Source organism: Mytilus galloprovincialis, chromosome 14 (genome assembly GCF_965363235.1).
Source record: "Mytilus galloprovincialis chromosome 14, xbMytGall1.hap1.1, whole genome shotgun sequence".
Taxonomy (NCBI): Eukaryota; Metazoa; Mollusca; class Bivalvia; order Mytilida; family Mytilidae; genus Mytilus; species Mytilus galloprovincialis.
The window spans coordinates 61,659,352-61,731,440 of NC_134851.1; the positions used below are offsets into that span (position 1 = coordinate 61,659,352).

The 72,089-nt window shown below is 32.8% G+C and overlaps 2 long non-coding RNA genes across 4 annotated transcripts in view; both read right to left on the reverse strand.

Annotated features, from left to right (window-relative positions):
- LOC143058535 (uncharacterized) overlaps positions 1-2,196 on the reverse strand; it is a 4,795-nt gene extending 2,599 nt beyond the window's left edge. Inside the window, exon 1 of the long non-coding RNA XR_012973105.1 lies at positions 2,067-2,196. This is a non-coding gene — a long non-coding RNA (uncharacterized LOC143058535). The remainder of the gene's footprint in view (positions 1-2,066) is intronic.
- Positions 2,197-21,190: 18,994 nt separating this feature from the next.
- LOC143059796 (uncharacterized) lies at positions 21,191-49,862 on the reverse strand. Of its 3 annotated transcripts, none has more exons than XR_012973609.1 (6): positions 49,723-49,862; positions 44,059-44,184; positions 42,965-43,042; positions 27,197-28,508; positions 23,391-23,483; positions 21,191-21,611 (listed from the first exon to the last, which is right to left on the reverse strand). It is a non-coding gene; the product is annotated as an uncharacterized LOC143059796 (long non-coding RNA). The 3 variants fall into 3 exon arrangements; XR_012973610.1 differs by having other exon boundaries at positions 49,653-49,855; XR_012973611.1 differs by lacking the exon at positions 49,723-49,862 and adding an exon at positions 47,479-48,099.
- Between the last annotated feature and the right edge of the window lie 22,227 nt (positions 49,863-72,089).

Sequence of the window (72,089 nt, forward strand, 5' to 3'; positions counted from 1 at the left end):
AATTTAGTGGCAGGAACCCAACAATGGCAGCCATGTTTGTCGATGGATCAAAACTTCGAATACAATTTATAAGCAAGATACCAGATAATTAAGGAAATTTTTTTTGTTAAAGTTTGAAATCTTTGGCCCAGTAGTTTCAGAGAAGGTTTTTTGAAATAGTTAACAACAGATGATGATGGACGCCAAGTCATTAGTGATAACATAAGCTCAAATGGTTATAGCTAACAAGAATGTGTCCCCAGTACATGAATAGCCCATCCACACTATCATTTTCTATGTTCAGTGGACCTTGAAAATGGGGGAAAATTTCTAGTTTGGCATAAAAATTACAAAGATTATAAAATAGAAAACATGAGTCCTAAGTTTCAAGTTGATTGGACTTCAACTTCATCAAAAACTACCTCTACCAAAAACTTTAACCAATCCTTTAACCTGAAGCGGGACAGACAGACGGAAGGACAAACGGACGGAAGAACGAACCAATGGATGGACAGATGAACAAATGGACAGACAAAAGAACGAATGAATGGACGCACAGAACAGAAAACATAATGCACCAAAATGGGGCATAATAAATGGGACATTAAAATGGGTTTTAATCGATCCTACAAACTATCCATGTTTATGTAATAAGGAGTACTGTCTTTTGGTATGTATAACGAACACATTTACATTTATACCCTGTGTGTTATACATGACTACAAATATTTTCTTAGTTTTTTTTCAGGTCCAAAATTGGACCAAGAAATTTCCAATTGAAGTGAAAAGTAAGGATTTTTTTTTGCTCAAACCTTGATTGTTTTTTATGTGTTATAATATTAATATTCTTGATTTGTCATGTTTTATTCAAATAAAATACATTTTATATCTTTGTTGTTACGTTTTTCGTGTAAATTTGTCAATATGTTTTGCAATCCGGAAATTTGCCAATTGTCTTAATATTGAAGACACAATAAAGCTTTTGTTATTGGTTAAATTAGCCAAAAGTTGTGTTCCTTGTTGTCATAACTTATTGTTTTGTATGTGTTCATCATAAAGAGTTGAAGAAAAGTGTATGAAAATTGAATAAACAACACTCATTTTGAAAAGATAAACCATATAATATATCAGGTGATCACAAGTCATGTTGGTCAGTCATGTGACATAATATTGTAAAGTGATGATTTATTCTATGAGAAGTATATTTTTATAAATACGTTTTTACTTTGTAACTTTTCAACTTTTAAACAACTGTTTAAAACCTTTCAAGAAATTATGATTGAAAACATGATTATCACATAATTGTAACCTGAACAAATTTAATTAGGAACAAGGTCAATTTGTCACTGATTTGTTTTGACATTCATTAGACCTGGGGTTGAAGTCATAAAACTTTGCTCAGTGCTCGGAGCACAAAAATCTTGCTCAAAACATAAAATCCAGCATTTTGATTGGTTTTTATTTGTTTAAGTACAAAAAACTGACTCAAATATTTATTACTTCAAGGCCTGTTGATTGAGGTGGGATAATCCAGATTAACAGCTAGAATCATCAAACAAAAAATAAAAGTATTGAGATTTTAACAATTCATTACAGCACTAATGACATTAATTGATTTGTAATTATTTTATTGTTTGAATCAGAACATTAATTGGATATTTATAATCTTGTCCTTTATACTCAAACAATTCATCCTTTTAACTGTGATTTTCAAAAAATTATCAAAGTTCAAAGCCCATAATTATAGCAAAAATGAGCCAAGCGGAACAAAACTGAAACTTAACAATTCCTAGTTGTGGAATTAGGGAATGACAGAATGATGGAATGACGGAATGACAGAATTACTGAATGACCGAATTACGGACATGGGTAAAACTATATGGCACCGACATCTTTGTTGCGGGCCATATTCGTTGCAGGGCCATAACAATACAAATTTTTCAATAAAGATAAAAAAGATGGAAAAAATTCAATTCTTATTTCCCAAAATTTTATGCTTGTCTAATAAAAAAAGAAAACCTAAGCATAAATCCAGTTTTCATTAATACTATTTGATTTTTGATCTAAAATATATAAGTAAATTTTACCCTTCAACATCTTGACTGCTATGGCAGTTGTTGGAGCTTTATTTAAACCAACAGTTTCTGCTTTAAAAACTTTACCAAATGCTCCTTCCCCAAGAGGTTCACCAAGTGATAACCTATAACAATAAATAAATTATTTCATCTCATATTCATTTAGAAATTGAGATACTGATTGATGTAACCATATATATATATAACTAAATAAAATTCTAATAGTTGTACACATTTTCTTAGATATAAGAAGATATGGTATGAGTGCCAATGAGACAACTCTCCATCCAAATGACAATTTATAAAAGTAAACCATTATATGTCAATGTACGGCCTTAACACAGAGCCTTGGCTCACACTGAACAACAAGCTATAAAGGGCCCCAAAATTACTAGAGTAAAACCATTCAAACGGGAAAACCAACGTTCTAATCTATATAAAACCAGAGGCTCTAAAGAGCCTGTGTCGCTCACTTTTGTCTATGTGAATATTCAAGGACATGACAAAATTGTGTTTTGGTGATAACTAAGATTTATGAAAAATGGTTAAATATTGACTATAAAGGGCAATAACTCCTAAAGGGGTCAACTGACCATTTCGGTTATGTTGACTTATTTGTAAAACTTACTTTGCTGAACATTATTGCTGTTTAGTTTATCTCTATCTATTATAATCATGATAATATTCAAGATAATAACCAAAAACAGCAAAATTCAGGGGTAGCAACCCAACAAAAGGTTGTCCGATTCATCTAAAATTTTTAGGGCAGATAGATCTTGACCTGATAAACAATTTCACTCTATGTCAGATTTGTTCTAAATGCTTTGGTTTTTGAGTTATAAGCCAAAAGCTGCATTTTACCCCTATGTTCTATATTTAGCCCTGGCGGCCATCTTGGTTGGTTGGCCGGGTCACTGGACACAATTTTTAAACTAGATACCCTAATAATGTTTTGGCCATGTTTGGTTAAATTTGGCTCAGTAGTTTCAGAGGAGAAGATTTTTATAAAAGTTAACGACGATGGATGACGGACGCCAAGTGATGAGAAAAGCTCACTTGGACCTTCGGGCCAGGTGAGCTAAAAACAAGAAACGAGAAACACATATAAATTATATAAACAAACTACAACTACTGTACATCAGATTCCTGACTTAGGACAGGTGCAAACATTTGCAGTGATGGATTAAATGTTTTAATGGGTTAAACCATTTATTACTAATGATTTACAATTTTCAGTGTTTTTGAACAATTTTGTACCGAGACACATGTTTTTTTTTATCTAGGTTATGTGAGAATGTTATATTTGCTCTTTTAAAAAATTACCAGAAAATCAAGTTTCTCACATTGTATTGCATGATCAGGCCTCTACAATAACATTTTTTTCAACTTGTCCAGGAGGACTTTGCATTATAAGTTGATTCAAGGAACAAAAGAAATTTAAAACAATAGAACAGAAGTTAGTTTTATATCTTTTTAAATATTTTTCAAAAATTATTAGTCAAGAAAAACTGAAACTAGTCATGTCACAGAACTTAGGATCTACTTTTTAACAATGCCAAGTCAAATCAGACTTGCATATGAGGCACCGTCTGATAGGCATGTCAATGTAAATTCATTGGATTTGTATCTTGTTTTTATTATAAAGTCGAATTTTTTGTCAGCTTTTTCCAGTTTTATCCATTTCATACAGTAAGTACAGAGTGAGTCATGGATGATATTACGACACTCATTCCAATTTATAATTGACTGGGGAAGATAATTAGGTCCTTTACTGAGGAATTATTTTAACTCTCCGTCTTGAAATATGTTAAGATCTCCTGTTATAACATGGGAAATTGGTCCATAAATGTATTTGGAATTACTGCAATTACATGAAGTAGGTGTATTTTCACTGATATTAAAATCTTTACACAATTGGCTATAATTTAACACAAATTTCCATGTAGATTTCTTGTAAATATAACAAATAAGAGGGAGCTCAGTTTTATCAAAATATCCAGGAATTTGTTCTTTAACAGAATGGTTGTTAAAAATACCAGCAATATTTACAAAATCAAAACCTTTATTGACATACTTTATTTTAATAAAATGTTTTTTTATGATCTTCAGGACGATCAATTTTAGGAAACAGTTTAGAATAACAATATGCCATTATAATTTGAACAATTTCGTACTTAGGACTGCTATATGAAATTGTGTTGCAATCCTCTAAAATTTTATTTAACTTATTAATCGGTAATGAACAGAGCTTTGTTAACAGATAATGTCTGCTGTTGTTTTTTGAAATAGAAATTAGGTCCGAAATATTGGTGTGATTGGTCCGAAATTTTCTTTGATTGTGATTTTTTCTACGACCATGAGAATGTTTTTTTTTCGAACAGTTTTAGAAACAATATCCAAAATGTTAACAGTATCGGTTCTTGATATTTTTTAATCTAATTTAATTCAATTATTTTCCGTGATTGTACAAACTTTGAATGAGATTCACCAGGCTGCTTATTTACTTCTTCCAAAGGTTGAACTGCTAAATATTTGATAAGATGACTGTGCTTCTTAAGGTGTTGATAAATGATACTTTTGAATTTATTGGGTTATTTTCTTGAGTGCGTTTAGATAAATATCGACCAGTTTAACCTACGTACTGAATACCGCATCCTGGTTTGTTTCATGTGAGTAAATAAATAAGACTGTTTGTTTTTCAAGTTATATCAGTTTCAAATTTTAAAGAAAATGAGCGACCATTAAGTGTGGACCTTACCGTATTGTTGGTGGAAAGACAGGGACATGTTACTCATTTTTTGGCATGACACTTATCGATAGAAGGGTAACCACGATTTTTATTTTTAAAAATGTTAGCGATGGTAGTATTTTTAGATAGGCGATTTTGAAGATTGAGACGTGTAATTACCCTTTGAACGAGTTAAGTATTTAATATTTTTCCATTTCTAAGCTTCCTATTTGTTTTTTGTTTGTGAATTATATTAGAAAGGAGCAAAGACTGGTGTCCAGAATATGAACCAGCATACAATGAATTAAGTTATGAAAAAATGATAAATCTGTTCAGCTAAAGATGTCAAACGCTATCTGTATTAATTACCCAAAAAAGATAGGGTATATCAGGGTAGCGACTGACGTCTGACTAAATATTCTCGCTCGGACACACACTCCATAATCTAGTATATTATAAGAGCATATAAACCTGTTAAATTAAATTAATATTGATATAGCTTTTACTTGTCTGACCTTTTTATCCTCCAGTACAAGACAATCAGACAAGTGTTATTGTTGAGCCCTAATGATTCCAGTATATATATGAGAAAATGTTAAACCTTGGAAAAAAAGAGTTTTTGGAAAAACTTCTTGTTATATTTCATACTACAGTGGTTACAATATCTATTGAATTCATCTGAAAATTGATACAACCAATCAAATATCAGGTCATTATACAGCTTTTAACCAAAGAAACAATCTGGATGTCAGAAACAGTGAGCAATGCTATTTGTGGGTCGACAGATATAAGTTAAAATGTTGTCATGAGTCAATATATGTATAATATATGTATGATAACTTTCATGGAATGGTCAATGTTATGCTTTAACTTACTGTTGCCGTCTAAATTCCCAATGTTTGTCCAGAGGGAGATCATACTCTGACATCATGGTCAAATCAGATGACAAGCGTCTTCTTGGACCAGGTTCAATTCTGATTGAGGGTAAAACAAATGGTTGTGTACCATCATAAGATTTGTATGGATGGTAATTCTCATTCTGGAATTGATGCAAAACATTCTGATATGAAATTAAAATGTATACCTGTTTCAAATTTGTGTGCAAATCCATGTCATTTTTTTAATTATCATGATTTTGTAATAGAAATAAACATCATAAAAGTTTGAAGAGCACACAGACTATCGCTAATAATAAATGAAGCAAGTCCAGATGCAAAGCTGTTATAAATATTCAAATCTAAAATTGACAAAAACTTCCTTAAAACTAAATTAGATTCTGTCTAGATTGAATATCTCTATTTTCATAATCTAAACATTACTGATGAACATTTAATGAATCTCAATAATCTTCCTTTCTTAAGACTTACTTTGTAACTTTTACACCATATAAAGACAACTTCCTCATAAAACTTCATTTCCTAATTATAACCGAATAAGTCAAACATATTCTTTTTAGTGCACTTGTATTTGAACTTATCAGTAATAAAATATGTTTGAATATTGAAACTAGCCTGTGTCATGACAATTACTCTCTTGACATTTCTATATTTGCTGGACTGAACCCTCTTGTAACGTCTATAACATATAAATATCAGGAGTAACAGGAAGAGAACAACTACTGATGCGACACCACCAATAATGTAGATTACTATTTGCTCTTTATCGTTTGTTCCTCCTGACCTAATGTCTACTGCTTCTGCTTGTTCATCTGCAATTAAAGTATTTGTAATTAAAAAGTTTTCAAAAGATGAAATAATATGTTTGAAAGGAAATGGTAAATATGTGTCAGCTCAATAGCTGGCTTATCTACAATATTTATATCCAATTCAATCCTTTTTTCCTCCTCATCAAACTTTTAATTGTTAAAAGTCTTTATTTTAGGAATGATTGTAATATTTTTTTCTGTCTATGAAGGAATAATATCATTAAAAAAAATGTGGTGCACACTGAATAACCCACTACATAACAGAGGCGTAGCATCCTAATTTATATTGGTACGGCAGAAAATCATGATGGGTCGCGAAGCGACGCATCCCGCCTCGTAGAGGCGGTTATGCGGCAAGGGGTTCGGGGGCCGCTCAAGGCCCCCGAGAAAATTTTAATAAATAGTGCAAAATCCTGCATTCTGACGACCTCCAGACACTTAAATTTGATTCTCTAAAACCCTAGTTTTATGGGTAACAATTTAAAGTATGACTCTTTTTTTTTTTTTGAAACTTGAATCCTGCATTCCGACAATCTCCTGACACTTAAATTTCGTTCCTAAAAAACTAGTTTTATGCGCAATTATTTTACTCTTTTGTGTTTAATTCAATTTCAAACTATAGAAAACAGAATTTGAAACATGAATCGTGTCGAAAAGGCAGCAATTAAACTTTATCCAAAACGTTGAAGGCCGTTGAACATCTTAACTAAAATAAATACACGCACTTTAACTTTGTGTTGGACACCTTGCCAGGCCTTGTCATGCTCCTACAATACTTGATTTTTTTTGACAGAAAAAAAAATGAGCACCATTCCGTATATGCATACCGGTTTTAGGAAATTATTAAACTAATTTTTTACTATCAAATCTTCGCTAAACGTATTCAGGAAGTAAAGAGAACTATGATCAGACCAAGTAAGGGTAAGACAAACTACGAATCTATAACACGGCGAAAAAATCTATTTTCATTGTGAAACTAGAAAATATGCAATTTGAAGCGGCATTGATAGTTACTGGCGGTACTAAGTTATCGTCCATAAACAAATTATACAACGAAACAGGATGGGAGTTACTATCAGAAAGACGTAAAAAACATGAAATGTTTCACAATAAGACCCCTGATTATTTAAGCGATATTATCCCTTAACAACTGTGTAATATTCATAACTATGACACAAGACGAACGAATGACACACAACATATAAAGTGTAGAACAGCATTTCTTATGTCAGTCATTCGATCCTGAAATGCTTTTCCGGACGATATTAGATTTGGTCCATCTAAGTTTACACTTCAGACTCGGACTTCTCTTGAACTGAATTTTAATGTGCATATTGTCATGCGTTTACTTTTCTACATTGGCTAGAGGTATAGGGGGAGGGTTGATATCTCACAAACATGTTTAACCCCGCAGCATTTTTGCGCCTGTCCCAAGTCAGGAGCCTCTGGCCTTTGTTAGTCTTGTATTATTTTTAATTTTTGTTTCTTGTGTACAATTTGGAAATTAGTATGGCGTTCATTATCACTGACCTAAATTTGTTTAGGGGCCAGCTGAAGGACGACTCCGGGTACGGGAATTTCTCGCTACATTGAAGACCTATTGGTGACCTTCTGCTGTTGCTTTTTTCTATGTTTGGGTTGTTGTCTCTTTGACACATTCCCCATTTCCATTCTCAATTTTAATAAGAGGAAAATCTACTTGTGTTTAAACAAGTTCAACAATTTTTAGTAGATTCAAAGCCATTTGGAATATATAGTATAAATTTTCATGGTTAGGACCGTAATTGGGTGAGACAGTCTTGACAAAGTCCTGGACACACACCACCCCGGTACATATCATACAGGAAAGATCAGAAGAAAAAAAAAATTATATGCAGTTATTTGCCTTTTTTTTACAGGGAGACCGATTAATATATTAAGGGAAATACTGATTCGAATCCCTTAGTATTAATGTATTTCTGTAATTATATGCATACGACATATATATATGTACATGTTTTTTTTTTATATAATATGTTTTGAGTAAAGGTATTTCAGGGGGAAAGGTATTAGTATTAAACGTATTTGTAAACCGTCGAAGATCCGACTTAGGGCTTCAGTGACTAAAACAAAAAAAATCACTGCGACTAGGACTGGTCTATCATTATGTACTTTATTTCTTAGAATCATGCAAAGGTTGGCACGTCTATACTATGTGACTGCTAGATTTATATCCACGGTGGCGGGATGTATAAGTACCGAGCCACGCCAAATAGATATTACCAACACATGACTATTAATAAAACAGTAAAAGTGTGTTACTGTATCATGTTGTTGAAGTTGGATTATATTCCGATCGTCTTGGTGCCTACAAGCAGAATGTGCATTTTAACAATGTGCAGATCGTTTATTTGTCTCTGTAGCGGATAGATCGGCACGCAATAAAATTGGGACAACTCGTTTATATTTTAGTCATTATTACTTAAACTTTAAGGTGCATGCATACAGAGTAACTGACAATATTTTTATTGCAAAAAAATGAAATAGCAAAAATACTGAACCCCGCCCAGGAACATTCAAAACGAAAATACCGTTATCAAATGGTAAAGTCAAGAGCTCAAACACATCAAACAAATGAATAACAACTTTCATATTCCTGACTTGGTACAGGTATTTTCTAAAGGAGAAAATTCTGGACTAAAACTGGTTTTATAGGTTGCTAAACTTGAATCTTGTATGCCAATCGCACAAAATTCCATGCTTGCTGCACAACGTTTGTTTCTCCATTTGAGAGTTCTAACTTTGATTCTTCCATGCCATTTGTGTTTAAACCAGAACAATTGTAGAAGGCAGTAACATGCTATTGATAGTACTATGACTGTTCATGACCATATGCATGATCAATTAAAATCTTTTGTAAGTAAACAATTCCGTACTTTGATTAATACAGGGCAATTACTCGTTATCGTATATACTACTTATACGAGTTTTCGAACTTTGCTTATGAATGTATACCGTATGTTGGTATGACTTCTACATGGACTTTTCTATCATTATTTTTTTTCTGTAATATCTTTTTTTTTTCCGTTGAAACCCCGTTTTTTTTATATTTTATATATAAATTTTAGGTACGGCATGCCGTACCAACGAACATTATTGGTACGGCGAGTGCCGTACCTGCCGTACCGGCTGCTACGCCCCTGCATAAGTTACTCTAAAGTGTGTATCAAATTCAACATTTTTAACGATGAACGCCATGATTATTTTTGGTGTTAAAACTGCTTATTCTCCTTTTTTGTAAGTGTTCTATACTTTAAGCACCTGCATAGCCATTTTTACTTGATAGAAATATAAGATAAGGGGGTTTCAAATATTTATTTATTACATATATAAAGTTAAGATAAAGTGATCAGCCATCATATATAGTTGGTAAAAAGTATCTCTGCTTAAGCTACATAATGTCAACTTTGGTAACACTATTGAGCAGTGGCTTTCTGGTAGGTAGCTGTCTCAATATGTTTAATAAAGTCATTAGGGTCACCATAGTCAGCTTGGCAAGAAGTGTAGTAAGCATGATCTTGACCCAATGGCACTGGACTTGTACAATTTAAAATCAGATCTCCAGGCAGAGAAAATATGGCTAGATAATTGGTTGTTTTTAATTTGTTGCTAGGGTATTTGGTAATAACAGAGACATACATGTATAATACATTATATGTCTATGGGATAACATAGTTTGCATTTCATCAAATTATAAAAATTTAGAATTTTCAAAGACAAACATACTTATACTTAGGTATTCCATTGGTTTAGATAGAAAACAAGCCATAAATATCGTATTTGATTTCATTAAGACATTTGTCTTTGAGGTTCAGTACTATAACTGTTCAATGTTTTCAACAGCATCAAATTAAAGTCTTTTTTTTTACATCTTAATCCATTGTCAGTATTTCACTTTTAATCATCCAGACGTGTGTCTTAAACTAGCTAGTTGATGACCAGGTAATTGCCAATAATTTGTTATTGCTGTATATATAGTCTAATAATAAACACCTTCATTGATTACTCGAAGCTATTTACCTTACGACACAAAAACAAGAAAAAGAAATGGTGACCTTCTGTTTTTACAGACTTTTCCGATATCAATTTCGAGTTTCTCAAGAGTTTTACCCTGTCAGTTTTAATTCTGTAAACAAAAATGTTTACTGAAACTTTTTCGATGTTGACATTTTCAAAAGTTGTAGATTTCAAATTTTAATGGGAGGGATGGAAGAGGGTCTGAAAAACAAGAGATTTCGACTCCCATCGGAAGAATCACATGTATGACATACAAAATTTAATTATTACACAATACAAACTAGACTAAGTGAAATCCCTGGCCACACTTCACTCTGAAACTGTTTTATAGCAAAGTCAATGTTGGATTTCTTTGACAGACACAAATGATGCCCCTGCAGATGCAAAGTCTTATTTAAAAATACCTGTCTAACACTTTACCTTAAATATGACAAAGGTAAATTATATTATCACCCAAAAGAGCAAATATAAATAAGAATCAAAATCCTGACCCCATGCACAAAAAATGGAAAAACCACCAACTAAGTGAACACTTCCTAGCATAAAACTGTAGGACAATTATCTGTATGCGAGCTCCCCTTATGCAAGTATCTACTACAAAAAATGATTAAGAGCAAATATTAAACAAAATCAAAACCCTGACCACATGCACACCTTCAATACATGTACAAAGACTACAAACAGACATCAGAGTGAAAACTTCCTAGAATTCAAACTGTAGGAGGAGTTAAGTGGAATAACTGTAAACCCATAATGGGAATGACATACAGAGAGACACTGACAGGGGTAAAATAATATGACGTTTCAGTTGTGGCGGCATTAAAAGAATTAATTTTTTAAGAAAAAACTGTACATTTCCAATTTTCATGATGCCAAACCTCCTATTTTTATGACAGTCTATAAAAAATTTATTGATAATGATGTAATCGAAAATTGATAATTAAATTCTCCAAACGATTAAATCATTTTTATGTGAATATTTTGCTCTAAGACGTATTATTTCTTGTTGAAAAACAAACATTTCTCATTCTTATCTAAGCCTTTACCTAAAACTGTTAGCTATAGCCAGGCAGTCTGGTAATATCTACCAAGTGGAATAGAAATCAAGCAACCATACCATCCAGCATTATCTTTTGTTACATTCTTTATTGTCAGTATTTCTGGGTGACTTAAATTCACCATGGATTGCTAAAATATCAAATAAAACAGCATTAGAGGATGAGTATATAAAACATTGAAAAGCAAAATTTTCAAAAAAGTGAACTAAGACAATAAATTATAAAAAAAGTGAAAAAAGAAGAAAATATTTCAATAAACTAGACAATTAGAATCACATTATTTTCTTAAGTCACTTGAGATTTGTCATGCAGTCAGTTTTTTAAATATACACATGTATATATACTATTGTATAACACTTTTTAACAGCAAGATAAACTTATCAACAGACAATAAGAAATTAAATTTAAAGAAACATTCACATCAAGATCATTCAGACACACCATATCTGTAAACATTTCATGACTCAGTGAGACATTTTTCAAGCGACATACATTTTGGTGTGAAAATCCCAATGCAACCTTCTACTTGAGGTATTAATAAGTTGAAGTTATGAAATAACTGTTTCACAAATGATATCGGATATGTTCCTTATGTTGTTACTACAATCCCCTTCCCTTTCATGAATGTGACCTACCAAATTAGACTATTTACCGGACTTGTTATTACATAAGCAACATGACGGGTGCCACATGTGGAGCAGAATCTGCTTACCATTCCGGAGCACCTGAGATGACCCCCAATTTTTGATGGGATTCGTGTTGCTTATTCTTTATTTTCCTATGTTGTGTCATGTGTTCTATTGTTTGTCTTTTTTATTTTTAGCCAGGTGCATGTTGTCAATTTATTTTAGTTGATTTATAAGTTTGACTGTTCCTCTGGTATCTTTCGTCACTCTTTTTTTGAAGTCTAGATTGACTATATAGATAAAGATAGAAAAATACTGGTCTTGGCCCGTAATCCCTAAACAGTTTGGACCATCACCACCAAAAAAAAATCTGAATCTTCCTTTTGTGGTTTTAATATAACTAAAAAGTGTGTGAAGATTTATGGAATAATCATAAATAGTTTCTGAGATACGGCACAACATGTATTTTTAATAAACATGATCACTCTAAAATAAGATAAAGAATCATCACAAAAAAGTAAACAGATCTTCAGATTAATATAACTTACCACTGAACCATGAAAATGAGGTCAAGTTCAGATGACACCTGCCAGTTGGACATGTACACCTTACAGTCCTTCCATACACCGAATATACTAGCCATATTGCTTGTAGTATCTGAGATATGGACTTGACCACCAAAACTTAACCTTGTTCACTGATCCATGAAATGAGGTCGAGGTCAAGTGAAAACTGTCTGACAGACATGAGGACCTTTCAAGGTACGCACATATCAAATATAGTTATCCTATTACTTATAATAAGAGAGAATTCAACATTACAAAAAATCTGAACTTTTTTTTCAAGTGGTCACTGAACCATGAAAATGAGGTCAAGGACATTGGACATGTGACTGACAGAAACTTCGTAACATGAGGCATCTATATACAAAGTATGAAGCATCCAGGTCTTCCACCTTCTAAAATATAAAGCTTTTAAGAAGTTAGCTAACACCGCCGCCGCCGCCGGATCACTATCCCTATGTCGAGCTTTCTGCAACAAAAGTTGCAGGCTCGACAATTAGCATCCACAGATTTTATCAAAACATTATATGATTAGGCGTTGTTAATTAAAGTCTATTTTTGCTAATGAGAGTAATATTAACATGTCGGGATAAATTGAGTTATTTTGTGTTTTAGTATAAATATCGTTGCAAAATTTTGGAAGAGCAGTCACCCTTCGGAAACCCAAACTTGCACTGATAAAGTCTATTATACTGGACCTGTAGGACTGACGATCAGTCTTCCAGTTGACTTTGTAGTGTTTGGACAAAAATGTATTTTTTGACTCCCCTTTTATTTTTGAGAATATTTTAAGATAGCAGTCAGTGTTCTGGAAGCGTAACCTCACACTACTCGTCATGCTCATGTCATTATACTAGACCTAAAAGATTGTTTTACCAGTCTACTAGTTGACTGTGCAGTGTTGAGACAAAATTTATCTCTGAATCATAATTTAATTTTAGAAAATACTTTTAAGACTTTTATATTTTGATTTTGAGATTAAGTTCATTTTATGATTTAGTAAATTTGGCATTTATTTTATATTTTACATTGTAAGGAGAAAATAGTTTTACTTTGGATTTTTTATTTTGAATTGATACTATGTACTTTAATTGGATTATTATTATTATTTGGAATTGTTTAATAATTAATTTATTATCATCATACGTCTAAATTATTATAGTAATTAAAGTATGAAAACCTAGTGATTTTTAGCCTTATGTTGCAGTTCTATGTAATATAGGCATTTTCTAGTAATATTACTGTTTTATGTAATATGGAGACTATATTACACATTTCAGTAATATAACAATATTACAGGTTTTAGTAATATAAGAATTATATTACTATTTTTTGTAATATTACTTTTACTTGTAATATTATATAAACTAGAGGCTCTAAAGAGCCTGTGTCGCTCACCTTGGTCTATGTGAATATTAAACAATGGACACAGATGAATTCATGACAAAATTGTGTTTTGGTGATGGTGATGTGTTTGTAGATCTTACTTTACTAAACATTCTTGCTGCTTACAATTATCTCTATCTATAACAGTACTTTCTGTGGAAAATGTTATTGAAAATCTTCAAATTTTAAGAAAATTGTTAAAAATTGGCTATAAAGGGCAATAACTCCTTAGGGGGTCAATTGACTATTTTGGTCATACTGACTTATTTTTAGTTCTTACTTTGCTGTACATTATTGCTGTTTACAGTTTATCTCTATCTATAATAATATTCAAGATAATAACAAAAAACAGCAAAATTTCCTCAAAATTACCAATTCAGGGACAGCAACCTAACAACCGATTATCCAATTCATCTGAAAATTCCAGGGCAGATAGATCTTGACCTGATCAACAATTTTACTTCCTGTCAGATTTGCTCTAAATGCTTTGGTTTTTGAGTTATAAGCCCAAAACTGCATTTTACCCCCATGTTCTATTTTTAGCCATGGCGGCCATCTTGGTTTGTTGGCCGAGGTACCGGACACCTTTTTTTAACTAGATACCCCAATGATGATTATGGCTAAATTTGGTTAAATTTGGCCCAGTAGTTTCAGAGGAGAAGATTTTTGTAAAAGATTACTGAGATTTACGAAAAATGGTTAAAAATTTACTATAAAGGGCAATAACTCCTAAAGAGGTCAACTGACCATTTTGGTCATTTGACTTATTTGTAGATCTTACTTTGCTGAACATTATTGCTGTTTACAGTTTATCTCTATCTATAATAATATTGAGGATAATAACCAAAAACAGCAAAATTTCCTTAAAATTACCATTTCAGGGGCAGCAACCCAACAACGAAATGTCCGATTCAACTGAAAATTTCAGGGCAGATAGATCTTGACCTGATGAACAATTTTACTGATGTCAGATTTGCTCTAAATGCTTTGGTTTTTGAGTTATAAGCCAAAAACTGCATTTTACCCCTATGTTCTATTTTTAGCCATGGCGGCCATCTTGGTTGGTTGGGCGGGGCACCGGACACATTTTTTAAACTAGATACCCCAATGATGATTATGGCCAAGTTTGGTTAAATTTGACCCAGTAGTTTCAGAGGAGAAGATTTTTCTAAAAGATTACTAAGATTTACGAAAAATGGTTAAAAATTGACTATAAAGGGCAATAACTCCTAAAGTGGTCAACTGACCATTTTGATCATGTAGACTTATTTGTAGATCTTACTTTGCTGAACATTATTGCTGTTTACAGTTTATCTCTATCTATAATAATATTCAAGATAATAACCAACAAGAGGCTGTCACAACGACAGCAAACCGGATTTATTAATATTTATTTGTGTCCTGGCAATATCGCAAGAACCATTACTGATGAATGGTGAAAGTGAAAATCGTCAATATCAAATTTGACCTCCATTTTGTCATCAGTATCAACATATTAAAATTAGAAAAGCTTAGATTGAATGGTTCATGAGAAACTGCAACAATGTAAATAGAAACGCCATTTTACAATCTTTCAAGAACCATAACTCCTGAACGGTAAAAGTCAAAATCGTCATTATTGAACTTGACCTCTATTTTGTCATCAATAACAACATATAAAAATTTCAAAAGCTTTGGTTGAATGGTTCATGAGAAAATGCACGGACACAACTGGAAACACCATTTTTCAATCTTTCAAGAACCATAACTCCTGAACGGTAAAAGTCAAAATCATCATTATTGAACTTGACCTCTATTTTGTCATCAGTAACAACATATCAAAATTTGGGAAGCTTTGGTAGAACAGTTCATGAGAAAATGCACGGACACAACTGGAAACACCATTTTTCAATCTTTCAAGAACCATAACTCCTGAACGGTAAAAGTCAAAATCATCATTATTGAACTTGACCTCTATTTTGTCATCAGTAACAACATATCAAAATTTGGGAAGCTTTGGTAGAACAGTTCATGCGTAAATGCACGGACACGACTGGAAACTCCATTTTTCAATCTTTCAAGAACCATAACTCCTGAACAGTAACAGTAAAAATCGCCATTATTGAACTTGACCTTTATTTAGTTGTCAGTAACAACATATTAAAATTTTAAAAGCTTTGGTTGAACGGTTCATGAGTAAATGCACGGACAACATTTGATTCCCGCCCGCCCGCCCGACCGACTGACCGCCCGACCGACCGCCCGCCGTACATCCCCAAATCAATAACCGACATTTTTGTCACAAAAATCTGGTTAAAAACAGCAAAATTTCCTTAAAATTACCATTTCAGGGGCAGCAACCCAACAACGAAATGTCCGATTCAACTGAAAATTTCAGGGCAGATAGATCTTGACCTGTTGAACAATATTACCCTATGTCAGATTTGCTCTAAATGCTTTGGTTTTTGAGTTATAAGCCAAAAACTGCATTTTACCCCTATGTTCTATTTTTAGCCATGGCGGCCATCTTGGTTGGTTGGCCGGGTCACCGGACACATTTTTTAAACTAGATACCCCAATGATGATTGTGGCCAAGTTTGGTTAAATTTGGCCAAGTAGTTTCAGAGAAGATTTTTGTAAAAGTTAACGCAGGACGACGACGACGGACGACGACGACGACGACGGACGACGACGGATGCCGGACGCCAAGTGATGAGAAAAGCTCACTTGGCCCTTTGGGCCAGGTGAGCTAAAAAGTAATATTACAGTTTTCAGTAATTGCCTGGACTGTGATAACAGCAAAATAAAATTTCATGTAGACAAGAAAAGATACCAAAGAAGACATCATAAGTCTTAGCTTGTGTCTCATTCCCTTTGATGATTACAAATAAAATATGTTTATATTAAGGGGGCTCTCCAGTATAAATCTTTTTTTTCTTTCTAATATATGATTTCTTTATATTTTTCTATAAACATGATAAATGAACTTTATTATATACTTAATAGAACAAGAGGCTCTCAAGAGCCTGAATCGCTCACCTGGTAAATAATGCCTTATTGAACATATTGAACCATGCCAGGCAAACATGTACAGCTAACAATTCTTCAATATTAGAAATACAAGTTCTACCATGTTTACACGTTTCCTTCTAATATAATATGCATACAAGAAGAGCGGCAGGACGTTATTTTTATTACATTATAGTTACAATAAAAGAATTTTAACAATAAAATTGTTATTGTTACATTATTAAATTGTTATTCTTTCGAATTTCTTCATTCATGATTTGAATTTATTCCACTGCTGAGAAGGGGCAAGGGGCTCCAATAACAGCAAAACAGTTAAATGATTTAATTAATAACAGTTAGGCATGGACCATTTAACTTGTAGGGGGACATGGGTTTTTTTCTGGTCAGAATATTTTCTATTTTTTTGGAAGTAGCACAACAAATTATTTTTTTTGCAAATTGAAAATTTCAGGACAGGTAGACCTTGACCTAATAAATATTTTAACTTCTAGTCTTATTTGCTCTAAATGCTGGAGTTTTTTAGATATAAGCCAAAAACTGCATTTTACCCTGTGTTCTATTTTTAGCCATGACGGCCATGTTTTTAGACAAAATAGAAAATAAAACACAAACTTTATTTTATACACCCTACTGATCATTCAGTTGAAGTTTGGTTGAATTTGGTTGAGTAGTTTTAGAGGAGAAGATTTTTTAAAGTTAGCAAATATGATGAACAAATTGTGAAAAAATTGTCATTAAAGGACAATAACCCCCTTAAGGGGTCAATTGACAATTTTGGTCATATTTAACTTATTTGTAGATCTTACTTTGCTGATCATTTTTGCTGTTTACAGTTTATCTTTATCTATAATGATATTCAAGATAATGACCAAAAACTGCAAAATTTCCTTAAAATTACCAATTAAGTGGCAGCAACCCAACAATGGTTAGTTTGATTCGTCTGAAAATTTCAGGGCTGATAGATCTTGACCTAATGAACATTTTTACCCCATGTCAGATTTGCTCTAAATGCTTTCGTTTTTGAGATATAAGCCAAAAACTGCATTTGACCCCTATGTTCTATTAAAGTAAGGGCGGCCATGTTTTTTGACGGATCAAAAATCGAAGCACACATTTTGTGCAGGATAATCTAAGGAACTATCATGTTTCATCCAAATCCATTCAGTAGTTTCAGAGGAGAAGATGTTTGAAAAATTGTCAACGACGACAGACGACGACGACGGACGCCAAGTGATGAGAAAAGCTCACATGGCCTTTTAGGCCAGGTGAGCTAAAAATGAAATAAAAAAATTGGGTCACCGTTCATTTACGCTAACAATCTGCCTCTGAAAGAAGCATAATTTTTTGTTAATGTCCTTAATTACTGTTGAACTAATAGGAGAAAAAGAAGTAAAATCGAAATAAAAAAAGAACTAAATTACAGAAATCGCTTAAATTTTACAAGTATTTAGTTCATGTACAGCTTTTTGAAAACAATAATAAAAAATATAGGTCATCGATGATTTAAAAAAGATATTTCAACTTTAATGCCAAAAAAATGTATTTTTGCATCAAAGGGAGATAATTTGGAGCTTTTTCAATGCTATAAACATATTAATAGTCACCTGGGGGCAAACAAAATTGATTTTTTAGTTGATTTTTGTACCATATCATAAAGCAATAACTAATAGTGTGATGAATAAAATTTGTAATGAAAAAATTCGTAAGGGTTCCGCGGAACCCAGTGTCTCACCTACTTTTGCTGTAAATCGCAGGCTGAACAAAAAAAAGGAAAACAAGAGGCTGTCACAACGACAGCAAACCAAATTTATTAACATTTATTTGTGTCCTAGCAATATCACAAGAACCATTACTGATGAATGGTGAAAGGGAAAATCGTCAATATCAAATTTGACCTCCATTTTGTCATCAGTATCAACATATTAAAATTAGAAAAGCTTAGATTGAATGGTTCATGAGTAAATGCAATGAAGTGAATGGAAACGCCATTTTACGATCTTTCAAGAACCATAACTCCTGAACGGTAAAAGTCAAAATCGTCATTATTGAACATGTTGAACTTGACCTTTATTTTGTCATCAGTAACAACATATAAAAATTTCAAAAGCTTTGGTTGAATGGTTCATGAGAAAATGCACGGACATGACTGGAAACACCATTTTTCAATCTTTCAAGAACCATAACTCCTGAACGGTAAAAGTCAAAATCGTCATTTTGAACTGGACCTCCATTTTGTCATCAGTAACAACATATTAAAATTTGGGAAGCTTTGGTAGAACAGTTCATGTGTAAATACACGGACACGACTGGAAACTCCATTTTTCAGTCTTTCAAGAACCATAACTCCTGAACAGTAAAAGTCAAAATCGTCATTATTGAACTTGACCTCCATTTTGTCATCAGTAACAACATATTAAAATTTGGAAAGCTTTGGTAGAACAGTTCATGCGTAAATGCACGGACACGACTGGAAAAACCATTTTTCAATCTTTCAATAACCATAACTCCTGAACGGTAAAAGTCAAAATCGCCATTATTGAACTTGACCTTCATTTAGTTGTCATTAACAACATATTAAAATTTTAAAAGCTTTAGTTGAACGGTTCATGAGTTAATGCACGGACAACATTTGATTGACGCCCGAAAAATACCGAAAAAATGAATTTAATTTTTTACAAAATTAAGTTCTGGATACTATCTTATGATCATAAACAAGCTTCTGTCCAAGTTTGGTACAAACCCAGGATAGTTTAAGAAAGTTAAAGTTAAAAAACTACCTTGATCAAAAACTTTAACCTGAACTTTGCTCTATCATTTTCTATGTTCAGTGGACCATGAAACTTGGGTCAAAACTATAATTTGGCATTAAAATTATAAAGATCATATCATGGGGAACATGTGTACTAAGCTGAATGGACTTCAAATTCTTCAAAAACTACCTTGACCAAAAACTTAAACCTGAAGCGAACGGACACACAGATGGACGAACTAACGAACGAACGAACGGAGGCACAGACCAGAAAACATAATGCCTCTCTACTATCGTAGGTGGGGCAATCGTAGGTGGGGCATAAAAATGAAATCACATTTAAACTTTTTTTTTACACCAGAAATCAGGGACGTTCTCTGAAAGCAGGAAATATATTTCCTGACTTGTGCTCAACCTGTTCAGACGTCTCAGACTATTTTTACTCAAAAGATTTTATCCTTTAAACAGGAACAGAGGTTAAAGACAAATCCAATCAAGGTGCACTCAGTGGGTTGAAAGATGCTTCAGATTTAAGATCACCCTTGCACACAACACAAATCATGTGGCAAGGCATTATGTTTGTTTTTCTTGATTCCAAATCATATAGAAGCTTCAAAGCAAAAAAGCTTTGATTTAAAACGTTTGATGACTGCAGCATCAGAAAGGTATAAAAAAAAACCAACGCATCGGAAAGATATCACTAAAAACCAACATAGAAAAAAAAAATTTGGACAAGAATGGCCAATAAAATTTTTCGTGTTGCAGTGATTTTACAGGGTTAGTCGTGGAAAGGGAAACAAACAATAATTAATTTTTGGCCTACATAGCTAGTTGACACACAATGAATGTTGTGTTAGAACTTAAAAAAATTAAATTGGACATTTACCTGCTATGGTCCAATATACAAAATCTAAATACATGATTTGATTCAGCATATTTTAAAAAGAACCCCAACAATTCAATTTTTGATGAAATCAAAGAAAGTTCAATTTTGGAACCTCTAGAACTCAATGTGGACCAATTTGATAAAGGGGCCCAGACATCACAAATCTAAATAAACGATTAGAATCGGCATATCAAAGAACCCCAATAATTCAATTTTTGATGAAATCAAACAAAGTTTAATTTTGGACCCTTTTGACCCCTCATTCCTAAACTGTTGGAACCAAAACTCTAAAAACCAATCCCAATCTTCCTTTTGTGGTCATAGATTTCTATGTACTTATACATACTAAAGTTATTATCCTAAAATCATTGGTCTTGGATGACGCTCAACAAGGCAGATGACAACAACGTATAACAAATATCAACTAAATTTTTTTTAATTATTTTTGCGGTTGTATCAAACGGACATATAAACCCATAACGTTAAAAGTGAATGTACCCAAATTCATGCTTCATTAAAAATTTGTGTGAATAAGCATTGTGTATACATTTTTTATATTATTTGGTTGATGCAAACTTCAGTTAGAGAATGGAAACAGAAAATTCAGCATTGTTTCCATAATTGTAAAGAAATATTTAACTTAAATGGAAATTAAGACCTCATTTAACACAAAATTAAAAATAAAAGGTTGAAAAATAAAAGGCAAAGCTACAATATTTACAAACCTTTTGGCTCACTAATGCCATGAATTGATAGCCATACCACAGTGGTAACATCCTGTGTTATCTGATCTAGAAAAGAAAAAAAATACAAAAATAAATATGTAGTAAATATATATACTGTCTTAAGTGTTGAGGTACAATATCCAATAAAGAAAAATAAATCTAACATTAAGACGAAGTTGCAAGTGTTGAATTAATATTTCTGAATGCAGTTGTTTGCCAGCCCAGAATTGCATCAATTGAGGGCAGTATGTTTATTATACTAAGTGCTTGCAGAAACTAATCCTAACTACATAAGCCAAGGTTGTTTATAACTATTAGGATTTTAAATAGCATGAAACATAACCAGTGCTTAACAATTGTAAAGTATTGTGTAACTTATATTCAGAACTGTTAACGTTGGATTATGTTGCTTGATGAATTTGGTGATTAGATTTTGTCAGTTGTCATGGTTGTTGTAGGATTTTTCTTGGATTTCAGTATTTCTGTTATTCTACTTTTTTTGTTATGTATAACAGCACTTACAAAAAGATTTTAATCATTTTAATTAGCCAAACATCATGTAGTCGCCAGAAATATGGTCATTGTATCGAAGCACATGTGAATGGTTCCAGTATGAAAAGAAGATAATTACACTTTTGTGAGATATGAACAAAGAAATGTTTAGCAACATTTTGAAAGCATATATTTCATGCTATTATCATTGCATGAAGTTTTAGAAGAACAATAATGTATACAAAATCATACATGTACATGTATTATTGGGGAAAAAAATGAAAAGCAAAGGAAGGGTGCTTTGGCTGTTGTCTTTCATCCTAAGGTCATGGTCAAATGGTGAGTACCCTGATTTAACATAAGTGAATTTCTTTGTTAGTGTGAGTAACCCTGCAAAGACGCCATTGGCATTGCAACAATTAATAAAAGTATATTTCAGGTGTAAGTAGGATGACAAAAGTATCTCTCATATTTGGAACTTGTAGCTTAACAGTGGAAAAGGTGTTTTCTAGAATTGATGCCACAGTAAACCAATCTTATTTCTCGGATTTAAACAAATGAGTAAAGGTTTTGTGCTACAAGAAAAAAAAGTATCATAAGTATAATGTGTACATACATTTTGAAGTTATTTTGCATTTTTTACAAAAAATATTTACATGGTAATAATGAGAAGTTCTGTTAATATTCACATGCAAATTTCAAAAATGCACACATGACATAGAGGGAATAAAAAGCCATATCTAGTTGTTACAATGGTCAACAAATATGGTCATAATTTAACTTAGGACTCAATAAAAACCAACGCATCCCAGCTGGAGAAAACTCTGCAAATTTTGTTTGTTTTTGGATTTGCAAATTTTAAATTCTTCTTCTTGTCTTTATCATGTTTATGTGTTTACAGATTTTTTTACATCATTTATTAATCTCCCACATTCATGACATTTGAATCAAATGATTGATGATTTGAAACAATCACATGGTCACAGTGTGCCCACATATAACGCATCCAAAGACGATTGTGTAAGATTTATTTTAATTCATTCAGAAGTTATATTATAACTTGCTTATTTATAAAAATCTGACATTTTTTTTTTTAATGTTGCAATGTATTGTAATGAAAGAAAAAACAGTGTATCGTAATTTTCTGTCGATAAACACATCTACATATTTTGTTCTTGTTATCTACAGAGTTTTATAAAATTCTGTTGAGTGGTTTCAGAGGAGTTGGGATGACTAGAACAGGACTGATGGACAAAGTCAAAAACATTATACCCTACAGAACTTTGATCCATGGGTTATAATTAATGTACATGAAATAAAAATCTCAGACATAAGAGATTTTATTTTACTTACACACAATTTTCCATTAGGATCCCCCATGATGCAAACTGTCACATGTCAGTTCTTACCATGCTGACCAAACCAATCACTCTGTTTTTCTCGATACTGTGACAAAAAAGAAAGATACATGTATAACAAAGGTATATGTTCCATACTCCAAGGTATATCTAAAAGTAAATGTCCATAAAAACTGTCAATACAAAATCCCACTATCATATCACTATTAAGTAAAAATACCATTTTTTTTTTAATCATTGTTAATGTTCCATTTTCTGTTCATCGTTCCAGAGTTTTATTTTTTTTACACTATCTACATGTATAGTATATAAATACAAATGGTGTTGTGATGTAAACAAATGACACCATAATGACATTTATGTGGTGAAAACAGATACTTTTGCAGTATAAGCTATTTATTTGTCTAGCAAATATGAATAATTGCATACAATTCACATTTTGTATCATAATCCTTCATGCTTAACAAATAAATTATATACATGTACATGTAATCTGGCATATTTGACTGTAAACACTGAATTTGACTGAGAATGTGTATGTATGCATTGAAAGAAGTGAGCTCCTTCTTTATACGACCGCAGAGGTTGAACCCTGAACGGTTGGGGCAAGTATGGACACAACATTCAAGCTGGATTCAGCTCTAAATTTGGATTGTGATTAAATAGTTGACACATCATAGGTTTCTGACACAGAATGAATGTGTTCTAATGAACTTAAAATTTTTGTTTTCTCTTAGAGCAATTCACTATGCTGTTGAATATTAAACCTCTCAAAAAAATGTTTGAAGAAATTTTCTTTTTTATTTATGAAATTTCAAATGAGAAAAATTGAACCCAATTTTTTTAATCACATCCCCCTTTCCCTTATTCCAAAACTAATCTCAATTAAAATTTCTAATGGAGTTTGCAACAATAACTACTCATTTAAATACATCATAAAATATTAAGATGTAAAAAAACTGCTTGTTATCACTGAATGGTAAAGATTATTTTAATTTATCAGTTGGTAGTAAAAAGTGAATATACATTGTATATTGTATATAACAAAGATTTAAGTTGATTCTGGACAAAGAAAGATAACTCCAATTAAAAAAAATCTTGCTATTGCACAATATTTTGCAATTAGATATTTCTTGCTTACTATTCTGGACAAAGAAAGATAACTCTAATCAAAAAAAAATTTGCTATTTCACAATATTGTGCAATTAGATATTTCTTGCCATTGCGCAATACTGTGCAATTGAAAAGACTTGCTATTGCACAATACTTAATATAATAATTTTAGTTCCTGATTTGGACCAACTTGAAAACTGGGCCCATAATAAAAAATCTAAGTACATTTTTGGATTCAGCATATCAAAGAACCCCAAGATTTCAATTTTTGTTAAAATCAGACTAAGTTTAATTTTGGACCCTTTGGACTTTAGTGCAGACCAATTTGAAAACAGGACCAAAAATGAAGAATCTACATACACAGTTAGATTTGGTATATCAAAGAACCCCATTTATTCAATTTTTGATGAAATCAAACAAAGTTTAATTTTGACCCCGATTTGGACCAACTTGAAAACTGGGCCAATAATCAAGAATCTAAGTACATTTTTAGATTCAGCATATCAAAGAACCTAACTGATTCATTTTTTGTCAAAATCAAACTAAGTTTAATTTTGGACCCTTTGGACCTTAATGTAGACCAATTTGAAAACGGGACCAAAAGTTAAGAATCTACATACACAGTCATGACAGTTAGATTCGGCATATCAAAGAACCCCAATTATTCAATTTTGATGAAATCAAACAAAGTTTAATTTTGGACCCTTTGGGCCCCTTATTCTGTTGGGACCAAAACTCCCAAAATCAATACCAACTTCCTTTTATGGTCATAAACCTTGTGTTTAAATTTCATAGATTTCTATTTACTTATACTAACGTTATGGTGCGAAAACCAAGAAAAATGCTTATTTGGGTCCCTTTTTGGCCCCTAATTCCTAAACTGTTGGGACCTAAACTCCCAAAATCAATACCAACCTTCCTTTTGTAGTCATTAACATTGTGTTTAAATTTCATTGATTTCTATTTACTTAAACTAAAGTTATTGTGCGAAAACCAAGAATAATGCTTATTTGGGCCCTTTTTTGGCCCCTAATTCCTAAACAGGGGTTAATAAATTTTGTTATAGCTCACTAGCCCAGGGCTTATTGGTAGTAGGATTTTACTAGCCCTGTTGGAAGAACTACTAGCCCAACAAAACTGACCTGCTAGCCCTAGTATGCCTTACAAATTCAGAGTTTACTGCAATAACAATGAATTCTATAACCTGAACAATTTTAATCCATTGTACAGTAGATTTTTGCAAATTGGATACACAAAACTTGTGTTAGCAAAACATATCCCGTTAACAGATATATTCAATTAATTGATAATTGAATATTCTGTAATACACTAATGTAATGAGTTGACCAAATCCCAAGATAATACATTCTTGACCACTGCTATGTAAGGATATATAAAAGGATTGGAGTTTTTTTTTATCAGATACATTATCACGTTTGTGTAAAAGAATTATCAGCTGGTAAATTATGTAATGCTCATATTAGTTTTCAGTTATAAAATTCTTTTTATTAAAATAAATTAAATGACCTCAAATATTTATGTGAATAAATATCCCCATCCATAGTTTTGGTCTTTATAATTGTTTTATAAATGTAGTACAGTAATATCCATATTAAAACGTTTATCACAGGTAGGCTAATTGTGGGCTATAAAAAGATCACAACCTGAGCACAGTCTCTAAACTGAAATCGTATTTTTTATAAATTTTTATTTCTTTAAAAATCGAATTCATTTAAATCTCAATGAAGATTATCATGATTGATGAAATTTTATCTCATCAAGTTTAAGTTTTCTGAAGACTGTTAATGTTTAGGTCATGGTTCTGGAGGCTTCTTCGCAGTATGTAAACAAAATCAAAATAGCGTCCATAACATGTGCACGTTTCAAAAGTTATATCTGACAAAAGACAGGTTTCTGCTGTGAAAAGGGATTCACATTTATATTGCAATAAATTTTACAGAAAGAGGTTGAATCAGGTTGCATAAGCAATGTACAATACCCCCTGTACTGACACATCGATATTGAAAGTACCGGATCCACCCAGAGTGATTTGTTCTATTTTAAAACTTGTACAAAATCAGTTCAAATTCAGGGAATCCCGGATGACGTTGTCGAATCTGATTGGCTAAAATAGAAAAGTGATGAAGGGATTTTCCCCTTTCTATTTTCGAAACGTCAAGATTTGTTTGTTACTAGTCCGTCGGGCATATTGGGTTAAAAGTGTTGGTTGCCCGAATCCTAAACGCTGCAGCCCCGGTCGTCGGGCTAGTGGATTTTTTAACCCCTGCTAAACTGTTGAAACCAAAACTCCCAAAATCAATCCCAACCGTTTTTTTGTGGTCATAAATCTTGTGTCAAAATTTCATAGATTTCTATTAACTTAAACTAAAGTTATAGTGCGAAAACCAAGAAAATGCTTATTTGGGCCCTTTTTGGCCCCTAATTCCTAAAATGTTGGGACCAAAACTCCCAAAATCAATACCAACCTTCCTTTTGTGGTCATAAACCTTGTGTTAAAATTTCATAGATTTCCATTAACTTTTACTAAAGTTAGAGTGCGAAAACTAAAAGTATTCGGACGACGACGACGACGACGACGCCAACGTGATAGCAATATATGACGAAAAATTTTTCAAATTTTGCGGTCGTATAAAAATCTAAATTTTATGCATTTGAATAGTTATATACCTTTTATGGCAGGAATTTCATTGCAAACTCCATGATTATTAAAATCTGCTGAGGCTTGAGGTCCTTTAGGATATCCAGTTGTGATTGGTCTTAGTTGATTGTTCAGACTATATGTCTCTTCCAGACATGCATCTGATCCATGGTTTGATACAGTTAATTTTCTCTCCTGAATCTTCACAGAACGGAGCACACTGTAACATTTTCAACATCTCGAATCAGCTGACACTGCTCATGATCACATGCTGAGTATAATTCTAGCCTTTTTGGGTAACTGAGAAGTCAAGTAATGCAATGGTCTGCACGTCTACTCTGAGATGCACAATGTACATGACGTAGTTTAAAATCAATTTTAAGGCACTGCTTTGCTGCAGAAATCTTATTATTACAAAACTTGGGCTGTTCATTTGACATACATGTGGATCCCTTATTATGAAGCTCTTCAATCATCTCTTCAAGTCGTGTAAATGTGTCATTTTCATCTGTTGCAATATTGTCTAGACCTTGTAAACTTGTTCTTTTTGAAGCTGCATATGTTTGTAAGATTCTATACAAGGATGATTTTCTTAATGGAGTAAAGTCAGTATTTTCACAATAAGAAAGATATATATCATATATATATTAACCATCTGTGAAAGACATACTGTTCTGACTACATCTGGAATACTTAGACTTTTGCCACAGAGTCCAATTTCATATCTGGTGTTTCATACATTTAACTAACTGATTGAACAAAACAGGAGTCAGTTAAGAATGCCATAGAATGTTTTAATTTGACAGTGTTCATCCTTTTTCTGGGGTATTTTTCTTTGACCATGTCAACTAATCCTGTGGTTTCAATATCTAATATTTAGACTGATAATACATGTAGCTTGAAATGTTAGGTATGTATCTGTTTATATCTGACTTTGTGTATTTTTTGGACAGAACAGCCAGCAGTTGCTACTTTAATACATTGTTTTCAGTCTGTATGTTCATCTTAAATAATGTTAATATAAATCCTTCAGGTAATGAAGTTGTAATTCCAGAAGATAGTTTTGCTTTCTTTTAAATTCATCAGACTGGCCAGGTGCAATTCAAATATGTGTGATACAACTTCCTCAGTTTTTTTCGTGTATAGTATCTTTTGGTGCAGTCTGATGTACTATTCCAAGTTGTTTTAGTTGCAATTTTAAGGAACTCACAGTATTATTTGAGATCAGTGTCAAACAGTTATTAACATTACCAAGTTGATGATCAGTACATGTACTTCCCTGTGCCACAAAAATTCTGACGTCTGACTCCAATTTGATATCTGTGAATCTGTAATAGATCCCTGAAATAAAAGAATACAATTAACAGATATCTATGAACATGATACATTAATAATTCTTATAATAATATGATTTGCATATATCAATAAATACTTGAACGGGATTGGTCAATTTCATTATTCCCCCTTGGTTTACACTTCAATAAATATAAAAAAGAAGATGTGGTATGAATGCCAATGAGACAACTATCCACAAAAGACCAAAATGATACAGACATTAACAACTATAGGTCACTGTACGGCCTTCAACAATGATCAAAGCCTATACTGCATAGTCAGCTATAATAGGCCCCGATAAGACAATGTAAAACAATTCAAACGAGAAAATGATACATTAATAATTCTTATAATAATATGATTTGCATATATATATCAATAAATACTTGAACAGGATTGGTCAATTTCATTATTCCCCCTTGGTTTACACTCCAATAAATATAAAAAAGAAGATGTGGTATGAATGCCAATGAGACAACTATCCACAAAAGACCAAAATGACACAGACATTAACAACTATAGGTCACTGTACGGCCTTCAACAATAATCAAAGCCCATACCCCATAGTCAGCTATAATAGGCCCTGATAAGACAATGTAAAACAATTCAAACGAGAAAATGATACATTAATAATTCTTATAATAATATGATTTGCATATATCAATAAATACTTGAACAGGATTGGTCAATTTCATTATTCCCCCTTGGTTTACACTCCAATAAATACAAGAGGCTGTCACAACGACAGCAAACCGGATTTATTAATATTTATTTGTGTCCTGGCAATATCACAAGAACCATTACTGATGAATGGTGAAAGTGAAAATCGTCAATATCAAATTTGACCTCCGTTTTGTCATCAGTATCAACATCTTAAAATTTGAAAAGCTTAGATTGAATGGTTCATGAGTAAATGCAACAACGTGAATGGAAACGCCATTTCACAATCTTTCAAGAACCATAACTCCTGAACGGTAAAAGTCAAAATCGTCATTATTAAACTTGACCTCTAATTTGCCATCAGTAACAACATATAAAAATTTCAAAAGCTTTGGTTGAATGGTTCATGAGAAAATGCACGGACACGACTGGAAACACCATTTTTCAATCTTTCAAGAACCATAACTCCTGAACGGTAAAAGTCAAAATCGTCATTATTGAACTTGACCTCTATTTTGTAATCAGTAACAACATATTAAAATTTGGGAAGCTTTGGTAAAACAGTTCATGCGTAAATGCACGAACACGACTGGAAACACCATTTTTCAATCTTTCAAGAACCATAACTCCTGAACGGTAAAAGTCAAAATCGTCATTATTAAACTTGACCTCCATTTTGTCATCAGTAACAACATATTAAAATTTGGGAAGCTTAGGTAGAACAGTTCATGCATAAATGCACGGACACGACTGGAAACTCCATTTTTCAATCTTTCAAGAACCATAACTCCTGAACGGTAAAAGTCAAAATCGCCATTATTGGACTTGATCTCCATTTTGTCATCAGTAACAACATATTAAAATTTGGAAAGCTTAGGAAGAACAGTTCATGCGTAAATGCAGGGACACGACTGGAAACTCCATTTTTCAATCTTTCAAGAACCATAACTCCTGAACGGTAAAAGTCAAAATCGCCATTATTGAACTTGACCTTCATTTAGGTGTCAGTAACAACATATTAAAATTTTAAAAGCTTTGGTTGAAAGGTTCATGAGTTAATGCACGGACAACATTTAATTCCCGCCCGCCCGCCCGACCGACCGACCGACCGCCCGCCCGACCGCCCGCCCGCCGTACATCCCCAAATCAATAACCGACATTTTTGTCACAAAAATCCGGTTAATAAAAAAGAAGATGTGGTATGATTGCCAATGAGACAACTATCCACAAAAGACCAAAATGACACAGACATTAACAACTATAGGTCACTGTACGGCCTTCAACAATGATCAAAGCCCATACCCCATAGTCAGCTATAATAGGCCCTGATAAGACAATGTAAAACAATTCAAACGAGAAAACTAACGGTCTATTTATGTAAAACAAGAGGCTGTCACAACAACAGCAAACCAAATTTATTAACATTTATTTGTATCCTGCCAATATCACAAGAACCATAACTGATGAACGGTGAAAATGAAAATTGTCAATATCAAATTTGACCTCCATTTTGTCATCAGTATCAACATATTAAAATTTGAAAAGCTTAGGTTGAATGGTTCATGAGTAAATGCACGGACACAACTGGAAAAGCCATTTTTCAATCTTTCAAGAACCATAACTCCTGAACGGTAAAATTCAAAATCGTCATTATTGAACTTGACCTCCATTTTGTCATCAGTAACAACATATTAAAATTTGAGAAGCTTTGGTTGAACAGTTCATGTGTAAATGCACGGACACAACTGGAAATGCCATTTTTCAGTCTTTCAAGAACCATAACTCCTGAACGGCAAAAGTCAAAATCGTCATTATTGAACTTGACCTCCATTTTGTCATCAGTAACAACATATTAAAATTTGAAAAGCTTTGGTTGAACAGTTCATGGGTAAATGCACGGACACGACTGGAAAAGCCATTTTTCAATCTTTCAAGAACCATAACTCCTGAACGGTAAAAGTCAAAATCGTCATAATTAAACTTGACCTCCATTTTGTCATCAGTAACAACATATTAAAATTTGGGAAGCTTTGGTTGATAAGTTCATGCGTAAATGCACAGACACGACTGGAAAAGCCATTTTTCAATCTTTCAAGAACCATAACTCCTGAACGTTAAAGTCAAAATCATCATTATTGGACTTGACCTTCATTTTGTTGTCTGTAACAACATATTAAAATTTGAAAAGCTTTGGTTGAACGGTTCATGAGTAAATGCACGGACAATATTTAGTTGCTGCCCGGCCGCCCGCCCGACCGGTTGCCCGCTGTACATCCCCAAATCAATAACCGACATTTTTGTCACAAAAATCCGGTTAAAAATGAACGAACAACAAATATGTAACACATAAACAAACGTAAAACCACTGAATTACAGGCTCCTGATTTCATGTTTCTGAAACCACTTTCATAAACTTCAGTGATCTATTCATGCGCAATACACATGCATAAAAGGATCCCAGGATTTTCATCAAATTGAGATTGAAAAACAAATAAACATAACAGTAGACTTTTTTCTATTTAATGCACATATAACAGAAAAAAAACAAGAATGTGTCCATATATAGTACACGGATGCCCCACTCGCACTATCATTTTACATGTTCACTGGACAGTGAAATTGGGGTCAATACTTTAATTTGGCATTAAAATTGGAAAGATCATATCATAGTTAATATGTGTACTAAGTTTCAAGTTGATTGGACTTCAACTTCATCAAAAACTACCTTGACCAAAAACTTTTCTTTATTCATTTATAGTTACAGAATTAATTTTTTTCCTAGTGTGCCAAATAAAAATAGATATGTGCTTTCAGTTACCCAACAATAAGTCAAATGAATGAATGGTTCATTAAAGTGCAACCTGTATATATACAAAACTAAATATCTAGTACAAAAAATTAACTATTTTTTTATATTATATTAAGTAAAGATAAAGTACTAGTAGTAAAAGTAGCAAAAAAAATATCAATTTAAAAACTTGTTTCATGGCACTGAATGAATTAGTCCCTGTTATTTCTTATCTTTACATCAAAATGATACGTATTTTTAACAAAGTTATCTAACAAATAGTCTATTAATGCGTAGTTTTCTCTAGGTATATTTTTTCTGTCTACCGTCCGTCTGTTGTCATTATCGTGAAAATGCGGATTTTTGTCATATCTGGTCCGGTTCCGATCCGTAGTTTACACAAAAATGTGCAATGGCGGCCGTAGAAAAATTTACGAAAATGAGTCCGAGAATAAACATTGTTTGACAAGAGATTGTGAATGAATAAGACGCTTTTAATGCATTAAATGAATTAAACATAATCTTAAGCCAATTAGGATCACTTTTTAAAGAAGTATCAAACTTATTTTAGCTCAAAACCAAAATTCTCGCTCTCGTATTACCGGAAGAGAAAGAAAGTATTTTTTGGAGACTCGAGTTGCACAAATAAACGACCTTTTAAAAAATAAAAAAATCGTTTTAATCTTTGAAATTTCATAATACAAAACATATATTTCGAATTGTTTTTGTAATTGAATTTTTCCATGTCGAAATTGGTGATTGCAGACACGTGGCAAGTGTCAGCTTGGGATATTCGCATCCAAACAGTTATCACCCTGAGGGCAATTAACACCTGGCTATTCAATCTCTTAATTGCCTTTAGTGTCCGACTTAAAGGGATTACAATTAAAGGTGATTTAATTTTTATGATTATAATCGATAATAGATGAAAGTTCAAAATTGAGGACAAGTAAAATAGCATCTTCAAAATAATTATAGCGTCGCGGGAATTATTATAGCATCACGGTGAAAAAATATAGCGTCGTGGTACCGCGACACTAAAACGGCCTGGGGAGAACACTGTCACCCTGCTAAGCCGAACCATTTTCTTTGTAAAAGTTATCTCCCTATTCACTGTTTTTCATCTGTGTGCATCTCCTTCGTAACAAAAAAAGATATCGACAAAATTCTTTTTACAAATAGTTCGTTACATCCTCAGTAATTTTTGGCTTATTTGGATCGGAGCGATTCGATGAAATTTTTATGGAGTTATCTCCCTTAACAAAATAAATTTGTCGGTATGTTCATTTAATTCATAAACAGTTAACCGTATAACCCTGGAATGTTTTTATTTGAGTCCCCTAGGTCCTAACTTAGAAAATGAGGTCAAGGTCAAAGGTCAAGGTCAAGTTCTCAATTGTGACTTTTGCTTGTTTTTGCATTTTCTCCGACACTTTGAAAGATACATACTTTTTTGCATTTTCTCCGACACTTTGAAAGATACATACTAAAGAACAAGTGCAAAATGTAAGCTTTATTGTGATGAAGATATGCTACATTTAGTCTTATACAATTTAATGGCATCTTATAGGAGTTGTTGCCCCTCAAATGTCTTGATATGAGGTTATTTGATTATGACTTCAACTAAGTTCATTATAAAGGCATTTGACCTTGTACAAAAGATTAGGTGACAAATGACCTTGAAAAATGACTACCGGAAGTGACCTTGAGAAAACCGGAAGTAGCCTTTTTTGCAATTTTTCATCTCAAAGTACCCAGAATCAATATATTTTGTCATATAGATACATAAACTGATTACTGGAGACTAAACATGACTTCCAACAAACCGGAAGTGGCCAATTATTTCCCCTTCTACATACAATAGTATATAAAAACTATATATTTTTGGAATCAGTGTGAAATAAGCTATCATATGAGACCGGAAGTGACATTTATTTCACCGGAAGTAGCATATTATCTCCCTTTTATCACTCAAAAACATAATTAAACCTTTATTTATCTCATCAGTATGAAGAAACTATCTTCTTATCAAAATTTCTTTGGTGTGGAAAGACTTTCAATTGTTCTCTGAACAATTGGTTTTTAATTGTATTTGTTCTGATTATTATTATTTTTTTTTTTTCCGCCACATTCTAAAATTTTTGTTTCACAATATGTCGCTTAGATATTTTGTATATTGTATCGTATAGTTTATACGGCTTTAAATCTCACCCTGCTAAGACGAACAATTTTCTTTGTAAGAGTTATCTCCCTATTCACTGTTTATCATTTGTGTGCATCTCCTTCGTAACAAAAAAAGATATCTACAAAATTCTTTTTCTTAATTGTTCGTTACATCCTTAGGAATATTTGGCTAATTTGGATCAAAGCAATTTGATGAAATTTTATAGGAGTTATCTACCTTTACAAAATAAATTTGTCGGAATGTATTTTTAACTTATAAACCATTAACCGTACGGAATGTTTTTATATATATGAGTTCCCTAGGTACTAACTTAGAAATTGAGGTCAAGGTCAAAGGTCAAGGTCAAGTTCTCATTTGTGACTTTTGCTTGTTTTTGCATTTTCTCTGTCACTTTGAAAGGTACATATAAAAGAACAAGTGCAAAATGTCTGCTTTATTGTAATGAAGATATGCTACATTTAGACTTATACAATTGAATGGCATCTTATAGGAGTTGGTGCCCCTGAAATGTCTTGATATGACGTTATTTCATTATAACTTCAACTAAGTTCATTATAAAGGCATTTGACCTTGTACAAAAGGTTAAATGACAAATGACCTTGAAAAATGACTACCGGAAGTGACCTTGGGAAAACCGGAAGTAGCTTTTTTTGCAATTTTTACATATAAAAGTACTCAGAATCCATATATTTCGTCATATAGATACATAAACTGATTACTGACGACTAAAAATGACTTCCAACAAACCGGAGTGGCTAATTATCTCCCATTCTACATACAATAGTATATAGAAACTATATATTTTTGGAATCAGTGTGAAAAAAGCTCTCATATGAGACCGGAAGTGACATTCATTTCACCGGAAGTAGCATATTATCTCCCTTATATCTCTCAAAAATATAATTAAACCATTATTAATTGCATCAGTATGAAGAAACTATCTTCTTATCAAAATTTCTTTGTTGTGGAAAGACTTTCAATTGTTTTAATTTTCTTTGGTTTTTCTTCTGACATCAGACACAGACTTCTCTTGAAATGAATTTTAATGTGTGTATTGTTATGCGTTTACTTTTCTATATTGGCTAGAGGTATATGGGTGGGTTGAGAAAATTAAAATAATACAAGACTAACAAAAGCCAGAGGCTCCTGACTTGGGACAGGCGCAAAAACGCCTGCATTTTTGCGCCTGTCCCAAGTCAGGAGCCTCTGGCCTTTGTTAGTCTTGTATTATTTTAATTTTAGTTTCTTGTGTACAATTTGGAAATTAGTATGGCGTTCATTATCACTGCACTAGTATATATTTGTTTAGGGGCACTCTGAACGACGCCTCCGGGTGCGGGAATTTCTCGCTACATTGAAGACCTGTTGGTGACCTTCTGCTGTTGTTTTTACTTGTTGTGGTCTCTTTGACACATATCCCATTTCCATTCTCAATTTTATTTAAAAATGTATAACTGTATAAAATTAAGATTCATACACAATTCCGGGAAATTTCATGAATGATTTGGTGAATTTACGTCATGGCAATTTAGGCAAAACACAATGTCATACGATAGAAAACTTTCAAAGGGAAGATTATTTCGTTACTTGTACACTTCAAATTCAGTTTATATCTAGTTAAAATGAAGTTTTTGAGGTAAGTGCTATTTCTTTTTAAATCCTGTTGCATTTATCGGACATTTATGGTTTTTAGAAAGTAAAGATGGTGGCATACTCCTTAGTTACAATATTCCATTGTGCTTTTGGTGGTAAATATAGTAGTCATCAATTAAATGATGTTAATTAATAATCGCTTATGATTGCCTGAAGAATTATAAGGATTAAACATATATTTTCTAGAGGTTATTGATGTGTAAACTGGGTCTCTTACTCACAAACAGGGTTTACGCTGGCAGTTGCCATTTTCGTATTTTGAAAAAATAATAATTGTGGTGAATATATATAAATTCCATCATTTGCAAAAGAATTTAATCTTGTTTATTTGGTTTGTTTTGAGTTTCTCAGACTTTACCTGATCAGACAATACTCTGAATTGACCTTAAGCTTGTTAAAATTTTGACAAAAAATCAATAATCAGGTGATTGCATTTAAGATGGTACCTAACACAACAGGGAGATAACTCTGTAAAGTCATCTAAATGTTTTAATTACGTTGTGTTGTAAAAGGAATATTTAGCTTCTCAATGATCAAAATTGGTGTTTGTCAAACTGCTATATAACCAGTGTAATTCTTCTGACAAAACAGTTGGTTCAAAATTTTTGAAATTTTTATATTTTTGTTAAAGGGTCAAAGTACATACTTGACAAAATTTTATGAAAATTAAACGAGCCAAATTAATTTTAGTGAAAGTGTTGGGTACCACTTTTTAAAATAGCTATAAGCAACAAAGAACTAATCGATGAAGGTGTTAATTGTATTGTTTGACAAAATGATATGATTAAATGACATATATGTCACATGTCACATAAAGGATTTTACCACTTTGCATCGCATGTGTTTAAAGCCAACTTTTGGCTCTGATATAGATAATTGATTTGAAATGGTCTTTTTTCATTAAAGTCGTTTTGGCGATGCATGTGTTTCAAGGATAGTTTTTACGTCTCAACTTTTTCATATTTTTACGTCAACTTTTTCATATCATTGGTTTGGAATAGAAAACTGTCCGGATGAAGGAATATATTCAACAGGTTGAGATCAACAACTCAAATGCATGTTAGACCTTCAATGTATTTTTTTTTTTTACTACAAATGTAATGAGGGATCCATTTAAAGTGATACAAAATTTGTTTTGTTTTAAAAAAATAAGAAACCTTTCCTAAAGAGCTTTACATCTATCTGCAATTATAAGGTCAGACATGTCCAGGAATTTATTTTCTTCCTGAACTTGTATCTCTTCTTTAAAAGTGAAAGTAAGTGGACCCCTCTTTAAGGTAAGTTGTTCCAAATATAATGGATCCCCCCTTCCCTATAAGCTAAAAAAGCAAAGAGCTTATTTTAAACCAGATGCTCTGCATGGCGCAGCTTTATATGACCGCAGAGGTTGAACCCTGAACGGTTGGGGCAAGTATGGACACAACATTCAAGCTGGATTCAGCTCTAAATTTGGATTGTGATTAAATAGTTGACACAGCATAGGTTTCTGACACAGAATGAATGTGGTCTAATAAACTTAAAATTTGTTTTTTGCCTTTGAGCAATTCACTATGCTGTTGAATATAAATCCTCTCAAAAATATGTTTGAAGAAATTTTCTTTTTATTCATGAAATCTGAAATGAGAAAAATTGACCCCCCCCCCCCTTCCCCCCCAATTTTTTTTTCACATCTCCCTTTCCCTTATTCCAAAACTGATCTCAATCCAAATTTCTAATGGAGTTTGCAACAATAACTACTCATTTAAATACATCATAAAATATTAAAATGTAAAAAAAGTGCTTGTTATCACTGAATGGTAAAGATTGTTTTAATTTATCAGTTGGTAGTAAAAGTGAATATACATTGTATATTGTATAAAACAATGATTTAAGTTGATTCAACTACTATTCTGGACAAAGAAAGATAACTCCAATTGAAAATTTCTTGCTATTGCGCAATATTGTGCAATTAGATATTTCTTGCTATTGCGCAATACTGTGCAATTGAAAATACTTGCTATTGCACAATACTGTGCAATTGAAGATTTCTTGCTATTGCTGAATACTGTACGTGCAATTGAAAATTTCTTGCTATTGCACAATACTTAATATAATAATTTTGGATCCTGATTTGGACCAACTAGAAAACTGGGCCCATAATAAATCAAAGCACCAAAGGGTGCTATAGGCAGTTAATCAAAAAACCCAAAGGCAAACTTGGTAAAGGTCAGATGAATAGTGTCAATTATTTATCTCAGGCATTGTTCTCAGCTATTTCTAAAGTATCAAATAATGCTTGTACAGTAATGTTTATGTTATGCAATCGTACTACTTTCAAAAGTTATTTCCAATTTATATTTATAAAGATTCAATGTTTGAGATTATACACATACAGCTGTCCTATGTTAGGGGAGAGTTTTGTGCCAGTTAAGATGTTTAAGCCCCCCCATTTTGTATGCACCTGTCCATAGTGAGGACCCACTAATGCAGGGCTTTCCCATGAAATTGAAGTAGAAGGCTCAATTAAAATTATAGGCGGCTGTAACATGCGTTCAGCGAAGCCAGACGCGGCCCATCAAGCTATAAGCTTGGTGCCTTATGGCAGGGGGTCTGGGGTCCCTCAAGGCCACCAGAAGCTCTGGCATAAATAGAGCATGAAATCCTGCATTCTCGCAATCTCCTGGCACCTAATTTCATCTTTCATTTTTTATGTATGAAATTTAAGAAAGAAATAAAAATCTCAAAGAAACTTCATTTTTTTTGTTATAGTTTTTTATTTTTATTACCTTATGCTTAAAATTCATTTACTTTTAAAGGAGTTTTATTTATATAATAATCCGGTTTGTTATAAATCTTGATCGATTTATTTTGCATAACTACATGAATTTGTAAACAAATGACCCCCCTCTTCTCTCTAGAGACTGTTACGTGTATTTAAATCATACAATTATTTCTCAAGCATTGACAGAAAATTGATATATCCTCTGATTTTTTATTTTTTTTTGTAAACTGTTCAATAAGTCTGATACATAAATCATTTGGAAATGTTATTTATTTGAGGTCGAGTCGACAATATTCTACTTTCGTTTTTGACCTTGATTCTCTGAACACCACGTGGACTTTGAAAAATGAGCTTCAAAAGATACTGTTTTCCAGATTCTGAACAATCTACTACACTTTCTTTAATTTGACTGATATTATTCCATAACATAAGATTGTCATCCTATCTGATTGTCTTCACGTTTTAAAAGCCAAAAAAAAAGCCAACGAGTTAATGGCCATCGGAACGTCTCTATTGTTATCGTTTAATGACTACCGGAACCTCTCTCTTGTTATCTTTGAAAAGAAACGATGCATTCTGACTTTAAATAGACAACCAATCAGTGACCTGAATTCATGTGAACTATATTTAGCCCACGGAAAACACTGACTTTTCACCCTTGTTTATCGTGACCGCGACTTTGCGACAATACGTCTCTCGGCTGCCTGTAAACATTTGAAAAAAGATATTTTTTATCTTTTTGAATTATATTTTTGTCAGTGAAGTAGCCGGCACTTGAAGCCACCGAAAGCCCTAATCATCAGAATCCTCTCAATTTAAAAGGTACGTAAATTTCGTCTTCTATGTAATTTGAAATTGCCGCCAACTTATTACTAGACTACAGTACTGACGTATGTAATACGTATCGATGACAAACAATATTCCTACGACTTTTGCCATTTGGGAAATGTAAACGACTCATCTTTATAGATTTTCGGCGACCAAATATTTCATACAATTGTTCTTTGGCATCTTAGCCAACAGCACAGGGGATAATAAACTATAGAAGGATTTCTATCGAGCACTACTTCCTATGTGCATCTTCAAAACTTTTGGGAAAATCGACGACCATTTAACGTTTTTATGATAATATTTTTTATATTCCAGAATAAAAAGTATGACAAAAGTGTCCAATTAGTTATAAATAACATGATAGCCAGCCAGATAATAAAAGTGGCACATATTTCAGCATTTATTGGGTAGAACATAAATCTAGGGTGTTCGCATAAAGCAGCTTAACTGCTTAAAAATCTAAGTACATGTTTAGATTCAGCATATCAAAGAAGCCCAAGAATTCAATTTTTGTTAAAATCAAACAAAGTTTAATTTTGGACCCTGATTTGGACCAACTTGAAAACAGGGCCAATAATAAAAAATCTAAGTACATTTTTAGATTCAGCATATCAAGGTGTAATACCACCATTGATTTTCCCCTATTAGTCTTTGTTAAATTTGCACTTTTCAAAAAAATGTGCAGAATTTATCTTTGTTTCAAATAAAGAAATACTTGGCATGAGTAAAGTTTTATCCTGTCCAGTACTATAGAAAAAAATTCACATAACATTTAATTACATATAAGAAAATAACCATCATTGGAAGTTAATCAATCAAATGTCTCCCCTTATTTTATCTGTGTACAAGGTTTAGTCACCATGTAACCTCAAGATTACAAAATTTTCTATAGAAATCCAAAATAAAAAATAATGGTGTTTTGAAATACCCAAGACATATGTTTATGACACAGAAATGTTTTTACTGTAATAAAATGTAGGATTAATTACCTACAACTGTCAAATTCAAGGGAATATTTTTTTAGACCTACTTTCGTATACAACCGGATGTGACGTACCATGATTTGGTGGTATTACACCTAGAACCCCAAGGATTCAATTTTTGTTAAAATCAAACTAAGTTTAATTTTTGACCCTTTGGACCTTAATGTAGACCAATTTGAACACAGGACCAAAAATTAAGAATCTACATACACAGTAACATTTTTTGTAGATTCGGCATATCAAAGAACCCCAATTATTCAATTTTTGATGAAATCAAACAAAGTTTAATTTTGGACCCTTTGGACCCCTTATTCCTGAACTGTTGGGACCAAAACTCAATCCCAACCTTCCTTTCATGGTCATAAACCTTGTGTTTAAATTTCATAAATTTCTATTAACTTATACTAAAGTTATGGTACGAAAACCAAGAAAAATGCTTATTTGGGCCCCTTTTTGGCCCCTAATTCCTAAACTGTTGGGATCTCAACTCCCAAAATCAATCCCAACCTTCCTTTTGTGTTGATAAACCGTGTGTTTAAATTTCAATGATTTCTATTTACTTATACTTAAGTTATTGTGCAAAAACCAAGAATAATGCTTATTTGGGCCCCTTTTTTTTACCCTAATTCCTTACAGTTGGAACCAAAACACCCAAAATCAATCCCAACCTTCCTTTTGTGGTCATAAACTTTGTGTCAAAATATCATTGATTTCTATTCACTTAAACTAAAGTTATAGTGCGAAAACCTAGAAAATGCTTATTTGGGCCCTTTTTGGCCCCTAATTCCTAAACTGATGGGACCAAAACTTTCAAAATCAATCCCACCTTCCTTTTATGGTCATAAACCTTGTGTTAGAATTTCAAAGATTTCTATTTACTTAAACTAAAGTTTTAGTGCGAAAACCAAAAGTATTCGGACGACGACAACGACGCTGACCCCAACGTGATACCAATAAACGACCAAAAAATTTTCAATTTTTGCCATCGTATAAAAAGTAGTGTTTAGTGTTTCTTCATTACAATTTACAATGTAAACTAAAAGATGAGTTTGAGAATAATCATAGACAACAATAGGGCAAACTCCTTTTGGTTGGGGGAGGGGGGGAAGATAGAAAGAAGGGAAATTTCAAACAAACAGTATATTTATGATACTTGGCGAATAAAATAATAAAGTGGCGAAAAATATATTGTTCTGGCGAAAGAGGTGGCAAAATTAATGATTGACCCAGGGGAAACCCTGCTCACAAACTTGACATATATATACAAATCTGAATATTTAGTTTGTGAGTTAATCGCCCCGGTTTACACAGCCATTACAGCAATAACCTCTAGAAAAATGTGTTTAATCCTATAATGTTCATGATGTTTGCAAGTATTGAAGGTATATAAAACTCTATGTTTTAAATTTCTCAAATAAACCAATATTAAGGTATTATCTTAGGCTACATGAACATGCTAATTGTCATCATATTCATGATATTGGATGGCTGTGAGACTTACTGTATCTATCCTAAATTTCTAATCAACAATAATTTTATAAAAATTTAAATTATATAAAATTATATTAAAATTGGATCGTGATTAAATATTTGACACATCAAAAGTTCCTGACTTAAAGAATTTGATCAAAGAACTTAATATATGACATGTATGACATTACATTACCTTCTGTATTACCCAATATTCTAAATCTAAATACACATGGTTAGATTCAGCATATATCAGAAACCCCAAGAATTAAATTTTTGATAAAATCAAACAAAGCTTAATTTGAACATAAATTTGGACCAATTTGATACAAAGGCTCAAAATCAAAATCTAAATATAGCCAATATGATTAATTTTTATTGAAATCGAACGAAATTTAATTGGTCTCTGAAATTTAAGAAAATTTGAAAACTGGACACAAACACTAAAATATGGATACAAATTTCATTTTTTCTTCTTATTAAAATCAAACAAAGTTTAATTTTGGACCCTTTGGATCTAAATGTGAACTAATCTAAAGGCAATTATTATTAATTTCTTTGTCGTCATTGCTTGTGGAGAGTTGTCTCATTGGCAATCATACCACATCTTCTTTTTTTTATAATATTGGACTTTTTGGACTTTAATATGGATTAATTTAAATTGGTTCAAAAATAAAAAATCTTAATGCAGTTAGTATAAGCATATCGTAGTACCAGAATAATTAGTTTGTGGTGTAATCACACAGATTAATTTGGGATCCTTTGGACCTCAACATGCTCAATGTGGACCAATTTAAAAGTAAGGCCAAATTTTCAAAATTCAAATACATTACAGGAATCCAAATGGTCACCTCATGTACATTAGTTTTCAAAGAGGATCATCTATGGACCATTTCACAAGTGTTGTCCTGATTGGCTCAGAAATTCAGAGGATAAAGTTTTAAAGATTTTTTTTATCATGAATTACTTGTACTTCAATATATATGTACTTCTTATTGGCTATTCAGTTTGAGAGGAGAAGATTGAAAGATGTAATTTGAAGAACAGCAGATGTAAAAATGCCAGCTGCTACTCATCCAACAAGAGCTCACAAAGCAGTTGAAGTTATTATCCATCATTGTCCATAATTACCTTATCACTGGTTTGAGATGCATAAACATATTTTCTTTTCCTAGTATTGTAATGACTCTCTGGATCAAATTGATTTTCCTGCAAAAATTATGAAATTTTAACAAGAAGGCATGCAATGTCATATTACAAATACCAATTATCCCCCTTGTAGTTCCAATTTTCTGCTTACAGGCAGTACATGTACATTGTGTAGGTGTTTGATAGATCTGAAAAGTGCTCAGATATTACAAGTTATCACTGTGAAGCTCATACATAAAATAGTCAGTATAAGAAGTAGTTTCAGAGAAACATGTGACTGAAATTGAGTCACTGAATTTTTTAGGACCAACTGGCCAAGGACAAATGGAGTGACACAATATAGCTCCTACTTTTAGAGTTAACACAGTTCTATTTACAGATCATTACATAAAAAAAAATTTAAAAATCATTTGAAGTCCTTTTCATGCTTTTCGGGCAGATCATTACATATTATTTTTTTTTCAATTTCATTTTAAGTCCTTTTCGGCCAAGTTTTCATTTATGCCAATCAAGGTTACTTTTTTTTTTTAATTTTTGATCATTTCCAGATCATTGACAAATTAAAACATGAATATTTAATCAAAGCATGCAAAGTATTAACAAGAATGTGTCCATAGTACACGGATGCCCCACTCGCATTATCATTTTCTATGTTCAGTAGACCATGAAATTGGGGTCAAAACTCTAATTTGGCAATTAAATTAGAAAGATCATATCATAGGGAACATGTGTACTAAGTTTGAAGTTGATTGGACTTCAACTTCATCAAAAACTACCTTGACCAAAAACTTTAACCTGAACGAACAGACAGACAGACGGAAGGATGGACGGTCGGAAGGACAGACGCACAGACCAGAAAACATTATGCCCCTCTACTATCGTAGGTAGTAGACCATAAAAATGTAAGAACTTTACATTTTTGATATATTAGATTTTTTTCATGACTTACATGTACTGGACTAGACAATCATAATGAACTACATGTACATGTATAAAGTATACATTACATGTACATGTTTATAGCTACATGAACTAAGAACATTTTTTTTAAAAGTTTTGTTTGTACATGTACATACATCTATTAATGGCTCCGGTGGTACTTGTACAATGTAGCTGAGCTGGTTAATTCTCTTCCTCAGTCATACATGTAGCATTCTTTTGACTGCATCTCTTGTATATGTTGTAGCAGACTATACATAATCCTGTGCAAATTGAAGAAAAAAATCATATGTCATAAGCTGTCCATGTTACGCAAACATTTGAAAATCATAATAAACAATGATAAACTGCAGCTAATATTTTCCACCTGAAGTAGAAATTAAAAAAAAATATATCTATCATGTTCAGTTCATCAAAAAATGTTTTACCCATGTGCATATATACTACATACATGAACATGTATGTCTATGTGTATACATGTATATTGTCATGATTGTGTTCAATACTATAAAATTGTGATAGGAGTAAATCGGTAAAAAGATTGTGAACAGCTGGATTCATATTTATGATTAAAACAACATTAATAATAGTTTTTTTTTCACTATTATATTATGAAGAAAAAGCTACATTTGTAGTACAATTATTTATGGATCTCAGAAAGGCTGATCCTGAAGTCCCTTTCTTACAAGTGCAGTGTTATCCCCAGAAGATAGCATCCCATTTGGCGTAAAAAAAAATTAACTGTGTCATTAGCGTCTCAGCGATGCTCTATTTCCATTGATTTCCCTTATGTTATACATGTATATGTTTATATTGTTCAATTCATTACTGAGAATACAATTAGACTAATCACTAATACCATGAATACAGTTGCTTCAGTTTGTTTTATTTATTCATTTATAGTTACAGAATTATTTTTTGCCTCTTGTGCCAAATAAAAATATATATATGTGGTTTCAGTTACTATAAGTCATGAACATGATGAAAGTAAAATGAATGAATGATTTATCATAGTGCAACTTGTATATATATATACAATGATAAACATATAAATATCTAGTACAAAAAAGAAACCTTTTTTTTTTATATCAAAAGAGTAAAGAAAGTGTTATAAATAGCAAAAAAATCTCAATTTAAAAACTTTTTTCTTCATCATGTCTATGAAATTCATTGTTTCAAGGTACCCAATTGGGCCAATGATTTAGTTCCAGTTGTTTCTAATCTTTACATCAAAATGATATATATATTTTTGACAAAGTTTTCAGAAAAATAGTCTTTTTATGCGTAGTTCTCTATCGTGAAAATGCGGATTTTTGTCATATCTGGTCCGGTTCCGAACCGTAGTGTGCAATGGCAGCCAAATTTTTTTTTAACAAAAATGAGTCCAACAATAAACAAGAGATTGGGAATGAATGACGCTTTTAATGGATTAAATGGATTAAACGTAAACTAAAGCCAATTATGATCACTTTATGAAGAAGCATAAAATGTATTAAGCTCAAAATCAAATTGTTCGCTCTCAATAGAAAAGTAGTACCGGAAGAGACAGAAAGTATATTTTGGAAAGTTGTAAAAATAAACCAACAAACCTTTTTTTAAGAGAAAAATGGTTTCAATCTAAGATTTTCGTAATACAAAACGTAGATTTCAATAAATGCGACGAAAATATTCATGGGACTGACGGAAGGACAGACAGAGGTAAAACAGTATACCCCCCCTTTTTTAAAGCGGGGGTATAATAAGGAATGGGTTGTCCAGAAATTTTTCAGTATTTACGCAAGAAGAGTTAATTAAGGAAGAGGTTGTCTAGAGATATTCACTTAATTTTATTCACATTTTTTGGGGGTTGATGTAAATATTTTTTTCTCTCATATAAACTAAATGTGTATTTTTAATTATGTATAAGAGGTAATGGATATTTTTTATACATTTTTTAACCAGTTGAACATTTTGCAGGATTGTTGGTTTAAAGGGAAACTTCGCAAAAAAATCAAAAATTGATATTATGTCCATTCTGTATAAAAATGCTCAAATTTATAGATATTAAAGTTTTATTCCGCTAGAAAAGAGATCACCATTGATTTTAAATTTTGAGTATCAATTGTCTGCATTCCGCTATTTTGTCATCTTCTCCGATAAAAAAATCATGATATGTCTATAAACCACAAAGATTTGAAGAAAGTAGAAATCTATTTACATATTTTTTCCAAGGGTTTATTTGGAAAAATGTAATATATACTCGTTGTCAATAGTAAAGGACAGATTGGAACATACCAGATATTGATTTAAAAAATGTACGCACTTGTTGTCGATTCGTTTATACGCCTGGATAGAAAGTTACGGAACTATAGCGTAATTTAAAATATATACATGTATACATTGAACATAAGAAAGGAACATACATTTTGTGTAAATTTGGGTAAAAGTTTTGTAAATAGACTAGTCAACGTATGCCAACGGTATGTAATCAACGAATTCGATAGACTTTTGTATACCAAAAGAAGAAGAAGAAGAAGAGAACCAATTTGATTTAAATACAGGTCGATATATAACTTGCTTTGGTTCATCAAAGTTATGAACATAGTAAAATCACAGATTTATATATCAAATAGATTGTTCTCGAATAAAGGAAGAAATTCGTCATCATCACAATTGTTCCGACATTCATGTAATATATATATGCAACTGGAGGTACACTGATAATCCCCAAGGGATGTGAATATTTTCTAGGAAAACTATTAAGTATTACGTACAGTTTCAAATCAATTTCGGGATTTATTTTCTTTCTTGATATTCAATGACAGCAACTTAAAGAATAAACTGCTTGTCCGCTTTAGGGGTATTCTTGCCAGTTGAACAGACTTATAATTACATTCAAAAATAGGGAAAGATGACATTAAATTCGTTGTCTGTTGTTTTTAAGTAAAAGTTAATTGAATCATCAAAGTTAATATCCTTTGGTCTTGAATGTATGTTAACTAATTAATGTGTTTTTATAGGCTAGCTCAAATCCTCATCCAAATAATATAATCTATATGTAATAATCCCTTCCTTCCACACAGAGATTTAATGCCAAGCAGTAGACATATAGGTACTAATTAAGTAATTAAATGAACAATAGATAACAATAATTAATCATAAATGTGAAAAGATGTGAAAACAAAAGTATTCGTACATATTATATTCCGCTTCGGTAGAGTTATCTTCAGATAGTTTCAGATATTAATTAATACATGGCTTTCAAAAGTCTAACTCGTACATTTTTTTGCCTAATTAAGACAATCAAAATGCTTTGGTTAAGCTATTTCTAATTTCTAAATTCCCCTTTTTTATGAGACATAAATCAAGGACAAGCGGTGTATATCATTTCATTCTGACACATGAATTAGGTTTCCACGGCGATCTATTTTTATTCGTCACCAACTTGAGTATGTACTTTAAATGTGTGTATTAAATGCTCCCTTGTTTTATAATCCACTGATCCGAAAAGACAGTCACACCTGGCAAGGTGTGCCCTAGAGGCGTGGTTAAATACTGAAGTGCAAATAACAATTTACCTTTCAACAAGCCATCTACGAGTATTGCCACAGAACCGTGAATACACACACAGTCATAGCAGAGGTAGTAAAAGGTCAATCAATAAGAGTACACCAACATATTGTCTTAACAGATTATTGTACGTTAATTTATTCACTTAATTAGTCCGAAAATGCATTAATTAAAAATAAATTTATAACTTTTTGTGTTGTCTACAAAAATAATTCAAATATATACGTTTTACATAGAAAATTTATCTCATTAATGTGTACAATTGCACGTCTGTGTGTTTTATCTTCTTATTATCAGATGGTTATTAGATAAAGCATAAGTCATTGGTGAGCTTACAATTACGTTAAAATATGATTAAAAGCCAAGACTTTTAATGATTGTATTTTAAATCCCAGCATGCAAAAACCAGGCGAAAACGTCACGACCTACAGGAAGTAGTTAATATTTTTTCATTAATTATTGCAGGGCTTCGTTGTTTCTTATGAAGTTTTTGAAGTAACTATGTTATTAATTACCTGAAAAGAAAAATTATCAAAACGTCAGTCATAGAATGTTGGGAAAACTTTAGATAATAAACTTTTGCATTCTAGCTGCTTGATGCGTTTTAATGCATGCTAAAATCTAGTCCAAATAATTGTAACCGGAGCTAGTTATCCTGTCTTGTTTTTCATGTAACTTCTGAATTATTTATTTGTAAATGTTGATGTCTTGTTTTAGTACGGTATGATTGTTCAATGAGATCAACCTAAATGATAAATTGGAATATTCAAACCACCAAAAACCAAAAAGGAACAACCAGAATTATTGACAATGACTAAAACAACCAAAATAATATGAACGGTGTCATGTTAATGACTAAACCTTTAAAACAGGGTATATCTAAGCTCTAGGTTCTGTTGTAGTTCGATCCTGAGTCTTTGACTCCTCTTGGTAGCTTATTTAAATAAAGACAATCAAGTTCACATAGTTTAATGATGTTATAACTACAAATCTACATGTCAGGATTTAATATAAATATACATCAAATCAACACTTCTATAAATTACAGTATAGTGAAAATTGGGCAAAGTTATCTCCCCTTTTCTAAAATAATATTGAAAAACCTTAATTTCCTACTTACTTAACACTTCTTATCTAAACTTGTTTTATAAAATAAACGGACTACTTAATTAAATGTGGGAAGGGAAAAACCAGACGTGGAAGCTTAACAGTTTTTAAAGTTTTGCCAAAGTTTTGTAATACAACAGGCCAAACATTGTAAGTCGTAACCAACGCATCAGCCAAGTTGCTAATAGTCGAAGACTAACGCTGGCTAGTAGAAAACAGTCCTAAATTAATAGGCACCTACCTTAAGAGTCTGTTACAGACAAGTGGCTCTTGCATAAAAAAGCAATGATATTAAGAATATGTGGGCCTTATATACTAGTTAAGTTCTAATTATAGAAACTATATCTAAATTTACAAACCCAATAAGAAATATCAACACATAAGTTAAACCAATGAAATTTACTTTTAAAAACTTGTTATGCCTCGATTTAGAAAAACGTACAGAGAAAGATCTCCGAACGCACCCAATTGAAAAATATAGAGAAATAATAATATTCGGAACTCCTCTAAATAAAAGCATGGCTAAATTCAAGGAAAATATAACAGTTTGGGATTTAAAAGTTACTTAATGACAAAATTATAAGGTAACATCAATATTTAAAGTTCAAGGAACGTTTCCTAAGTGTAAATACTATATTTTTCAATTAACCAGGTCGAAAGTCCCATGACATTGCACAATTTACGTTTTGAAACAAGGCTCCACGGCCACATAATTATGACGTCTGGCAAGGCTATTTTTTTTTTTTTCTGGGACGACATCCTAAAATTAGGTGTCAAAGTTCCCCCCAAAATTTGCTCTCAAACTCCAGATGTAAAAAATGGCTTCGGCGTTATGACGTCGTAGGAAGGCGTCCCAGAAAAAAATTAAAATAGCCTTGCCAGACGTCATAATTATTTGGACTAGTTATCCAACCCCCATAGTAGATCATGAATTTATACATTTTTAGAATTATTTATATTTATTTTATCAAATATTATAGGATGATGAATTGACTTTAAATAGGTGCTGATTTGACTAGTTCCGATTTAACAAGGTGCCGATTTGACCAGGTGCCGATTTGACTTGAAGTTGTACCCATTATAAATTGCCTTCCGACAGAATTTCGGCTGTAAAATCTCGTCTCTGTCCACATTTCAGTCCTAACCTTTTGAAATGTGATGTAACATCCCCCTGGCAATCAAACAACTTTACTAAATGTGTGCCATGAAGATGTAAACATAAGACATAAATTGATAATGTTACAGCATCCATGTTGTATACAGCGCCATCTATAAATAGTTCTAAAGGGAGATAAGGTAAACTTCTTCTTCTTCCAAATTTTCACATCCTTTGTAGGACAACCACACCGTTACGGCGTGTAGAACAAAACCCACCACCATGAATGTAGGAATATAATATGTACACTATATATTGAATAATGATATCCTCCACTAATATATATAGGATCACTTTCTAGTTGCACAGAACGGGCAGATTTAATACTGCTGTTCCTCAATCCCAATCTTAACCAGCGCACACCAAATTTAAAGCACAGAGAACTTGAGAAAATACGTCGAGGAAAACGCACCAGAGAGGAAAACTGCACATTGGGACAATTCGTGCCAACAGGCCATAAGATTGAGGATTGAGGACGTATAGAAGAGGGACGAAAGATACCAAAGGGACAGTCAAACTCATAAATCTAAAACAAACTGACAACGCCATGGCTAAAAATGAAAAATACTAACAGACAAACAAAAGTATACATGACACAACATAGAAAACTAAAGAAAAAACAACACGAACCCCACCAAAAACTAGGGGTGATCTCAGGTGCTCCGGAAGGGTAAGCAGATCCTGCTCCACATTTGGCACCCGTCGTGTTGCGTATGAGATAACAAATCCAGTAAATAGTCTAATTCGGTAGGTCACATAGCTTGAAGTATGCATTCTTAGTTGCGTTAAAAATTGTTAGGCTAGTTACCGGACAGGGGGGATTACAGTGGCGGATCCAGAACTTTTCATAAGGGGGCCCGTTGACTGACCTAAGGGGGGCTCCAGTCATGCGTCAGTGATTCCTTATATAAGCAACCAATTTTTCCCACACAAAAGGCGGGCGGGCCCCCAGGCCCCCCTGGATCCGCCTATGGGTTATATATGTTTACGTAGTAAAATAGTAAAAGATAAATGTTGTAAAATAAATTACTTCACTAACATTCACACGGGTAAAAAGAATAACAAGCTTGCAGCATTTAAATCTAAAAATAGTTCGCTTTTCACAATATAGACTAAGGATCTAAAAGCTAAAACACTTTGTCTTCTTTTCATCAGAGACTCTGTTTTCATTAACTAAAATCGAATAAAACGTTCATAGTGTCTACATACTTAATCCACGCATAGAATTTGTCGTTTTACATCATAACATCTAATAAAAAGGTTTTTAAGATTTCATCGTATCTAAATATTAGCACTTTGTGTGACGTTTACGATCTAGGCACGCACTGTATATGTAAAGCCAATTGTCATGTTTTTATTTACTTAGATCTAAAACTTAAAAACTTGTCTTCGTCTCAACTCGGCCGATTCCGTACCCTCATCTAGGAAGGAGCTAGAGTATCGGATTCTACCGAGGATTGTCGAATGCAAACCACCCTTCAGCTAATCAGAAAATGTTTCACGACTATTTTTCTGACTTACAGTGTTGTTTTTTTTTTGGTTTTTTTTATAACCTTCTTCAGTTCAAATAATGATAACCTAGAATTTATTGTCGTTCTTTGCAAATCAAAGAACTGTGTTTTGTTTTTTTACAATTTTGGTATGGATACATACAGGATCATAAAGGAGGGGGAATAGGACCTTTATCGGGACTCCGGGATCGGGTGTTTTTAAACTCGGGATTTCGGGATTGACCCTTTCGGGATCCGGGAATCCTTTTTTTCGGATTTCGGGATGTCGGGATTTGCTTTATTTAAATTCGGGACCTCGGGATTTTTTTCAAGTCCGGGATTTCGGGATCAAGACCCCTCCTATCCCCCCTCATAAAGGGAAACTGATAATTTTTTGTATGATATATGCTCATGTTTTTCAGCGATGATCCTTTTGTGCTGGGTTTTATACTGAATAAAATTAGTTAGTTAGTTTCTATACTTTTTTTATTAAATGGCTATCCGCAATATGTTTAATAAGATCATTTAGTCTGAGTTGTTTGATTGAGTATCGAGAAAGAAAAAAAAAAATCTGATGTATGCAGCATAAACACGAAAATTTTGATAACTACATGGCAGAGGGAGGGGCAGGACTTTTTCGGGACGTCGGGATCGGGTGTTTTTAAGCTCGGGCCTGATTTCGGGATTGACCCTTTCGGGATCCAAGATTTATTTTTTCTAATTTCGGGATGTCGGGAATTAAATTTCTTTAAATTCGGGACCTCGATTATTTAGATAATTTTATAGAGGTTGTTTAGTGCTTTTCGGTAAAATCCTATTTATTACAGAAATGCAATCTAAAACAAAAACCAAAGGCATCTTTTTAAATAACAAGATACCCAAGTCGGAAGAATTAATATTTTAATTAATGATTAAAAAAAGGAAGCTGAAAGTATCTATTTAAGGTCTTTCATAACAGCGGTATTTGTTAAAGGGACTGAAACGATTAGACGCGTGCTCAAAATCAGCATGCATGATGAGTTGGTTACCGTTATGTGGTTAAAAGCTTGATAAGTGAAATGACAACTTTATTGCACCTACGCCTACGAAGGTCAATTCAGTTCAATGATGCACCGTCTAATAGTTCTCGCACTTATATCATTAGCAACGCAAAAGTAAATACATCAATTGAGTGAAACATTTATATGCAACAGTTTTATCAAACGGTGCGAAAAGATGCAATTTAGTATTATGATTTGTATTTTTATATGTTGAATTTATATGTAGTAGTTTTAGACAAAACCGATTAATAATCTGATTGAAAAAAATACCATTTACCTGAATGGTCTCAAATATTAGATAGTATCAGATAGTAGAGAAACAACAGTCATATCACATCCCATATATATGATAATAAGAGATGTTTCTGGAATTACGTATATCAAAATATTTAAGTTTAGTGCTTTTCGGTAAAATCCTATTTATTACAGAAATGCAATCTAAAACAAAAACCAAAGGCATCTATTTAAATAACAAGATACCCAAGTCGGAAGAATTAATATTTTAATTAATGATTAAAAAAAGGAAGCTGAAAGTATCTATTAAAGGTCTTTCATAACAGCGGTATTTGTTAAAGGGACTGAAACGATTAGACGCGTGCTCAAAATCAGCATGCATGATGAGTTGGTTACCGTTATGTGGTTAAAAGCTTGATAAGTGAAATGACAACTTTATTGCACCTACGCCTACGCAGGTCAATTCAGTTCAATGATGCACCGTCTAATAGTTCTCGCACTTATATCATTAGCAACGCCAAAGTAAATACATCAATTGAGTGAAACATTTATATGCAACAGTTTTATCAATAGGCGCGAAAAGATGTAATTTAGTATTATGATTTGTATTTTTTTTAAACTTTACATCAGTAAGATACAGTCCTGCATGATCTAAGCCGTGGAGATTTTTTTCTCAGTTATAAAAAGGCAAAATAAAGCTATTAATCTGTTATGGCATGCAGATAATAACATGCTAAAACAACAAGTTCTAAGGTTTTGGGATTTTCTAATAACCACTCAAAGATAGAAAAATATAGTACATGTTCTAGAAATGGGACAACTTTGACAGATTATCTATACACATACATTTAATGCATTAAAAAGAATGAAGGAAATTGAAAAGAAACTTCAGTTTTACATATAATATTAGGTTTACATGCATTTAATAATCTAACCATACTCATTTTTTTCTAATAACCTACAATGAGACTTAATTAATTAATTAACTTAATTAATTTTTGTTGTTTTGTTTTTTTCAATGTAATAATGTCAAACTGTAACCAACACAAGAATGACGTTAAGATTTATACCGAAAACATGAATTTGGATGGTTTCGTTTTCCTGCGTTATGATATAATAGACCAAACATCAAAAACAATGTATGGATATAAGTTGTTTGCTTCACGTCCAATGGACAATATTTCATGATATTCAGGACGATACTAATTAACAAAAACACTCAGTTGTATTAGCATTAGCAAAACTCATATCCGTGATTCAAGATTCAAGATTCAAAGTTTTATTTAGAGTCGATATTCAATAAACTACATAACACAAGCTCTAGTGAGCTTTTCAAATCGACTTAATAACAAAATACAATACACACATACACAATACAATACACACATACAAAAGTCATGAAAAACAACACAATTTTAAACATATAATGCATAGTAAGATACCATAAATGACATATATAAGTTAAAAGCATATAGTACACTTAAAACATAGCACAAGTTAATAATAAGATTGCACAAATCATATAGTCACACAAAAAATAAAAGTAAAATAAAACAGGCATAAACACTATATGCATGCACTCCACTGGCATGAGCTATATTATGAATATTATATGAATGCATGGTCGACTTTGAAACTTTTGCTTATATATTATATATACTTTCTATGTTGAAGTTTGTGATGGAATGTCTGTCAATCAAAGATGGACCCATATAAAGCTGCTCAGTCTTAATATTTGGTATGCAGGTGTAATAATATTAGAACATCTCATTTCTTTGCCGCATAGTACATGGCCCAGCAGGGGCGGATCCAACCATTTTAAAAAGGGGGGTTCCTAAACAAGGACAAAGGGGGGGGGGGTCCTAACCCAGGACAAAAGGGGGGGGTTCCAATTAAATGTCCCCATTCAAATGCATTGATCGTCCAAAAAAAAGGGGGGTTCCAACCCCCGGAACCCCCCTCTGGATCCGCGCCTGCCCAGTCGCCACAGTCCGCATACTGTAAACCAACTTATTTTCGCGGATACTTTATTTCGCGTTTTACCCTTTCTTGACCACTTCGCGGCTATTAAATTTCGCGATTATCTGATTTACTTGATGAAGTTTATTAAGGAAAGATCAAAGATTGACATATTCGCGACGATTTATATTCGCGTTATTTTTCTACTCGCGAAAGTCGCGAAAATAAATCGCTCGCGAAAATAAGTTGGTTTACAGTAATGGACTGTTCACCGACTGGAACTTTTCTTCTATGGTACTGGCACGATTTAATTTATGATTATCATGATTATAGGTCCCTTATATTAATGATATATGGTACGCAATTGGATTAACATCGACATATCTTAATTCACTGAGATAATTTTACTCTACAATCAATGAAGTTTTTCACCAGTTATTTAATCGTGTAATCTTTCGGGGTTTCCCTTACAAAAAATGCTTAACTAGTATATTTATATATATAAATATAGGAAGATTTGGTATGATTGCCAATGAGACAAATCTCCACATGGTCAGAGAACAAATGCACAAGAATTATACAACTATTAGTTAACGTACGGTCTTCAAAAATGAGCAAAACCCAAACCACATATAGCAAGCTATGAAAGGCCTCAAATGACAAATATAAAACAACTAACGGCCTGACTTATGTACAACAACAGCGGAAAAATATTATGATATATAGCAATAAATGCAAGCATACAGATTTATACAGGCTACTAACTTGCTACATGCACATTTAGAATGACGCGGATTTAAACTAGTTTGCTGCCTCAAGAACTCCCTGATAACCTGGGACAGTGCATGGTGAACTAGTACATAGAACATAAGAACAAACTATAAAAAAAATCATTGAAAAGGGCTTAACTCATCAGATTGATCGAAAGCACAAAACAACTAACAGAACACATCCTGGACGTGCCAGGGATTTATTCAACCCCACAACAACAACAGACACATAACGTTACTCGCAGTTACTAACAGTTAGTTCAAAGTCAATAACAAATAATTAAAAAAATATCTAATACAGATCTTATCAAAACGGGAAGCTCTCTTTCTTAATTGTATTGAAAATAGGTTAAAGGTTCCCCATATTAAGTTTTTTCTGGTGCAATTGAATACCTATAAACTGGTATCAATATAAAAATGAATACATGGTATGATTGCCAATGAGACAACTCTCTACAGATATACATTAGGTCGCCACGTGCGTACGGGCTTCAAGAATGAGTAAAACCCATATCGTATAGTCAACTATAAAAGGCTTCAAAATGACAAATGAAAAAAATGAAATATGTACTAAAACAATGAACGGAAAACAAATATGATATACAGCAACAAATGACAACCTCTGGTTTACAGGCTCCTAAGTCGGAACAGGCATATATATTTATATATATATACATAATGTGACAGGGTTAAATCATGTTAAAGGCGCCAAGCATTCATGACCTTGGAAAATGGTGTAACGATTGGAATATTCGATTAAAAAAAATTAAATAATTAAAAATGAGCTTTCCAAAATTTTCTGTACTTGTAAAACGAAGATGTGGTACGATTACCGATGAGACAACTCTCCACAAGAGACAAAATGACACAGAAATTAACAGAACAGTATAATCAATGATCGAGATCTTCATTTGTACTTGTGAGAGAACGAAACGGATGCAATCAACTGAAAACCCAGATATCTTATCCTAATCAATTAATAAATCAATATGTCTACGCCATCTTTAGAATTTCACTCATTTCAAGTGTTTATTTCATCGCATGTTATTTAAAGCAAATGTCTAAACTTCTTGAGATAGCGGATAACTGCAAGCTATTTTCTTCTAACTAGAGTATTAATATAGAAAAACATGTATGAGAAATCTGACAAGGACAGAACAGCCCATCTCCGAACCGTAACCACCAACAGAAGTTTCATCTTTAAAGACATTTATGAAGCAACATAATAATGAGAAAATGTAGTAAAATTGCCAATGAAACAATTAGTACAGACGAGAGTCAGATTTTGAACTTTTGTTTAATTTTGTAGACTGGGTATCTCAAATCTTTTTATCTAAAAAAAACCGAAATGCCTTTAGTGGGAACTCTCGAGCTGAGACCTACACTATTCAGGCTAGCTGGGACAATATACTGTGTTATTTAGTTTTGTCATTTTTGTGCATGGGATCGTTAAAGAGACTGTCAGTGGTTTAAAGCATTGCTTGTCAAAGACATAAAATTGAGAATGGAAATGGAGAATGTGTCAAATCGACAACAACCCGACCATAGAGCGGACAACAGTCGAAGGCCACCAATGGGTCTTCAATGTAGCGAGAAACTTCCACACACGGAGGTGTCATTTAGCCGGTCCCTTAACAAGATGTATACTAGTTCAGTGATAATGGACGTCATACTAAAATCCGAATTATACACAAGAAACTAATACTAAAAATCATAAAAGACTAACAGAGGCCAGAGGTCCCTGACTTGGGACAGGGGCAAATTGCGACGGGGTTAAACATGTTTTTAGAGATCTCAACCCTCCAAACATGCTCCTTTTGAATAGCGACTGCTCTCTTTATTCTCAGAATTACTCTTTTCTATTGGAAATAGATATTCTACATTATTAGGTGTCGACTTTAAGTAAGGAATGTAACCTTATCCTTGTAAATGTTATATATCTTCTCATTACTTATTGTTTTCCCTTAAGGTAGCTGACACAATATTAAGATAGTTTTGCTTTAAAATTATCTATTCCACTAGTTGTTCAAAATTTTTAGAGTTTGAGCTTTTTCATATCCAGCGGCACATATTACAGTGTAATCCGGATTCACTATTAAACGATTCGGGGAAATTTCTATTGTCAAATTCAATTTCAAATAATAATATTTATGTTTAACAAAACTATGATCTGTTTGTGAAACGTGAAGGATACATAATGATTGGTGTGTTCATTGTTGGACTTTAACGCCACTTTTATCATTATTCGCTATTTCATGGCATGTAGAGAAAAAACTGGGACGCCTGGAGAGAGACACTGACCTTCGACATGGAATCTGTCCATCCTTGTCAACTACGAATGAAGTGAAACTAAGCACCAAGTGTTCAAACTCTGAAATAAGTAATGAAGCAGTATTTTTCGAATTCACTAATGAAAGAAAATTCAGTTTTCGTTTTATTTGAATTTTTCAAATTGGAGAAACAAAGAGGTTTTAAAAACGAACTGAAGAATAAAAAGGTAGCAAAATGCTAAGTTCTTTCAAAAATATTCTTTTATCGCTAAGAGGCTGGCTTGTCATGCCAAGAAATTGCCTCCGTTGAAATTTCAAACATCCAATAGAGCAAATTACATCGATGATTAATATTGACCTTATGGTATGGGCACAGGACGTTTGCGCTTTTTTACCTGTAAAACGATAGGACATTTGCGCTTCAAATACTATGGACATTTGCGCTTTATGTTTTGATTCACCTGTATTAAATTGATTGGACATTTGCGCTTTTTACCTTTGTATAAGTGAACTTGGATGTTCCAAATTTGCAGACTATCTGCAAAAATTATGTGACAATTGAATCACGATTTACTTAACTCATCCTGCTATGTTTATCTTGTTGAAGAGTATCATTGAACAACACTCAGTGAATTACATTTAGATTCATTATATTGACGATCAGGCATTCCAGTCAAGAACTGAGAAAGAAAAACTTGATTTTTGTATTTGAAATGTGGACAAAATACCAGTCAGAATAGATAACAAGAGCTACTTATTTTGACTCTTTAGGCTTCAGATATTAAGCGAAACATGAACTGTGATGACTGTTCGTGTTTTAAGTGTTTTAAAATGTTAACTTTTAGCTGTATATAAACTTTTAAACATTTTAAAAAATATGACTTGTCGGTCCCAAGCCAGTATAAAAGAGGAAGGAAGTCATAAAAACAAATATTGCAAAAGCGCAAATGTCCTATGTAAAAGGCACAAATGTACATTTTTAAAAAGCGCAAATTTCCTATGATTTGAAGCGCAAGTGTCCAAAATTAAAAGCGCAAATGTCCTATGAAAAAGCGCAAACGTCCCGCGCCGTATGGTATATGGCCGTTTTCTAAGCGATACGTACATGCAGATCATACATTAAATTAATTTGTTTAGTAAAAACAAATCTTTAACTACTAATAGGTGCCGTAGGAGGTCCACAGAATTTTTAGCAAGGAATTCTTGGCTAGATCAGACAATTTAAGAACAGAAAGCATTGCACTGATGTATGTCCATTATTAATTTTTCAGTAGTCAAAATTCAATGTTAAGTGATGTATATTGAATAATGATATATAGTTTGTATTTCTGTTTCCTGAAAACCAAGACATATATATGATTCGGCGCGGGACGTTTGCGCTTTTTCATAGGACATTTGCGCTTATTTTTTTGGACACTTGCGCTTCAAATCATAGAACATTTGCGCTTTTTAAAAAAGGACATTTGCGCTGTTAACATAGGACATTTGCCCTTTTGCAATATTTGATTTTTATGACTATCATATCTTCCTCTTTAATACTGGCAGAATAATATTTTTTCTTTATGGTTAAAGGTTTAAAAAAATCATTTAATAGCACATTTCATAGCACATTCATTTCATAGCACATTGATATGTGTTTAAAAGTCTATATACACTGAGCTAAAGGTAAACATTCTAAAGACCTAAAAACACGTACAGTCATCACAGGTCCGTTTTCGCTTGATATATGAAGACCAAGGATTGGACAAATTTAGCTCTGTTTATCTGTTCAGACTGGCATTTCGCACACATTTCAAATATATATTCAATATTCTCTTTCCCAATTCTTGACAGGGATGCCTGTTCATCAATATAACGAATCTAATGTGATTCACATACTGTTGTTCAATGATGCTCTTTAAAAAGATAAAAATATCAGGACGAGTCGAGTAGAACTGTTCATTATAATGTACAGGGAATGATTCTGGACCATGTGTCGTACTAATGCCAAATATAAGTTAAATTTATTTACGCAATAATTACTTCTCTTTAAAATTACAGATAGACGACAATAGGTGCAAAAGCGCAAATGTCCGGTCAATTTAATACTGGTGAATCAAAATTTAAAGCGCAAATGTCCATAGTATTTGAAGCGCAAATGTCGTATCGTTTTACAGGTGAAAAAGCGCAAACGTCCTGTGCCCATATGATTAAGGTTATTTTTATTTATGTATTTGCTGTTATTTATCCCCTGATTATAAAACATGTCGATTGAGCCACAATGATTACTACATTGGTTACGGAGGACCTAAATACCAAAAACACGCAAGACAAGGAAGAAATGCCCAATTTTGATTATAATGGAATGGATATTTTAAGTAATGGAATGGATATTTCAAGTAATGGAATGGATATTTTAAGTAATGGAATGGACTACAACGACCCTTCAGTCACTAATTACAGATATACTTTATACCTTATTCGAAAGTTTATTTATTGAGGAACAAAAGGTACATAGTTAATGTGTTCCACAACGCATATTAGAGGAGTAACAATACCTACATATCGAAATACGCGTGAACATTAAGATATAGCTTATTTTAAATGATGAAACGAACTGCTGCGACATTTCATCCCTTAATTCAGGAAAACTTTATGTACCATTTGAGAGTTCATTGCTGTCGCAATGACCATTAGAAGGATTACGGAGGATCTAAATGACAAAAATACGCGTGAAAAGAAAGAATTTTGAATGATAGCATGGATATTTTGAATAATGACATGATCTGTTGTGACCCTTCATCCCCTAATTTCAGAAATACCTTTAACCTCATTCGAAAGCTTATTTATAGAGGAACTAAAAGTATATAGCTAAAATGTAATGCGGGGAGTAACGAAAGACAAAAAATCGAAATACATGTGAGCATTAAGAAATACAATTGTAGCTTATTTTAAATAATGAAATGGATGAATGCGCCCCATCAGCCCATAATTAAGGAAAACGTTGTAATCATTTGAAAGTTCATTGATAGAGAAACAAAAATGGTTTAGGTTATAAATAATATGTGCAGCAACGACCATTAAAGAGGTTGAGGACATAAATGCCAAGATAACAGTGAAGATTTAAAAATAGCCAATTTTGAATGATGGAATGGATTGCTGTGACCCTTCAACCCCTAATTACAGATATACATAATACCTAATTAGAAAGCCTATTAATAGCAGAACAAAATGTATGTAGTTAATATGTTCCGCAACGCATATTATAGGAGTAACGAAGGATCTTAATGTCAAAATATGCATAAACATTATGAAATATAGCTTTTTTAATAATATAATGGACTGCTGCGACTCGTCAGTAACAATATCGTTATTTAGAGGCAGTAACTCAGGCCCTTATTAGCGAAAACTTTATAGACAAAGTGAAAGCTTATTGATAGAGAAACCACAATGACGTTTAATAGGGTTACAGGAGACCAAAATGCCAAAATACGCGTGAAAATAAAATAAAAATAGCCAATTTTAGATAATGGAATTGATTGCTTCGATAATTCAGATCCTAATTACAAATAAACATTTTACCTCATTCGAAAGCCTATTAAAGAGGAACAAAAGGTATATAGTTAATATGTTCCACAACGCATATTGGAGGAGAAATGAAGTACCAAAAAATCGAAATACGGGTGAACATTATAAAATAGCTTATTTTGAATCATGAAATGAACTTCTGCAACCCATAAGCCCTATAATTAAGGAAAAATTTATACACCATTTGCAAGGTTATGAATAGAGGAACAAAATTTTTATTGATAATATGTGCCCCAATGACAATTAGAAGGGTTACGGAGGACCTAAATACCAAAATACGCGTGAAAATTAAGAAATAGACAATTTTGAAAATTGGAATGGATATTTTGAATAATGCAATGGCCTGCTGTGAACCTTCAGCCCCTAATTACATATGAACCTTCCATCTCATTCGAAAGCCTATTAATAGAGGAACAAAAGATATATAGTCAAAATGTTCTGCAATGCAAATCTGAGGAGTAACGAAGGACTTAAAAATCGAAATGGGGGTGGACATTATGGAAAAGCTTACTTTGAATAATGGAATGGACTGATGCGACCTGTCAGCCCCTTATGAAGGACAACTTTATACACCACGTGAAAGCTCATTGATAGAGAAACAAAATGTATCAATAATACGTCCCTCAATGACCATAAAAGAGGTAACGGAGGACTTAAATGCGTGAAAAGAAAGAAATTGCCAATTTTGAATAATTGAATGAATATTTTGAAATAATGACATGAACTACTGTGACCCTTCAGCCCTATAATTACAGAAATAACTTCAAGCTCATTCGAAAGCTTAATCATAGAGGAACAAAAGGTATATAATATGTATATTGCTAATATGTTCTGCAACGCGGATGAGTAACGAAGTACCTAAAAATCGAAATACATGTGAACATTAAGAAGTACAAATGTAGCTTATTTTAAATAATGAAATGGACTGCTGAGACTGTCGGCCCCTAATTAAGGAAAACGTTATAACCATTTGAAAGTTCATTGATCGAGAAACAAAATGGTTTAGGTTATAAATAATATGTGCCGCAATGTCCATCAGAGAGATCGAGATTACGGAGGACATAAATGCCAAAATAACCGTGAAGATTAAGAAATAGCCAATTTTGAATGATGCAAGGGATTGCTGCGACCCTTCAACCCATACTTATATATTTACATGATACCTCATTCGAAAGCCTATCAATAGAAGAACAAAATATATGTAGTTAGTATGTTCCGCAACGCATATTAGAGGAGAAACGGAGGATCTAACATGTCGAAAAATACATAATGCATATTATGTGTCATTTAAAACTCTTATGGACCGTTGTCTCATTAGAAATCATACCACATCTTCTTTTTTATATAAAAATTAAGACATAGTTCTTTTTAAGAAAAGAATGAATTGCTGTGACTCGTCAGTAATAAAACTTTATTTAGAGGCAGTAACTCAGTCCCTAAATAAGAAAAACTTTAAATACACCATGTGAAAGCTATTGATAGAAAACCCACAATTACGTTCAAGACGGTTACATAGGACCAAAATGCCAAAATACGCGTGAAAATTAAGAAATAGCCAATTTTGAATAATGGAATGGATATTTTGAATAATGGATTAGATTGCTGCAACACTTCAGCCCCCAAATACAAATATACCTTTTACCTCATTCGAAAGCCTATTAAAAGATGATCAATAAATATGTTCCGCAACGCATATTAGAGGAGTAATGAAGTACCTAAAAATCGAAATACGGGTAAAAATTATAAAATAGCTTATTTTGAATCATGAAATGAATTTCATAATTATTTTTTTTTTCTAAATGAAAACCAAATATTTGTTTAGCCCCAACATTCATTTTTTCAAGGGGGTATAGTTATGTTTGCTCGGAACAAACATTTGTTTTCCAAATCGAAGGATAAAACGCCCTGGAACAAACTAACATATTCCCTTTTTTCAATATACATGGTTCCTTTTATAAATGAAAAGATGGTCGATGTTTAAAAATAGTTAAAAAAAGACTGTTGCAATTTAAAGTATCATATTAATAATTTTTTGATTCTTTTTTATATCTAATCCTTTATCGGTGAAGCAAAATACTTTAGAATGATGTCGAGCACTGTCAGATTAATTATAAATTGCAGCGGAAACTAGAGGATGGAATGTGTACTTGTGGTAGAGATGATAAAACAACGACCTTCCCTGTATCAAATATCCGTGAGAAATGCGTAATCAGCATGTTATGTATAATAGCTTACAGTTATATTTCCCGCTTCATTCGCCCTATCATCATTTAACAATTTTGGACACTATCTAAATAAACATGTTAGTTGGGTTAACACATGCTGATTTATAATGTATAGCTTACAGTTACATTTCCCGCTCCTTCTTAGTCTCAAAACAAACCAAAGTGTTTGTACATGTATCTGAGTATTAATTTGGAGAACAATTTCGTTTTGGTGTTAAATATATGGTTTTAATAAAAGACTTTGAACTGGGAAATATCATTATATAGAAAGATCTTCTGATCTGCACAATTATAATATAATTAAAACAAATAGATGCATGCATTTCTTATTTAGACATTTGTTTTAAGGTGACTTCTCACACACATGACCTTTTAGCATATTTATATCTCTTAGAGATCTGAATAATAGGTGGTGTGAGTATACATCGACGAGACAGCAATCTAACAACACAAAACTTTTGGGTTTTAACTATTTGTTTATTAACAAATGGTGTGATGAGTGAAAATGGTTTAAACTTGGACTATGGATTTTATATAACTATACTTACTGTAGATTCAGAAATCATTGCGTGCATTTATTATTGCGATTTTGTCATTTTAGACTTAAATGCGATTTTTAACTTTTACGAATATTATTATTGCGTTTACAACTCTGTCGCAATTTTCGCAATAATTAAAAACCTCGCAATAATTTAAGAATTTACAGTAATATACCTGGCAGTCTTTAAAGAAATAAAGTAAAATACCACATATATAAGATCTTTAAACTTCATTATTTGCATTTGAAAAACTCAACTCTGTGTGTTTTACGGCGCTTCACTATATATATATATCTCGATAAGAGTGGGGGCACGGGCCTGAAAAACCCTTCAAATCCGTGAAAATTAAGAAATAGCCAATTTTGAATAATGAAATGGATATTTTGAATAATAAAATGGACTGCTGTGACCCTTTAGTCTATAATTATTAATATACCTTATACCTCATTCGAAAGCTTATTAAGAGAGGAACTAAAGTTATCAAGTCAATTTGATCCGCAACGCATATTAAGGGATGACATAGGAACTTAACATCGAAATACGCTTGAACATTAAGAAATAGTTATTTTGAATAAAGGAATGGACTGCTGCAAGCCTTTAGTCCCTAATCAAGGCAAAATTAATACACGACGTTAAAGCTTATTGATAGAGGAATAAATTCATAAAATTTAGAAAGGAAATGGGGAATGTGTCAAAGCGACAACAACCCGACCATAGAGCAGACAACAGCCGAAGTCCACCAATGAATCTTCAATGTAGCGAGAAACTCCCGTACCCGTAGACGTCCTTCAGCTGGCCCCTTAAAAATATGTATACTAGTACAGTGATAATGGACGTCAAACTAAACTCCGAATTATACACAAGAAACTAAAATTAAAAAGCATATACAAGACTAATAAAGGCCAGAGGCTCCTGACTTGAGACAGGCGCAAAATTGATGCGGAATTAAACATGTTTGTGAGATCTCAACCCTCCCCCTATACCTCTAGCCAATGTAAAAAAGTTAACGCATAACAATACGCACATCAAAATTCAGTTCAAGAGAAGTCCGAGTCCAATGTCAGAACATGAAACAAAAGAAAATAGATAAAATGACAATTATGATACATAAATAACAGCAGACTACTAGCAGTTAACTGACATGCCAGCTCCGGACCTCAATCAAACTGATTAAAAGATTATGTTTTCATCATATGAATATCAGGCATTAATGATATGTGCCGTAATGACCATTAGAGGGGTTACGGAGGACCTAATGTCCAAAATACGTGTGAAAATTAAGAAATAGCCAATCTTGAATAATGAAATGGATATTTTGAAAAATGGAATGGACTGGTGCGACCCTTTAATCCCTAATTATAGATATACATTATACTTCATTCGAAAGCTTATGAAGAGATGAACAAAAGGTATATAGTCGATATTTTCAGCAACGCATATTAGAGGAGTAACGAAGGGACTAAACATCGGAATACGCTTGAACATTAAGAAATAGCTTATTTTGAATAACGGAATGGACTGCTGCAAGCCGTTAGCCCCTTTTCAAGGAAAAATTAATGCAACAAATTAAAGCTTATTGATAGAGGAATAAAATGAGTATTAATGATATGTGCCGTAATGACCATTAGAGGAGTTACGGAGGACCTAATGTCCAAAATACGCGTGCAAATTAGGAAATAGCCAATCTTGAATTATGAAATGGATATTTTGAATAATGGAATGGACTTTACGAGACTTTAGTCCCTAATCATAAATATACATTATACTACATTCGAAAGCTTATTTAGAGATGAACAAAAGGTATATAGTCGATATGTTCAGCAACGCATATAAGAGGAGTAACGAAGGAATTAAACATCAAAATACGCTTGAACATTAAGAAATAGCTTATTTTGAATAACGGAATGGACTGCTGTAAGCCGTTAGCACCTTATTTTGGCAAAATTAATACACGGAATTGAAGCCTATAGATAGAGGAATAAATTTAGTTTAAACGATATGTGCCGTACTGACCATTAGAGTGGTACGGAGTACCTAAATGCCAAAATACGCGTGAAAATGTAGAAATAGCCAATTTTGAATAATGAAATGGATATTTTGAATAATGGAATGGACTGTTGCGAGACTTTAGCCCCTAATTATAGAAATACCTTCAACCACAATTGAAAGCTTATTAAGAGAGAAACAAAATATATATAGTTGATAAGTTCCGCAACGCATATTAGAAGAGTAACGAAGGACCTAAACATCGAAATACGCTTGAACATAAAAAAATAGTTTATTTTGAATAATGGAAAGGACTGGTGCAAGTCATTAGCCCTTAATCAAGGCAAAATTAATACACGAAATTAAAGCTTATTGATAGAGGAATCAATTGATAAAATTTAGAAGGGAAATGGGAAATGTGTCAAAGCGACAACAACCCGACCATAGAGCAGACAACAGCCGAAATCCACCAATGGGTCTTCATTGGAGTGGGAAACAACCTTACCCGTAGGCGTCCTCCAGCTGGCCTCTTTAAACATATGTATACTAGTACAGTGATAATGGACGTCATACAAAACTCCGAATTATACACAAGAAACTAAAATAAAAAATCATACAAGACTAACAAAGGCCAGAGGCTCCTGACTTGAGACGGGCGCAAAATTGCGGCGGGGTTAAACATGTTTATGAAATCTCAAACCTCCCCCTATACCTCTAGCCAATGTAGAAAAGTTAACTCATAAAAATATGCACATTAAAATTCAGTTCAAGAGAAGTCCGAGTCCGATGTCAGAAGATGAAACAAAAGAAAATAAATAAAATGACAATAATACATAAATAACAGCAGACTACTAGCAGTTAACTTACATGCCAGCTCCGCACCTCAATTAAACTGATAAAAAGATTATGTTTTCATCATATAAATATCAGGCATTAATGATATGTGTCGTAATGACCATTAGAGGGGTTACGGAGGACCTAATGTCCAAAATACTCGTGAAAATTAAAAAATAGCCAATCTTGAATAATGAAATGGATATTTTGAATAATGGAATGGACTGGTGCGACCATTTAGTCCCTTTTTATAGATATACATTATACTTCATTCGAAAGCTTATTAAGAGATGAACAAAAGGTATATAGTCGATATTTTCAGCAACGCATTCTAGAGGAGTAACGAAGGAACTAAACATCGGAATACGCTTGAACATTAAGAAATAGCTTATTTTGAATAACGGTATGGACTGCTGAAAGCCGTTAGCCCCTAATCTTGGCAAAATTAATACACGGAATTAAAGCTTATTGATAGAGGAATTAATTTAGTTTAAAGATAGATAGATAGATAGTTTATTCTCATAAAACCATGCAAGTACAAAGGTTACAGAAAAGTTAAAAAAATAGTATACATAAAAATAAAAAATGCATTAAAAATGCATAAAATTCAAAATTTCGGATGAGATAACATATAAAAGAATATATATATATAGACTTGTATATATATAACGATATGTGCCGTACTGACCATTAGAGTGGTTACGGAGTACCTAAATGCCAAAATACGCGTGAAAATGTAGAAATAGCCAATTTTGAATAATGAAATGGATATTTTGAATAATGGAATGGACTGTTGCGAGACTTTAGCCCTTTATTATAGAAATACCTTCAATCACAATCGAAAGCTTATTAAGAGAGAAACAAAATATATATAGTTGATAAGTTCCGCAACGCATATTAGAAGAGTAACGAAGGACCTAAACATCGAAATACGCTTGAACATAAAAAAAATAGTTTATTTTGAATAATGGAAAGGACTGGTGCAAGTCATTAGCCCTTAATCAAGGCAAAATTAATACACGAAATTAAAGCTTATTGATAGAGGAATCAATTGATAAAATTCAGAAGGGAAATGGGAAATGTGTCAAAGCGACAACAACCCGACCATAGAGCAGACAACAGCCGAAATCCACCAATGGGTCTTCATTGGAGCGAGAAACTCCCTTACCCGTAGGCGTCCTCCAGCTAGCCCCTTTAAACATATGTATACTAGTACAGTGATAATGGACGTCATACAAAACTCCGAATTATACACAAGAAACTAAGACAAAAATCATACAAGACTAACAAAGGCCAGAGGCTCCTGACTTGAGACAGGCGCAAAATTGCGGCGGGGTTAAACATGTTTATGAGATCTCAACCCTCCCCCTATACCTCTAGCCAATGTAGAAAAGTTAACGCATAAAAATACGCACATTAAAATTCAGTTCAAGAGAAGTCCGAGTCCGATGTCAGAAGATGAAACAAAAGAAAATAAATAAAATGACAATAATACATAAATAACAGCAGACTACTAGCAGTTAACTGACATGTCAGCTCCGCACCTCAATTAAACTGATAAAAAGATTATGTTTTCATCATATAAATATCAGGCATTAATGATATGTGTCGTAATGACCATTAGAGGGGTTACGGAGGACCTAATGTCCAAAATACGCGTGAAAATTAAGAAATAGCCAATCTTGAATAATGAAATGGATATTTTGAATAATGGAATGGACTGGTGCGACCATTAGTCCCTACTTATAGATATACATTATACTTCATTCGAAAGCTTATTAAGAGATGAACAAAAGGTATATAGTCGATATTTTCAGCAACGCATATTAGAGGAGTAACGAAGGAACTAAACATCGAAATACGCTTGAACATGAAGAAATAGCTTATTTTGAATAACGGTATGGACTGCTGAAAACCGTTAGCCCCTAATCTTGGCAAAATTAATACACGGAATTAAAACTTATTGATAGAGGAATTAATTTAGTTTAAACGATATGTGCCGTACTGACCATTAGAGTGGTTACGGAGTACCTAAATGCCAAAATACGCGTGAAAATGTAGAAATCGCCAATTTTGAATAATGAAATGGATATTTTGAATAATGGAATGAATGGACTGTTGCAAGACTTTAGCCCCTAATTATAGAAATACCTTCAACCACAATCGAAAGCTTATTAAGAGAGAAACAAAACATATATAGTTGATAAGTTCCGCAACGCATATTAGAAGAGTAACGAAGGACCTAAACATCGAAATACGCTTGAACATAAAAAAATAGTTTATTTTGAATAATGGAAAGGACTGCTGCAAGTCATTAGCCCTTAATCAAGGCAAAATTAATACACGAAATTAATGCTTATTGATAGAGGAATCAATTGATAAAATTTAGAAGGGAAATGGGAAATGTGTCAAAGCGACAACAACCCGAACATAGAGCAGACAACAGCCGAAATCCACCAATGGGTCTCCATTGGAGCGAGAAACTCCCGTACCCGTAGGCGTCCTCCAGCTGGCCCTTTTAAACATATGTATACTAGTACAGTGATAATGGACGTCATACAAAACTCCGAATTATACACAAGAAACTAAAATAAAAAATCATACAAGACTAACAAAGGCCAGAGGCTCCTGACTTGAGACAGGCGCAAAATTGCGGCGGGGTTAAACATGTTTATGAGATCTCAACCCTCCCCTATACCTCTAGCCAATGTAGAAAAGTTAACTCATAAAAATACGCACATTAAAATTCAGTTCAAGTGAAGTCCGAGTCCGATGTCAGAAGATGAAACAAAAGAAAATAAATAAAATGACAATAATACATAAATAACAGCAGACTACTAGCAGTTCACTGACATGCCAGCTCCGCACCTAAATTAAACTGATAAAAAGATTATGTTTTCATCATATAAATATCAGGCATTAATGATATGTGTCGTAATGACCATTAGAGGGGTTTCGGAGGACCTAATGTCCAAAATACGCGTGAAAATTAAGAAATAGCCAATCTTGAATAATGAAATGGATATTTTGAATAATGGAATGGACTGGTGCGACCATTTAGTCCCTACTTATAGATATACATTATACTTCATTCGAAAGCTTATTAAGAGATGAACAAAAGGTATATAGTCGATATTATCAGCAACGCATATTAGAGGAGTAACGAAGGAACTAAACATCGGAATACGCTTGAACATGAAGAAATAGCTTATTTTGAATAACGGTATGGACTGCTGAAAACCGTTAGCCCCTAATCTTGGCAAAATTAATACACGGAATTAAAACTTATTGATAGAGGAATTAATTTAGTTTAAACTATATGTTCCGTACTGACAATTAGAGTGGTTTCGGAGTACCTAAATGCCAAAATACGCGTGAAAATGTAGAAATCGCCAATTTTGAAAAATGAAATGGATTTTTTGAATAATGAAATGGACTGTTGCGAGACTTTAGCCCCTAATTATAGAAATACCTTCGACCACAATCGAAAGCGTATTAAGAGAGAAACAAAATATATATAGTTGATAAGTTCCGCAACGCATATTAGAAGAGTAACGAAGGACCTAAACATCGAAATACGCTTGAACATGAAAAAATAGTTTATTTTGAAAAATGGAAAGGACTGGTGCAAGCCATTAGCCCTTAATCAAGTCAAAATTTATACACCAAATTAAAGCTTATTGGTAGAGGAATAAGCGGAGTATAAACGATATGTGCGACAATGGCCATAAAAAAATCAAGAAATAGCCAATTTTGAATACGAAATGGATATTGATTTATGCAATGGACTGCTGCCACCCTTTAGCCCTTAATTATAGATATACCTTATACCTCATTCGAAAGCTTATTAAGAGAGGAAAGAAAAATATATAGTCGATATGTTTTGCAACACATATTAGAGGAGTAACGAAGGATCTCAACATCGAAATACGCTTGAACATTAAGAAATAGCTTATTTTGAATAATGAAATGAATTGCTGCAAGCCCTCAGTCTGTAATCAATGCAACAAGTATACACCAAATTAAAGCTTACTGATAGAATAATTAACTGAGTATAAACGATATGTTCTGCAACGCATATTAGAGGAGTAACGAAGGAACTAAACATCGAAATGCGTTTGAACATTAAGAAATAGCTTATTTTAGATAAAGGAATTGACTGCTGCAAGCCTTTAGCCCCTTATCAAGGCAAAATTAATACACGAAATTAAAGCTTATTGATAGAGGAATCAATTGATAAAATTAAGAAAGGAAATGGGGAATGTGTCAAAGCGACAACAACCCGACCATAGAGCAGACAACAGCTAAAATCCACCAATGGGTCTTCATTGGAGCGAGAAACTCCCGTACCCGTAGGCGTCCTTCAGCTGGCCCCTTAAAACATATGTATACTGGTACAGTGATAATGGGCGTCATACTAAACTCCGAATTATACACAAGAAACTAAAATAAAAAATCATACAAGACTAACAAAGGCAAGAGGCTCCTGACTTGAGACAGGCGCAAAATTGCAGCGGGGTTAAACATGTTTTTGAGATCTCAACCCTCCCCCTATACCTCTAGCCAATGTAGAAAAGTAAACGCATAAAAATGCGCACATTAAAATTCAGTTCAAGAGAAGTCCGAGTCCGATGTCAGAAGATGAAACAAAAGAAAATAAATGACAATAATACATAAATAACAGCAGACTACTAGCAGTTCACTGACATGCCAGCTCCGCACCTAAATTAAACTGATAAAAAGATTATGTTTTCATCATATGAATATCAGGCATTAATGATATGTGCCGTAATGACCATTAGAGGAGTTACGGAGGACCTAATGTCAAAAATACGCGTGCAAATTAGGAAATGGCCAATCTTGAATTATGAAATGGATATTTTGAATAATGGAATGGACTTTGCGAGACTTTAGTCCCTAATCATAAATATACATTATAATATATTCGAAAGCTTATTTAGAGATGAACAAAAGGTATATAGTCGATATGTTCAGCAACGCATATTAGAGGAGTAACGAAGGAATTAAACATCAAAATACGTTTGAACATTAAGAAATAGCTTATTTTGAATAACGGAATGGACTGCTGTAAGCCGTTAGCCCCTTATTTTGGCAAAATTAATACACGGTATTGAAGGCTATTGATAGAGGAATAAATTTAGTTTAAATAATATGTGCCGTACTGACCATTAGAGTGGTTACGGAGTACCTAAATGCCAAAATAGTCGTGAAAATGTAGAAATCGCCAATTTTGAATAATGAAATGGATATTTTGAATAGTGGAATGGACTGTTGCGAGACTTTAGCCCCTAATTATAGAAATACCTTCAACCACAATCGAAAGCTTATTAAGAGAGAAACAAAATATATATAGTTGATAACTTCCGCAACGCATATTAGAAGAGTAACGAAGGACCTAAACATCGAAATACGCTTGAACAT